The 70555-nt window shown below is 33.2% G+C and overlaps 6 protein-coding genes across 12 annotated transcripts; 5 read left to right on the top strand and 1 right to left on the bottom strand.

Moving 5' to 3' along the window:
- Positions 1-1960: 1960 nt before the first annotated feature.
- On the top strand, positions 1961-6473 carry LOC114183700 (uncharacterized). The gene is made up of 3 exons (XM_028070814.2): positions 1961-2399; positions 2499-2543; positions 6235-6473. Exons 1-3 carry the CDS (start codon positions 2011-2013, stop codon positions 6296-6298), a joined length of 498 nt encoding a protein of 165 aa, XP_027926615.1. The 5' UTR covers positions 1961-2010; the 3' UTR covers positions 6299-6473.
- Positions 6474-10349: 3876 nt separating this feature from the next.
- LOC114183938 (pollen receptor-like kinase 4) lies at positions 10350-12982 on the top strand. Its single transcript, XM_028071137.2, has 3 exons — positions 10350-11359; positions 11441-12091; positions 12218-12982. The coding sequence occupies exons 1-3, from the start codon at positions 10603-10605 to the stop codon at positions 12847-12849; spliced, it is 2040 nt and encodes a 679-aa protein (XP_027926938.1). The 5' UTR covers positions 10350-10602; the 3' UTR covers positions 12850-12982.
- A 3697-nt stretch (positions 12983-16679) lies between these two features.
- On the top strand, positions 16680-21246 carry LOC114184137 (U-box domain-containing protein 35-like). The gene is made up of 10 exons (XM_028071394.2): positions 16680-16952; positions 17090-17211; positions 17317-17438; positions 17611-17822; positions 17910-17955; positions 18037-18322; positions 18809-18916; positions 19001-19429; positions 19978-20742; positions 20880-21246. The coding sequence occupies exons 1-10, from the start codon at positions 16757-16759 to the stop codon at positions 20955-20957; spliced, it is 2364 nt and encodes a 787-aa protein (XP_027927195.1). The 5' UTR covers positions 16680-16756; the 3' UTR covers positions 20958-21246.
- A 2695-nt stretch (positions 21247-23941) lies between these two features.
- On the top strand, positions 23942-29712 carry LOC114185990 (Mitochondrial transcription termination factor family protein). The gene is made up of 5 exons (XM_028073981.2): positions 23942-24963; positions 25090-25203; positions 25443-25625; positions 28601-28818; positions 29215-29712. The coding sequence occupies exons 1-5, from the start codon at positions 23974-23976 to the stop codon at positions 29561-29563; spliced, it is 1854 nt and encodes a 617-aa protein (XP_027929782.2). The 5' UTR covers positions 23942-23973; the 3' UTR covers positions 29564-29712.
- A 921-nt stretch (positions 29713-30633) lies between these two features.
- LOC114183220 (P-loop containing nucleoside triphosphate hydrolases superfamily protein) lies at positions 30634-53066 on the bottom strand. Of its 6 annotated transcripts, none has more exons than XM_028070152.2 (23): positions 52740-53061; positions 51886-52270; positions 51046-51162; positions 50877-50956; positions 50373-50519; positions 50130-50278; positions 49907-50037; positions 49679-49801; positions 49473-49546; positions 46682-47284; positions 46457-46568; positions 46225-46362; positions 43136-43465; positions 41643-41916; positions 40296-41548; positions 39119-39521; positions 38091-39010; positions 37936-38001; positions 37730-37855; positions 35391-35635; positions 34143-35314; positions 32949-33107; positions 30634-31014 (listed from the first exon to the last, which is right to left on the bottom strand). In XM_028070152.2, exons 1-22 carry the CDS (start codon positions 52877-52879, stop codon positions 33091-33093), a joined length of 7005 nt encoding a protein of 2334 aa, XP_027925953.2. In that variant the 5' UTR covers positions 52880-53061; the 3' UTR covers positions 30634-31014; positions 32949-33090. The 6 variants fall into 6 exon arrangements, with proteins under 6 accessions (XP_027925953.2, XP_027925951.2, XP_027925954.2 ...); XM_028070150.2 differs by having other exon boundaries at positions 30634-30966; XM_085673091.1 differs by lacking the exons at positions 30634-31014; positions 32949-33107 and having other exon boundaries at positions 35000-35328; positions 52740-53066.
- A 3674-nt stretch (positions 53067-56740) lies between these two features.
- On the top strand, positions 56741-67420 carry LOC114185935 (DUF3754 family protein, putative (DUF3754)). Of its 2 annotated transcripts, XM_028073902.2 has the most exons (14): positions 56743-57260; positions 57402-57704; positions 58187-58366; positions 59431-59566; positions 60004-60335; positions 62014-62143; positions 62511-62639; positions 62764-62808; positions 64968-65047; positions 65835-65931; positions 66051-66140; positions 66695-66748; positions 66864-66929; positions 67051-67420. In XM_028073902.2, the coding sequence occupies exons 1-14, from the start codon at positions 56896-56898 to the stop codon at positions 67201-67203; spliced, it is 2160 nt and encodes a 719-aa protein (XP_027929703.1). In that variant the 5' UTR covers positions 56743-56895; the 3' UTR covers positions 67204-67420. The 2 variants fall into 2 exon arrangements, 1 of the variants encoding a protein (XP_027929703.1); XR_014995364.1 differs by lacking the exons at positions 66051-66140; positions 66695-66748; positions 66864-66929; positions 67051-67420 and adding an exon at positions 65240-65367 and having other exon boundaries at positions 56741-57260.
- The last annotated feature ends 3135 nt before the right edge of the window (positions 67421-70555 follow it).

Here is a 70555-nt window from a genome sequence, read left to right as displayed (position 1 = left end):
CCAAAGACACCAACACCTAAGCCAACGAGCACAACAACTCCAGGAGTAGATTCGAGAGTTGGGAACAATGGTACATATTAAAAACGAGGTTATCAACGTGCATCTCAGTTGGAAATCACAAAATAGAGCTTAGAAAAGAGAGGGTACGGGTTGAGAAACAACTTACGTGGAATAAAATGGGGTTCTTCTAGCTCAATGAAGAGTGAGAGCAAAATCCTAGTACAGCTCACGTAGCAATAAAGGGAGAGGGGATGAGAAACTGTTTTTCTGAAAAGTGTAGAATGAGGGGGGTTAGGGCTGGTTTTGAGGGTTTTGGGCACCTTGTGGACCAACCTTAGGCTCAACTGATTAGAACAGACCCCTTAAATATAAGGAGTAGACCCCTTAAATATAAGGAGTAGAAAAAGTGGGTCTTACAATCTCTTATACTATGGTATGGTGAATGTGGAAAATAATGTTTATTTCTATTGACATCTCTAGTTTTACAAGAAAACCAACTACTACTTAATTAAAAAATTAGGTTTAATCAAGTGGGAAGTACATTTTTAATGGAGTTTTCATTAAATTTTTTTTAATATATGAAGTATTCAAAATTTTCAATTGAGTTTTTATTATAATTTTTCTATTAATTAAAACGGTGTGACTATTATCTTTAAGTGATATAATTAATTGTTATCTTATTTATTTTGTTTTCACGTGTAAAAAAAATGTGAGGTTTTGCATGCATATTTTCATAAAATTTGAGATTTCGATATTAATATAAAAACAAATTCCATGATTAATATTAAATAATATAAATTTATGAAGTATTCAAAATTTTCAATTGAATTCTTATTGTAATTTTTCTATTAATTAAAACGGTGTGACTATTATCTTTAAGTGATATAATTGTTATCTTGTTTATTTTGTTTTCACGTGTGAAAAAAATGAGAGGTTTTGCATACTTGTTTTCATAAAATTTGAGATTTCCTTATTAATATAAAAAATTTCATGATTAATATAAAATAATATAATTGTTAATGTAAAATAACAAATAGCTTTTTCAAAATGATTTTGATTTTATTATCTACGAGTATTAGCCATCAGCACCATTGATCAGATTATCAATGTCAGGTGTTGGAAGTTGTACCTTATTATCCAACAATTTTTAATTAAAATAATAAAAGTAACTTGTTAATTTATATTAAAGCAAATGTTATTTTATATTAATTACAAATTTCATATATCTTAACTTGTAAAGTAAGATAACGTAGTCAAATAATAGTTATATTATATAATTAATAAAAAAATGAAACTATGAAGACTCAGTTGAAATATATAAATTAAGTATTTAATAAACACAAATTTAATGAAACTCAATTAAAAATATCCAATTTAAGAGGGATTTGTAACTTAATTAAGCCTAAGTTAATATATTACAAATACTTTCTTGTAGAGATGTAAGTTAAGAAGTTATTTTAAACTTTCAAAACATTAATATAAACTTGAGAGCAATTTTGCTTATACTAGATTCTATAACACCTCAAAGACCAAACAGGATTGGTAAATATTCTCATAGTTCCCACTTCTGCAAGTAACAAGGTGTTTCTAAGTCAAACAAATTTAGAAAAATTAAATATCCACTCACTTTGGGGTTTGACACAAGAGGATCCAAATATTAATTACATAATGAATTCTAATTATGTCCTAACAATGAAATTCTAAAATGATTTATCCAACACAATTCTACACATAAGGTATGGCCAGAGTATTTCACCATTTTTGAATTATTGGTTTCAATAAAATAACATGTCAATTAATTAGAAATAAAATACGTAATTTTATTGAACATGTTAATTAATTAGAAATAACATGTCTCCATTTGCACTTCTAGGTAGAAATTTTTAAAAAATTAAGTGCAATTAATTTTGAAAAATTATCCATTGATTCTTTTGTCTTGCTCCCACAAAAACGCAGTGCATACAAAAGGGAAGAGAAGATAATTATGTAGTTGGGGAGTGCCTAAAGATAATGGTAATTTATGGCCCTTGTTTATCGGAGAACTGTGGTTGGTGGGTACGTGCCGGGGGGATTCAGAGTGCGACTGGAACTGGGAGAAGAAGCATGGTCACTTGCAAAATCCAGAGTGTGAGATTCAGTAAAGCATGCAGTGTGGCACTGACTACCTTTCTCACGACTGCTGCTGTAATAGCTTCTGTGGCAACAGCTGATGAACCGGAAACTCTATCTAATATACCCCAAACATTGTCCGGTGAGTGCACGCTGCCCAAAGACTGCAAGAAAACTAGAATACAGAAACCAAAGTCGAGGAAAGCGGAATCGTGCACAATTAAGTGTGTCACCACTTGCATTCGAGGTGGCGAAGGCTCTCCTGGAGAAGGCCCTTTTAACGTTATAAGGTACAACAAGCAAAACAATAAACTTCCTTCTTTGATATTTTAAACGTTGCATTACCTTGGTTTATGTAGTTGTCTAAATGGATTTCTTTTTTTTTTCAGACCTCTGGTTGTTTTTAAGCAAGGGTTTCGAACTCGTCAATACTGGTAAATCACTTCAACTCTTTGCTGTAGTTTTTAACTAGTGAGAGCTTCCTGTCAAAATGATGGGTTGCCTGCTAATTTTATGTGCTTGTTAGTGATAAAATTAGCTGTGGACTTCCATACCAACTGAAATTTTTTGAGGGATATCGAAACGGTATTTTAATAAACCCTCCCCTTGTAGATAGAAGTTTGATATCCTTAGGCTAAAAAATATCTTAAAAGATTCTCAAAGACAGAATCATTCTCTTCTGTCACTCACCCTTTGCACAGACACAAATATATACGTGAGAGTTACAACAGAACGCCTAAGATTGGGCTATCCAGATTTATTCCCAAAATAAATGGGATTATTCCAAAATGTAACTCCCAAAATCACGTCCACATGATTGTTGGCTAATAATGTGTGGTCATATCGATAATGTTTTCATCATCAATTCTGCTATGATTTAATCATAACAACTTGTTGTCTTGTAATTGTAATGATCTCACTATCCCCATCAAGTTAGAGTATGTAGATTGTAGGATCTTATATAGTGAACTTCTTTCTAAGAGATCGTTGTTTGGTTTTAAATTGCGTCTAATAGCTTAGTGTGTCTCATAGGAGCGTATATTGGGTTAGAGTTGGTTTCGATCTTTGTCCTTTATCAATGATTAGTTGTTGAAAGAAAGAGGGGTATCATTTCCAAGATCAAGAAATTCAATGTGTAAGTTTCTACAGGTTTGCACGAGACAAAAGATTAGATTGCATCCACGTGGATTGTTGGGTGCCATCTAATGCTCTAGTATTGGGAGGATACTTTTTCTTAATAAACAGTGATTGGTCAAGATTCAAATGGGTATTCATGAGAAGTAAAAATCGAAGGCCTTTGAGAATTTCAAGCATTTGATGCTCCCAGTAAATTGGTCAAATGTAAATCGGTCAAGTGTGTTAGGATTAACAATGATTTGAAGTTTTTCTCTAAGGTGATTAACAACTTCTATAGATATAAAAGCATAGTTAGAAATTTGATTGTACTCCATACTTCACAGTAGAATAAAGCCATTCAGAGGATGAACAAAACCGTGGTGAAGAGAAAAAGGAGTATGTTGTCACACAAACACTCCAGTTTGGACAAACACTACCAGGTAAAACTATACTCAAGATAAATAGACTGGAAATAAAAGAGATAATGTATTTTAGAGGGTTGGAAAACACCTCTCTTATGATCTCATATTTATAATGATAGAATTCTAATACAATGAGAAGTGGTGAAGATCAAAGATCAAAAGTTTGAGCCAAAAGCCTAGGTACAAAACTAGGAACAGCTCAAGATTTAATTACTTAACATTGAGGGTATTTGGTTGTCATGCTTATTATCAAGTAGACAATGGTAAGCTTGGGTCTAGGTCCATGAAATGTGTGTTGGTTGTGGAGTTGGAGTGGAGGTTTCAGAGTTTAGTCACCATATGAAGGAAGGGTGATTTTCGGTACAGACTTTTTTTATGAAGTCTTTATGACCCAAAGGAGATCGAAGGAGGGAGGCATCGGAGTATACGACTGAAAGTTCGGAGGGAGTGCAAAAATAAGTGGAGTTTTCTTTGAAGTAGTCATCGGATGGACCTATGTCAAAATGCCTCTGATCATCAAATCTCTATTCAGAGATCTCAATGGCAAATTTGTCAACTTGAGAAATATGGATTTAGTTGTACCCTTGCTATGCTCTAGTTTCACAAACGAGGCGGAGTCTCTTGGGTTTGGAGAATAAACTTAGATGTATTAGTCGTTGGACTCTATAAATAGTTAATGTATTAGTTGTTGAAGGCTTATGGATAGTTAATATGTATTAGTCATTGAAGTTTTATGGATAATTAATTGTTAGTCATTTTTGTCTGTTTTGAGTACAATGGTCAGAAATATGTGAGTCTATAAATTTTATTGGTGAATAAGTTTGTGTTGAGAGTGACAATTGGCTTTTGACCATGCACAAAAAGATGGAGTTGTTGCAGAATATTGGGACTTGCGGAATAATGAGACTTGAGATCTGGTAAGACCACCTCAAGGCAAGAGCATTGTTGGTTCCAAGTGGATCTTCAAGAATAAGATCTGAAAAACATCTAAAGGTAGTGCCTCTATTGAGGCGCCTGTATCTAGGTCTAGCAACCGTGAATCTTGTGAAGCGACTACGTCAATGTCTAATAGTAGAATGGGTGGTGGTGAGCTGTCTACGTTGGGAGGAACATTTGGCGGTAGTTCATTTGTTGAACATCTATATCAGGATTTAATGTAGAACATTTGATAACCCGCTCGTTTGGTAGTTAAGGATTATGACCAGAAGGAGGGTGTTGATTACAGTAAGATATTCTCTTGATTAATTAGCCACTCGTTCATCAGGTCTTATTTGCACTTGTTGTTAGTGAAGGTGAACGTATGGAGCTTGAACAACTAGAAGTGAAGATGACCTTTCTCCATGGCCTCTAATTTATTAAACTAAAGGTTTTGAGGTAGATGGTGAGGAGATGATGTGTGTAAACGAAGAAGTCATTGCACAAATTAAAACAATCTAATATAAGAGGTTTGATTGGTTCTTTGTCTCTTGGGATACAACAAAAATTCTTATGATTCATGCATCTATTATAAGAACATGTAGAATAGTGAATTTATCTACATGTTATTATATTTAGATGATATGTTCATTGGATCTTCAAACGTGAGCAAACTTAAAAAAGGCATTGGCTAGCCATGAGAGGATCATGAGACCTAAATGGAGCAAGGACATTGAAATTATTTTTAAGGGTGATTGATTAGTAATACAAAGGGAAGGGTTCTCCCAACCACCCTCCTCTCCAACTCCCTTAGATCCCCAACAATTGATACAGAGTTCCGATATGCTATTTAGTACCTTAATTTTGGACCAATTTAGATGGTGTGTATCGTTGAGTTTTGTTAGAAATGTTGGAATAAGCAATTTCATTGAAACCCTGAGCTAGTTACAACCCAGGTTATTTGCCAGGCAAGTACAGTATCTGGTGTAAAAACTGATGCAAGTCCTGCATCCTTCTATTTTGCCGCATCCCGCATTCAAGCTCGCCATTGACGTTTGGTCAGCGGAGGGGTCTATCTTCTGGTGATAACGTCCTGGTAGGATACCCAGAAACAGATGACTGGCATAAAGGAGATACATTACTGGATGAGTAGCCCCTGGGTCTAGGTTTCGGTTGTTAAGTTAGTCAACCTTTATTCCTCTTCAACACTGTCCTAGTTGTAGTTCCATCAGATTTGGATGCTATCGGCGCATTGTACTCGGGTTTTGTTTTGTAATGAAGCAGTTTGATCCATTTGCTGCTCTGCTCAGTGACCAACCTACGAGGGAGAATAAAAACAAGGAAATGAAACAATAGAAGTGAGTAATTTAATTTAAAAGCCTTGCCATTACAACGATGGCACATAGATATAACAGAGTCAGAACCTCTTCTCGCAAGGAAGGAACCAATTATCTCTTGGGTGTGTCATTTTTAATTGAAGCACAAAAACAATATTCGTTTAAAAAGTTAAGGACTAATCATATTTAAGTAAAAAAATAATGTTTTATTAGTTGCTTTTAAATAATTTAAAAAATTAGCGTTAAATAAGTTTTTTCTGTTTTTAACAAAATGAATATTTTTTGACTCGGGCGGGTACTTTCGACTACTGATTAGCATTTATTTCCTTGATCAGTTTGGTGGAATGTTCAGAAATTTGTAACTTGATAAGCGATGTTGCAGTAAGGAAAGATAGGTAGTCCCTCCTTCATTTAACGCTTACTTCACCTTGTATGTATACTTTCCTTGTGTAATGTTCAAATATCTCTAGTTTGATGGCATCATAGACATTCAACTTATGTTTGGTTTATAGCATTATAATTAATAGTTGAGTACTTCTTTGATAATTAATAATAATGTGTATCTTGGTAATCATTTCGTGTGAGAATATACACTTGCGTAAAGGTGGATGGATCCCTCTATTTTCACTTTACAGTAGGGGTTGCCTTCCCTTCACAATACTGCTAACTTATTCACACAATATATGTTTAGTTTAGGGCTAACGAGGGCGGAAATATGAGTGGATAAGTTTTTTCAAAAAATACGTGAACTTCTTATGTATTTTGGTTTGATGTTAAGTTTTATAAATTGATGTTAATTTTACACATCACTACTATATACTAGCTATTTATAAATTAAAACTGTCTAACAAATTTATTGTTAATTGTTGCACAAAGAAGAGGAGAGAAAAACAGATAAAGTAATTGTGAAATTAATTTAACATAATCCGTTAATATTTTGTTTTAATCAATTAATTTGTATGTTGTTCCAGTTTTCTTTTGAAATTTGATTTACTACGCACCTAAACTTATACTAACCGGTCAAATTTGATTAAAATGGATTAAGTGGAGAAGCATGCTAAGACACACACATACTAAGACTAATACTTATCTATCTAAAATACACATCTCTCTTAACTTGGACACAAAAAAACACTTAATGAATTATTCCTAGCAGTGTTCTTTTCTTAGACACATTTTTCTATTGAAATAAAAGTTTTTTAAATGAAACAAAACATAAGGATCACAGAAAATAAAAATGATAAAAAAATTTACATTAACCCGTAAATAAAAGTTTTATGCTATTAAACCCTTTAAATTTATTCTTGTAGAAAAAGAAAACAATAAATTAGAGTTGAAATAATCAAATATGAGATCTAAAAATTATTTTGTTTATCTATATTGATAATATATTATTTTAATATAGTTGAAAATAAAAATATAATCAATGTTGTTATAAGAGCTAAAATACTTTGAAGAGACGAGATATGTGTGAATTTTATAGATATAAAATAAGTCAAATTATTAGAAGAAAAAATAAAAAAGTGTGTAGAAAAAAAATTATGAAACTAAAGAGTAAGTGAATATATATATATATATATATATATATATATATATATATATATTTGTTAAATTACTTAATAAATTATAAATACTTTACTAATTTAAACGGATAAGACGAGTGTGGAGACGCGTTAAGAAAATAACGATATGTACGTGCTAATCTCCTTCCATCATAACTAATTGAAAAAAAAAAAAATTGGTTATTACTCTCGTACTCAAATATTGTCGGTGCAAAGATTCCCAACAGAACAAAGATGAGTTTGAATAATATTCATGGAAATTTATTTGTCATCCTAATAAATAAATAAAACTTACACAATTTTACATTTTGTATTAAGATTTGCCTATTATATAAAAAATATATTAAATTAATGTCACTAATATTTGTATGTAACAGTTTACATACCGGTGATAACGATAGAATTAACACATTTAACTCAAATCAAATCTAAACGAAAGTATTTTACCTAATAGTTTAATGATTATTTTGTAGAGATTAAAATAATTAATTAATTAATTCATGTTACTTTATAGTGATGAAAATCGCTTAACTTAAAATATTTAATTGAATTTTTCAGTAATTTTTTATTATTATAATTTTTTTTTATTTTAGTTTAAACTTTATTATTTGAAAAGGAATAAAAAGGTGAATCCTTTTAAAAAGAAATCATTGGTGGAAAATCTTAAACAAAGCGACCATGATTTTAAACAAACACAAATTATTGTTTTAGTAAAGCTTTATTTTATTAATCACTGAAAATAAAATGATTTATATTTTAGAGAAAAAATGAAAATGATAAAACAATTATTTTTATAATAGATAATAAATTATTATTCTCAGTATTACTATTAGTATTACTAATTAGGGGTGGCAATGCGGATCGGTCCGACCTGTTTAGGCTCGACCTGTACTTGACTCGCAAAATGCAAGTTGGGCTGATTTGTCCAGGATAAGTGCAGGCCTGCGGGCCTGTGGGTCAACCTGCCTTTTTTCTAAAATTTTGATGATGATAAAGCTTTCAATGTTCAATAAATTGAGAAATTTTAATAAGTTCACAAAATTAAACAAAGATTTTGAAAAGTTCGATCATAAATTGATAATTCAATTTTTCATCATATTCTTATTCATACTTTGGCATACACAATGTATTATTCAAATTTTAGTAGATTAAGAAATACATAATACCTTGTCTTTTCCAATCATTTAACAATTTGGAACGTCAATGCAGAAGTTCATAAGCAAGGTAACTGATATACACAAGTGCAAGTTTTTTTTTTAATGCGGGCCAGCAGGTCGACCAGCACGGGGTGTGGGCCAGTTCGCACGGGCTACGGCCTTTTGCAGGTCAGGCTTTTGCAGACCAATGGACTCAATGTCCTAGGTCGCCCCACATTTTTTTTGTGGGCCTACGGGCCGACATGTCAGACCAAACCCATATTGTCCCTTACCATCTATGAAACACCGATACTTTAATTTTGGTCATGTAGTTGTGTCTGATATGTATCCATATCTAATACTTTATAATACTTTAGTAATATTTATTAATGAAGTATCTAATATATGTAATATCCCATTTAACATTCTAAAACATCAAACAAAATATTTCATATTTGATTATTCACAACATAGAACCTAAGTATATAAATATTAGATTACAGTCGTCCCACCAAATTAGGTCAATTGCTATACAATTTTTTTAGGCTTAAATACACATTTGGTCCTTATTTTCGTTGTGTTTGTTCAATTTGGTCCTCATTTTCGTTTTGTGTTTAATTAGGTCTTCATTTTTGTTTATTTTTGGTGAATTTGGTCCTTTTTACTAAGGTATTTAAATAATTAATGTTTTTGAACAGTACATGTCACATGTTAGTTTTTTTTTAATAAGGTTAAATGATTAAAAAATGTGAATATAAGTGTTATCATAATTGTTTAAATAAAATATTTTTAAAAGTTAGGAAAATTGTTTTAAAATCTTTTTTGGCTGTAACTGTTTAAAACAAAATGTTAAAATTTATTCAACTAGTGATTCTAATATTGATATAACACTTTGACAATAAATTTACACATTTAAGTAAAAACACGATATCATAAGTACATGTTATATGAAACTTAATTTGATATATTAGTCTTTACCTTAAATTAGGGTCTAATTTAAACATTAATCTCGGTAACCAAAACCAAAACCTTTGTAATTAATGATAAAAATCAATTAAAACTCTAATTCATAAATTAATTATATATTTTTTTCTTTATAATATAGACTATTTTAGAAATTAATCATTTTTAATTTATAAATTAATATCTAAATTAGTTATTATAATAATTATTTTTGTCTTTGAAGTTAATTGTTATTTAGTGTTTTTTTAGTGATAATGTAACTATTTATATTATTTAAAAATTTTAAATTAGAATAACTCAAATAGTTTATATTGTTTATTTTAAAGAGTATAATAGATGCTTTTTTATTTTATATATTAAGAGTGAAACGTTAAAATTATTTAATTACAAAACTTGGGTAAATAACTTTTTATTTTATATAAAAGAAAAATGATAAGTTAGATTAGAGTAAGATTTAAAATGTGACTTGGCATTTTCCTTAAATATTTGTGCCAGAAAAGGGAAAGTGGTATTTTGTTACTCTTCCAATAAAATTAAAGATAAAATATTATATATTAGTAGTTTAAGTTAAAAAAAAAAAAAACTATTTTGAGTTGTTAAAAATGTGTGCTTTCTTTATCCTTTTTTTGAAAGAGCAGGCGGGAAAAGGATATGGTAAATTTTGATGAGGATGCGTGGTTTGGTTGAAATTAGATAAAGATAAATGCATTAATCTAATAATGGAAAATGGAATTACAATGCAAGGCAAATAAAACGGTTTGGCATCTTAAAATACACGGGCTGAAAAGAAAGAAGGAACAAAATGAGAGGACCTCCTTAGACCTCGCGCCCAAAATGAAGCTACCACATTCTAATCTAAGCCTATTCCTCCTCATTTCTTCTCAATCTCTTCTTACTGCCCTCTCTGTTAGTCCTAACAGTTCCATCACCATTGGCCTCTGGCCAATAATGATCAAAGATGGTGCTGTATAGTAACAAAAAAAAATAATAGTAAAAATGATGGTGATACACCTATCATTGTGATTCTGATTGGGAGTCGGAAATGGGGGCGCGCTCTGCTTCGGTGGTGCGCGCACCATTCAAGAATGTGAAGCCGAAGCTGTGGTTGAGCGTGGTTAAGGGTAACGTAGTTGTGTTGGTATTGGCATCAATATTAATATCATCAAGCTGGTGCACATCAGCGAAAGCCATGTATTCTGACGCGGAGGCGCTGGTGAAGTTGAAGAAGTCGTTCACAAACACAGTGGCCTTGAAAAGTTGGGATCCAACCACAAACTCAAAACCACCTTGCTCTGGAAACATTCCGAACTGGGTGGGGTTATTTTGTTTGAGGGACAAGGTTTGGGGGTTGCGACTCGAGAACATGGGACTAACAGGCACAATCGACATAATGACTCTGGCTTCCATCCCCGCTCTCCGCTCGGTTAGCCTGATGAACAACACCTTTGTGGGTCCCTTGCCTAGCGTAAGGATGCTGCCAAATCTCAAGGCCCTCTACCTCTCCTTCAATCATTTCTCAGGACAGATTCCAGACGATGAATTTAAGGGTTTGCATAAATTGAGGAAACTCTATTTGGCCAATAATGAGTTCACAGGTCAAATTCCTTCTTCCATTGCTACCTTGCCTTCTCTCATCATCCTCAGGCTCGACTCAAACAAGTTTCAAGGTCCAATCCCCCGTTTCCTACACGTTAATACTACTAGTAATTACACTTTGAAGATCATCAACTTTTCTAACAATCAGTTGGAGGGTCCCATTCCGCCCAGTCTAACCACCTTCGGCGCCACCCCATTTAGCGGTCGGTACCTTATAATTATTGTCATTCATTTTATTTCATTTCATTATAATTAGTCTATCTATCTATCTATCTATCTAATAGGGAACCCTGGACTATGCGGGGCGCCCCTCCAGAATGAGTGCCAAGAGGTAGCCACACCATCCAAAATGCGTCTTCTAAAAATTTTACTAGCTATTGTGACGAGTGCATTGATAGTAGCCATCCTGGTTATAGTGTTGGTGATATGTCGGTTGAGGTCACAGACATCCCAACTGCAACAACAATCCGCAGTAGAAACGTTGCAGGGCCATGTCCAGCAGGCTCCTCCCATTTATGTCAAAACTAAAAGCCTAGCCGATCACTACGATGGTAGTCCCAGGCAGGCGTCATCAGGTCAGGGTCTTGGACGTCCACGTTCCAGGAGAGGTGAACCAGCCAAACTCACATTCCTCAGGCATCAAGAACCTATGTTTGATTTGCAGGATTTGCTGAGGTCCTCCGCTGAAATTCTTGGAAGTGCAGCATTTGGTTCCTCCTACAAGGCCGTCATTTTAGACGGTTACCCCGTTGTTGTCAAGAGGTACAAGCATATGAACAATGTGCCCAGAGAGGAGTTCCAGGAGCACATGAGAAGACTAGCCATTCTCAACCATCCCAATCTTCTCCCTCTCCTCGCCTTTTATTATAAAAGGGAAGAAAAGCTTCTCCTCTCTGCCTTTGTTCACAACGGTTGCTTGGCCAGTCATCTTCACGGTAATTATTACTTTGTTTCATCCCTTTTCAGCTTGTGTATATATATATATATATATATATATATATATATATATATATATATGTGTGTGTGTAATAACAATGTTATTGTAATTACTAATCGTTCAGGCAATCATAACTCCCAAAAGCGGGGACTTGACTGGCCAACTCGCTTGAAAATCGTGAAAGGTATAGCCAGGGGTTTGGCTTACCTATACAGTGCACTCCCAAGCGTAATTGTGCCTCATGGTCATCTCAAATCTTCCAACGTCCTTTTGGATGAATCCTTCGAGCCCCTTCTCACTGATTATGCCCTCAGCCCCGTCATCAACCTTGACCATGCCCAAAAAATTATCATGCCTTACAAATCTCCAGAGTATGCTCAACTTGGGCGCATTACAAAGAAGACTGATGTGTGGAGTTTTGGAATTCTGATTCTGGAGATCTTGACCGGCAAATTCCCTGAGAACTGTCACACACTTCGTTATAATACTGATTCTGACATAGCCAGTTGGGTAAATACCCTGATTACTGAGAAGCGCACCAGTGACGTGTTTGACGTAGAGATGGGAGGAATTGGAAATTGTAAAGCTGAATTACTCAAACTCCTAAAGATTGGCTTGAGTTGTTGTGAGGAGAATGTTGAAAGAAGGCTTGATATCAAGGAAGCTCTTGAGCAAATTGAAGACTTGAAAGAGAGCGAAAATGATGCTATTGGAGAATACTCCTCCACTGAAAGAAATACTTATAGAGCTGTCTGATTGTCACTCACTTTTATTTCCGCTGCTTCACTCCGACTTTATTTGGAAGCTACCAATTTGTACGCGTGGAAGCTGGCTTTCCCCATGAAGATGAACATATGCTATTAATTAATCTTAAATTCTTTTCAATTAATTAATTAGTTGTTCTGTCTATCTGTTTTTTTTTTTGTTAACATAACGTAGGCACTTATAGTTATTCCTCTAACTGAACCATCTTGTAATGTTACTCTGTCCATATAGAACTAGATAGGATTAGTAACCTCTTTATTAATTTCACCTATCTCTGTATAAAACATTATCTCACAATTTTAAATAGTGCTAGTCATTGTGCCACACATGCACATATTAACAAAAACTATTAATTGCTCGTAGGTATCTATATATATATATATATATATATATATATATATATATATATATATATATATATATATATATAAACAGAAGTCCTGAAAATATTTCAATATATAAGATAAATTTTCTTTTCATTATCTTATATTGTTTCAAACTTTGTTATTGGTCCACTTATTTTTAATTACTGTATTTTTGTATATCGTTTATGCTAGAGAACATGTTTATAACAAAAAAAATTATACAAATTATTATTCTAAACTCGCGGGTGAGGTGCGCGAATTCCCTCATACCCCTCATATATAAGATTTACCTTCAGTTGCATAAAAGTTAATCAACCGTACTATAGTCGGTCAGTCATGCAAACAAGTAAGATCAAAGTCAACTCTACAATATGTCTTTCATGAAGTATCTTTCTAAGTCACTCTAGTACCAACCTTACTTGGATGGTCGTACTTAAAACAACCGGTTCAAGACTTTAATTAAGAGCAAAACAATTGAAATATATATATATATATATATATATATATATATATATATATATATATATATATATATATATATATATATATATATATATATATCCTAAATGTGTTTTAAATTTGTTGACATAAAACATTTCTCTAATTTTTTTGTTTTAGAAATTGTCTGAGTTGACTCTTTTTCTACTCTTCTCATTTGTATCATGCGTTCTTCATCCATGAAAAACTAATTCTTGAAAATCAATTAACGAAATCAATATAAAACAAGGATTTATTATTTGTCTATGTGATATGGTTTGATTTCAAACTTTTAAAATAAATAAATATAGTTCTTTTCATTAAACAACGTTAAGGATTCACCGCCATGACAAAAATGATACTGTCACGTGTATGTCTACATTTGCACGTGATACACATGTAACAACATAATTTGTCACATCAACAAACTATTTTGGTCACAAATGTTACTTTCATTGGTTAATAATGTTTAGAGATGAAAATCATTTAAAGTTTGGGATAAGAATCAAATACAATTTTGTATTAAAGTTAAAAAATTAAAAATATATTTAACATTTTAAAAAGAAATTATAAACATTTTATTTTTAATATGTATGAAAAATAACATGTTTTATTCTTTTCAAAATAATTATAAAAAATTTTCTAATAAGTTTAAATAACTTAAATAATAATTAAAATTCAAATAAAATATTAAGTAATATACATGTGAAATAATAAAAATTATTACAAAAGTTAAATTTTAATTCAGTAAAATAAAATAGAATAATGTGTGTATATATATATATTTTTTTTTTCTTTTATTTGTTAACTATAAAATAAATTTTATATTAATATTATTTTTTGATTGAAATTGAACTAAACTTGTGCCGTTGGTTATTTTAATGAGGAAGAAACACATCATAGAATATGTCAAAATAATGAACCTAAAATTATTTTTCACTCGAGTACATGACTAAAAAGTATATATATATATATATATATATATATATATATATATATATATATTTTTTTAAATCTTTATTTATTGTCCAGTAAAAATTGAGAAATACAAATAATAAAATCAAATGAAATAAAATTATAATGCAAAAATTAATAGAATTTATTTTTATCAAAAATACTATTTTTTTATCTCTATCAAAATATAAGTAATGTTACATTTTCAATTTATAGGCACTTTTTATATAAATAATTAATGAAAATTGTAGCGATACTTTGTACTTATAATATAGTATAAACATTTAAATTGTATAACAAGATAGAAAAAATAAAAAATAAGTTAAGAAACATACAAATTTACAAGAAAATAAAATAAAATGTTAAATACTTAGTTTTTATTTTTATTATATGTTCTCATCAGTAATAAATATTGGTTACAACTTTTTTCAATTTATATTTTATTACATATGTGAAATATATATATATAAAATGGCGAAATATTTTTCTACTCAAATCCAAATTATCTTCTATTAATTAAGAGATATATATTCCTTTTTAATTTTAAAGGTTAAAATGTTGCTAAATTGGATTTCATGCCTCATCCAAACTTTCAATCATTTTTATTCTTCCAATTTTTTTAATAAATTGATCTAATTCTCATTAGTTAATGATGTTAAAGATGTATTGACGTGAAAAATGACATGTGTCAACACATGACAACATTATTTGTCACGTTAACAAATCCTTAATATTAGTTAATAGTAAATATTATATTTATTTATTTAACCATTTTTTCTTCTAGAAATCAATTGAGTTTAAATCTGAAACTTTAGGAAATAAGATGAATTGTTTGGTTATTGAATCTATAAACTGGCCTATCACCTTTTTAATTTTCCTATTCTCAATTTTGTAATTATTTTCAATTTCAATTCTACATTTCTCAATCCCTAAACCTATATTTTATTTGTATGAAAATAATATATTAAATAAGGACTATAATTAATATGTGTGTTGTGATATCGATTTAAGAGTTTCTCTATATTGAATATTTTATGGAAAATTTATAATTTTTTATTTCAAAAAGGACATTGAATATATGCTATCGACAACATTGAGTTTGTCACCATGGTTCAATTGGTTGCAAATCAAGAAAAAAAATAATAACCTAGTGCAAAATTGTTTGGAATGAGTCTATCGATTTCATGGACAACGAATAATACCATTCAAGAGTTGGTTCTATAAATGTGGTTGAAAAGGAGTTCTGCTCTGATCATTCTCATTATTTCGTGTTTTACGATCACGAATGAGTACTTTTAGTTGATCGCATAGACCTTATAATTCAACTTGATGCTATTGTCAAACAAGCTCCGAAGCTTTACCAAGATGCCTCTAAAGTTGTACTGAACACTAGAATATTTATTAAAAAAATATTTCATAAAATAAGTGGTTTGAGAAAAAACTTTACTTGAGCCCACGGTCGATTTCAAATGTTCTTATCTGAAGGCAACATATTGTCTTTCTAAGTCATGAAATGGTGAACTCTCCTTTTCTTAGTTTTTAATTCATTGTGGATGAGCTCTAACTTGCTGTTAAAGATCAAAAGAAAGATTTACTTACAGACAACACAAGTTAGTAAAAACTTTAAATAAAAAATATGATGTATAACCAAATATTAGTGGTGTGGTACCTTTAATATTAGTATGTATTTATAAAATTTTTAGGCATATAAATAGTGTTTAAATGTCAACTATCGATCAATTCACTACTAGTACCGAATCGATGACTAACTATATGAAAGATTCAAACTACATATTAGTCCAAGTTTATAATAGGATGGTATGTATGATATTGATTAATGTATAATAAAAATTAGTAACAATTTAAATTTTATGAAAAAAAAACCCGTATTTAAGGTTTTTGTCATTTGTGTTTACCTCTAACTGATAGGATAAGAAAAGAAAAATTTGATTGAATGAGCATAAATTAGGGATAGTTTTTAGTTTTGTTACCTAATAGAATAGGATGGTTATAGAAAAGATGAGAAGGCAGATGAAGAGTAATTTTAAAATTAATTTGGGGGATGAAATGAAAGCTGCACGAGTTGGCTGAGAAGAAGAGAAATGTGGCTTCCACATCCTAAAGGAGGAGCAGGGATTAGAAAGGGAGAAGGAGGAGGCAATGGAATAGTGGCAGTGGCTATAGATAAGGATAAAGGAAGCCATTACGCTCTTAAATGGGCTGTTGACTGTCTGCTTGGCAGAGGTCAGACTTTGATTCTCCTCCACGTTATGCACGGGACATCCTCACATGTTTCCGGTTAGTCCTATTTCTTCTTTTCCTCAAACATTAACAAAATCAATTTCAACCTCCATCATATAAGATTCTCAAACAAACTAAAATGGTTTTTGTTATTTCAATCTTCTTCTTTTTTTTTTTTTTTTCCATCGCAACAGGAGGTAGCGAGGCCGTTATATGTAACATCACCAGTTCATCTGCGTCTCCACAGAGATACCAACTTGATACCACTACCAAGGATTTGTTTCTCACTTTCCACTGCTATTGTACACGCAAAGATGTAGGTTTCGCGCTTTTGTTTTCTTGTTTTACTCAAATTAGTATGATAACACGGTATTACATTTTCCCCCAACATTATTCACTTCTGTACAAAATATTTTGTTAGGTACACTGCCTTGATGTCCTGCTTGAAGACAATGATGTTGTGAAAGCAATAACAGAATACGTCTCTTATGCTGCGATTGAAAACTTGGTGATTGGTGCAACATCCAGGCATGGGTTTATTCGGTAGGATTTCATGTCTGCAATTTAATCTTAAATTAGGATTGAATTCGTAACTATTTTTAGAAGGAGTATTATTTTGAAATTTGTGGACAGAGACACGCAAAAGGATGAGTCATTGTCATATAGTATTATCCATCATGTTGCACCTTTCTTAATGTAGTCTTTCCCTGTGCAGATTTAAGTCATCGTCAAGTGCATCAAGTAGCATATCAAAGGGGGCGCCGGACTTTTGTACCGTGTTTATCATTTCAAAGGGAAAAATCTCGTCAGTTCGGAATGCTACTCGACCAGCCGCACATACATCCCCACTTCTGATCCATATACGGAATCTAAAGAACAAGGACGAAAATCATCAAGAAATACCCTTCAGAAATACGAATACCAGAGGTTTGTTTCTGTTTTTTGGGTGTGTATATTCCGCATCGATCAATTCTTGCTTGCACTTAGTTTTAATCATGTGTATATATGCTGCAGACAGGACGTCATTCAAACCACAGAGCTGGCACGAAGAATCTATTCAGTAAGTCTTTAGTCAAACCATTCAAAGTCCAAGCCCATAATAATATAACACGGTTTCCTTGGTTCGGTTGGGTTGAAGCAGGTCTCCATTTTCAAGAGGAAGAGGCACGACTGGATTGTCATGCGTGGACTTCCCAGACTCAGATACAGAAATATCATTTGTAAGCTCCGATAGGCCTAGCAGTTGTCGTTCGTCCTCCGTTTATGACTATATTGATGCAAGCCGAACTCCGCGGGTTTCTACCAGTTCAGATCATAGCTTTGGATCAACCCGATTGGGACTCAAGTTCAATGACCTCGGTTCACCCGATACGTCATTTTCTCACGAAAGCAGTAGAACATCATTCTCATATTCATCACAGAGCATGGTGAGTGAGTGAGGACATGTGTTTTTCCTTTATTCTTTACACGCCACTTCTATTGATTGATCATATATTGATATTATCCGAGTAAAGCAAGCTTTATCATTACATTTCAAATTGATAGGTTTTATATTTTTAAGATTTAGGGTTTAGGGTTGTCGTTGAAAGACTCAAGTCGGCTATATTGTGGTTACGGTGTAAGTCACACACCGAATCATCCGTTCTTATATCATTGATGAGTTATTTTTCTTATATAGAGTTGGTCATTGAGAGATTATAATTTTATATATCAATGACATTAGTCTTATACGCATAATATATAGTCTTTCTATTTATATAATGTTTAATTTTGTTTTTTTAACAATTGTGTGATTTTAACTCAGACTTGAATTATCCCGACATAAATAAAAAAATAAAATAGTTTAATCATGTTTGAGCCCATCAATACGTGACCATTGAAGGTATCAACTTCCCTTTGCTAAAATAATTTAGGATGAAGAAGCAGCAGAAGCTGATATGAAGAGGCTGAAGCTTGAGTTAAAGCAAACGATGGATATGTACAGTACAGCATGCAGAGAAGCACTAACAGCCCAGCATAAGGTATATTCTGAAAAATATACAGTCTCTTTTTCTATAAATGTGTTATTGGGATTTCAACTGGTACCACTATTTTGGTTGCTACAGTTAGTAGAGTTGACACACTGGAGAATTGAGGAAGAAAGAAAATTAGAAGAGGCACGATTGGCTGAGGAAGCTGCGCTGGCAATTGCAGAGAAAGAGAAAGCAAGATGTAGAGCAGCCATGGAAACTGCTGAAGCATCGAAGAAAATTGCTCAGGTTGAAACACACAGAAGAGCGACTGTTGAAGTTAAAGCTCTTAAAGAAGCAGAGGAAATGAGGAAGCTTTTGGACAATCTAGCCCAAACTGATGTAAGATATAGGAGATACTGTATAGAGGAGATTGAAGCAGCCACGAACTTCTTTTCTGAATCCCAGAAAATCGGAGAAGGAGGTTATGGCCCTGTTTTTAAATGTTTCCTTGATCACACTTCGGTTGCTGTCAAGGTTCTACGTCCAGATGCTGCTCAAGGGAAGGCACAGTTTCAGCAAGAGGTGATCAACCAGTGGACATGAGTAATTCTACACCAGTTTTTTGGTATTTAACTGCATAACATGTTTCCATCGCGTCTAGTCTACGTTAGGTTTGGCCTTTTATGATGAATGAGACCTGTAAAATCTGATGAAACCACAACACGGATATCCATATAGTTGGATAGCTAGCCTCTCTTCCACAACATTCTTTTCTATCATAAACTTCTCGTCACATCTCTCTCTTCTTTCCATTTCTCTTCACTTTTTTATTCAATCCATTTCTTAAAACCCAAAATTGGGATGAACACTCCTCAATCACTTCCCAATGAAATCTAGCCAATTCCAAAGACACATACACACACAAAGAGTGGAGAGAGAGAAGGAGAACTTTAGATCTCAAGGGTAACCATGCATAATTTAAAGCCTCGTGTCTATTTTTATAGTCTTCTGAGTTCTGATTCACAATGCCTGGAACAGAATTGTAGGAACCAATCAGAAATACTAGCCAAAGTTGTTGTGGGAGAGTGATATTTGTAATCAATCCTAAATATATAAATGTGCTTATGCAGGTTGACATTCTGAGCTGCATGCGACACCCAAACATGGTGCTTCTTCTGGGAGCATGTCCGCAGTATGGCATATTGATATATGAATATATGGCTAATGGAAGCCTGGAAGATTGTCTGTTTCGAAAAAGGAAGAACAAGGTTCTGTCTTGGCAGCTGAGGTTGCGAATTGCTGCAGAGATAACGACGGGCCTTCTATTCCTGCATCAGACCAAGCCTGAACCTTTAGTGCACCGTGATCTGAAACCAGGCAACATTTTGCTAGACCAGAATTATGTGAGTAAGATAAGCGATGTTGGATTAGCAAGGCTTGTCCCAGCAGTAGCTGAAGACGTAACACAATGCTGCATGACATCAGCAGCTGGAACATTTTGTTATATTGATCCTGAGTATCAGCAAACAGGAATGCTTGGCGTAAAGTCGGATGTTTATTCTCTAGGGATAATTTTTCTTCAACTATTGACTGGCAGACCTCCAATGGGATTAGCTCACCATGCCGCCCAGGCTATAGAGAAAGACACCTTTGAGGAAATGCTGGACCCATCTGTAACCGATTGGCCTCTTCAACAAGCCTTGTGCCTTGCAAAGATAGCAGTCAAGTGTGCGGAACTCAGGCGAAAAGATAGGCCAGACCTTGCCCAAGTGGTGTTGCCAGAGCTCGATAAATTGAGAGACTTTGCAGAAGAAAACATGACAGTGCGATTGTTTCCCATCAATTTAGAATGCACTGCGCCCTCACCCTGCCACAGTGAAACTTCTGTGCAACAGGTTTTTACTTTATTGCTCCCAAATCACCTAATATGCATAAAAATTAATTATTTATCATAATATGATGACATTTATATGGATGCATACATACTATAGCAGCCTTCCAATTTAATGATCTTGTTGAGGTCATGTTGCAGGATGTGATGAGCGACCAACGCCTTGTACATTCCGTAGGCTCATCAGCTCCATCGACTCCCACAGAAGAAAAACATTAAATATATGCATATATTTATTAATATAGACGAGACTGCTTTATTCTGCAGGAATGTCAAAATCTGGGATGTACATGCATGCAGCGCCTAAACTCAAGCAGAGAAAAATACAAGTAAAAAGTTTTTTTCGGTTGACAGTGTACACATGTAACAAGGACTCATTATGTTCTAGGATATGTGGGGTGCAAACAAAGGTAGAGCCAGCATTAATTTTTGTATTATGTAAATATCTTAGAATGTAAATCCCACATTTTCTATACTCTGACAAAAAAAGTACGACAATTTGGTAGTACAATCCTATCGCACTTTTTTTTTTTAATGCAGCAACATGTCTTTTCATCGCTATGAACATATAAACCTATTCTCCGGTATGGTTTGCAATGCAAATTGAAGTTACAGAGTACTCAAGGAATTAAATAATGGATAAAGATACTTTGATATACTTTCATTTTTAATTTATCACTTTTAAATTATTACATCACAAAAAAAATTAAAATAAATAATTAAAAAAATTTGGAGTAGTAAATCAAAAAAATTAAATCAAAATATCATTATTCTTAAATAATACAACTCGTTCGTTTTCACAGTACAGAATGGTATAAGTTTTTTTTTTCACTCTAGTTGCTTGGAAAAAGTTTGGTGGAAATCAATTTCTATCGCAAAGGAGTTACTATAGATCATATGATGCGAAGATAAATAAAAATAAGATGGATTAATGGAATTTATAATATATAGGGGTATCTATATGTCATCACATTATCCATTTAGGCCTAGACAAAAAAAAGTTTTTCTTCTTACATCATACGATCCTATGTAGAAATAGGAAGAGGAAAATATTTAACATTTAAATGTTTTCTCTTTTCCCTCATTCTTTTTTTAGGCTTAATTAGACTTTTGGTCCCTTACTTTATATGCTGGGTTCATTTTGGTCCCCTAATTTTTTCGGAGTTCAATTTAGTCCTCCACTTTGTTAAAACAGATTAAAATGGTTCCTCCCGTTAGTTTTGGTTAAACGGCGTCAGAATAGTACCACTGTGTCGGTTTGAAACAGGAAGGTGACAAGTTTTGAATCCCTTGTCATCAATGTGGTGTAATGAGGTGGCAACGCAGGTTATTTATGGAGATAAAAGTGTTCATTTGCCCTAATTTTAGTGCTCTTCTTTGTTCTGTTGAAGTTCATCTTCATTTGACAAGCTTTATTAATTCTGAGTGATGTCTAGGAGCCACTGTTCTTTATCTTTCTCCTGTAATTCGTGGGGTATGCAACATTGAATCCATTAAAAAACCAAAAAACTTACCTTCGATTTCGTGCCACTACGAACAAAGCGACGACCCTATGCCACATCGAAGGAGAGCACGAATCCTTCCTCTTCAAATCTTTATCTATTGATTGTTTTTCGCTTCTTCCTCGAACCCTAATTTCTTCAATCGTTATCCCCAATTTCTTCCTCGAACCCTAATTTCTTTCAAAACCCAATTACAACTACAATTTCTCGTTTACTGTACACATAATCTGATGTCCCTACCTTGTCACGTCATTTTTAATTGCCACATTATTATTACATCAGATCACTCTGCCGTTAACTTCTTTAACGTTGTTAATGTCGATGACTAAATCTAACCTCCTACACAAACTAGAGGACTAAATTGAACCCCAAACAAATTAGAAGACCAAAATGAATCCAACATATAAATTAGAAGATTACATCAGATCATTCTGTCGTTTTCTCTTTTCCCTCATTTTTTTTAAATAAATATAAACAAGTTAATACTATAATGATTTTTCCAATTTCATCTCTATTTTCAATGTTCTCACTTTTATTTTTAAGAATGAGTCAATATAGTTTTTATGTCAAATTGGTGTTAATGGCATAAATAACAAATAACATGTCATCTATACAAATCTTATGTTAAAAAAATGAAGATTTGTCCTTGATATTGCATATTTTGTATAATCAAGTATTTGTTGATTTAGGGATGTAAATATTATTCTTCAAAGACTACATAGAGTTGATCAATCAAATTTATAAATTAATGTGTTTTCTTTTATCCTTAAACTCTTATCCCTATGTAATGTGATTGAATGCTTTCATTTTGTAACATGTTTTTGAAAAATAATGGTATCTATTATTCAATATGAAATGTACATATTTAAACTAAGTATGTTCTTAAATAAATTATTTATTGTTAAATGATTAAAAGTTATTGACTCTTATGAGTGTTAAAACAAATTATTTTCTGATTGATAAATCTGTATCATCTAAAATAAAGTCGTCTATTTTTTAATCATTTAATTTATTAGAGGCCTGAATTTTATTATTTTTCTTCTAATATGGTTTATTTTCCTGAATTATTTTTATTTAATATTTGAATTTTAATAGTTTGTACTAAATATTTGTAATCTCTAATATATATCATCTAATTTTATTTTATTTTACTTCCTTTTTAATTATTCAAAATTATAGTTATTTTATTTTACTTTTAAATAAAATAAAATATATAAAATCAATTTATATAATGTGTAAAATTATCATTTAATTTATAGATATTCATATTTAACTAAAATTATTATATTTAACATATTTTTTTCAGTAATTTAAATTTAAATTTTTACTTTTTGTTTCTTTATGAACTTTAAGTCTATGTATAATTATAATATACATCCAATTTTATCCATAAATATAATATTCTTTTTATAAACATTTATTATATAATTAAAATTATTTATTTTATAAAAATTATATATAAAATAAAACATGTGAATAAATAATATATATATATATATATATTCAATTAATGAAATAAATCTTTGTTTTAAAATCACATTACATATATTTATATTTTTTATAATGATATTTTGAACTTTTATCTTTAAAATGGATAAATAAACTTTATAAAATTAATTAAAATTAAAAAGATATGAATATTTGAAGTTGGGATGGTCAAAGGGTTTAGAATTAGAGTATATAGTAGGGGTTTTAGGATATAGTGGGGATGAGTAGAGTGGTTATCTGAGAAGATGTTGGTTAAAATTCAAACAAACTGGTTTGTCCCTGTTGCAGTCCCATTCCCAGTCCCACACAAGGTAGAGGGTTGTTATGTGATGAGTAAGTGCCTGTTATCCACGCATCCTCCTACACCATTTGAAGTCGATAATGATAAATCGAGGAGAAGAAGAAGAAGAAGAAGAAGAAGAAGATCAAATTGGAGTTGTGGTTGTGGTTCGGAGGAGGCACATGCACAGAGACAGGATCTCTCTGAATCTGAATCTGAATCCAAACGGGAATTGGAAGTGCTGGAAGCTCGCAGGGCCATTTCAAGTTATCTGGGAGAGTTGGGAGTGTCAGAGGAGGAATCGTTGTCCATCGCGTGGAATTGCCCGGGGTATGTGAAGATGTTGGTGGAAGGTGTGAGGGATTTGGATGAGTGGGGGTGGGAGGCAGATGAAGAAATTGCTGGATTGAGCTTCAAAGACAAGATTCTTCATGTTGCCGCTCAAAAAGGGGACAAGGGGAAAATTGCCTACTTAGAGACTCTGGGTCTCACTCTCTCTTGGTCTATCAACGTCGCCGGATATCTCTCCGCTCACACCCTCCCCTCTCTCATGCACAAGGTTACGCGCATCAAGCAACTCTTCTTTTCTCCTTCCGATAACGATAACAATAACCACCCCTCGTTGCTCATGAGAAACATTCGCCTCACTATGCGCCACTTGTCCATTTCAATTGACGAAGACCTGCAACGCACTTTCTCCTTTTTCGAAAAGCTTCAAGCAAAGCCTGGTGGCCTAAACATCTTGGCTTCCCAAGATTCTGCTTTCTCTTCCTTAATCCAATCCTTCCCTCGTATGCTTCACTTATCCGTAGACAACCACTTAACACTCATACTGGATTCTCTCCTCAACTTTGGAATCCCCACATCTCGCGTCTCACACATAATACTTGCTTTCCCTCCTCTTCTCTTCTGGAATCATCAAATCCTGCAAACTAGACTCCTCGCCGTCAAGCAGGTACCAACCTACCGTCCCTTCCATCTATTCTTCGTTACCTGTTTGCCTTATAATTAAATCCACGCATCATTTTGATCTCAATTTCTTCCTTTTCAACTAATAAAATACTATTATGTTATTTTCTAGATTAACGTGGCTGATCAAGATTATGCCAAGTTGCTGCTAAAATATCCTTGGCTTCTGTCGACAAGTATACAAGAAAATTATGTAGAGCTCCTTGCTTTTTCGTATTCTATCAAGGTATAATTTTGTTCTGTCATGATTGCGTGTATCCATTTGATTTCGGATGCATATTCAATGTAACTGGATATATCATCACTGAAAGGAAACCAAGGACATTTTATTTGAATTATTGTTTTTCAATAATTTACATGAAAACATATTCGATAGTGAAATGGAACTAATGAACAACCTTTCGTTCCACCCTGGTTGAGGGATTTATGGAAGGACTGAATTAATAATAGAAGGCTTCAATATAGGTTCCAAAGACACAGATAGACCGTGCAATTGAAAGCCACCCTCATCTATTGAGCTGTTCAACTAGCAAGCTGGAGTTGATGGTAGATCAGTTTGCTAAACTTGGAGTTCGGAAGAAAAAGTTAAGTCAGGTTATTGCTAAAAGTCCTCAACTACTACTACGGAAGCCCAAAGACTTTCTACAGGTATTTATTTTTAGCTTCAATAAAGTGTTTAATTTGTAACAAATGACATAAGTGTATAAATCCATTGATGTGAGTTCACTCAACAACATAAGCTTTTGAGATTGCATGCTTTTGGCATGTTATTAGAGCCTCCACCAACAAGTGGTCTAGAGTTCAATCCTCGCTTCACCCATTTTTGAATTAGATAAAGTTGAAATTTAGCACAACGTAGGGCCTGTGCACTATCTTTCATTTGAGACCAATAGGGTCCTGTGTGAGGGGGCAAATTAGAGAGGTTATGAAAGAGTTAAAATATTTAGGTCATGCATGTTGGTTGGCTTCTCAGAACTTGTGAAGTTCATGATGCTCAATAACTAAAGTAGGAGTGGAGACTTGGGCCACAATAGTTAGTTGAGGTTGCGAGAGCAAGCTTTGGTGCGACATTCTTCTTCAACGTGATCACAACCGCCACCACATCCTCTACTTCGATAATCACGATGAGAGGAGTGAGAGACTAGGGCAAGGAATCCCCGAGAGACATTGAAGTGCTTTCAAAAGATTCGAGAAAGATACAAAGGAATTAGAATAAATTTGAGAGTGCGTGTTTCCCTCTCTCACTATTTTATACTTGTAATCATTTTGGATACATTAGGTACAATGTCCGAGAGGGAAGAGGAGAGAATTCGAAGAGATACATCTAGGAACTAGGTCCAGCACAAAACACACAATAATTCCTATTTAAGACTATTCAAACAAAAGTAGAATATTTTGCAATCAGGTGATTAGGCTTTTGAACATACGTCTGGATGTCTATGCTCTCCAACTTGATGTTCATCAAGCTGGTGAGTACATTGTAGAAATGATAAACATTGTTTGAATAAACTTTCTTTGCCTTTGTCCATACGTCACATCAGGCAGTAAAGGCTTGGTACTGTGCCTGAAGATTGGGGGTAAGAGAGAACAATAAGATGCTACATAAAAGAGGTGGGAATTGCGGAAGTTGTAGTTGTTAAATGAGCTTTTGCATGGGATTAGTAGTATGTTGGTGAAAGTTAGGAGAGATTGAGTGGAAGCCAAAATTAAAAAGAAACCGTGGAGTCAAACAAAGCCCAAAGGTGGTTTGCCCAAAGAAGGAGAAGAACAATAGGAAATCATGGAACGGTGGGTCACTGGAAAGTATTGTCACGTGCTGATATGCTGTGGTTGAGTGAAAGGAATTTAGGCAATGATTCTTGCACGATGGTGGTTGTCGGTAGATGGCAACTTCGGTGATGTCTGCTTGTTGGAGAAAGGAGCACTCGTTGGTGAATGAAGAATTGCAACAGTTTGTGTGAGCAATGCACTGGGGTAAAAAGGAGAAGATGAAAAAGGAAAGCCTAGCCCTATGATACCATAAAAAGTTTTTCTGTTGTGACTTGTGTTTAATTACAGATGTAAATCCTTTATTTATAATCATTCAAAATATTGAATAGGGAAACCTAATAATAGCTAATAATGGAGAATATCCCTGGTTATCAGTTCAGTTGTACATATTTCCTTAATTACTAAGATCAAATCATATCTTTTACACAGTTCACATGTTCCAAGCTTGGTGCATATAACCTATACCCTCCATCTTGAAGGGGGGAGTGCTACCGAAACCTTTTTATTGTCATCTAGATTATTTTGTAAATGCTGTTTCGGCTGTGGTTGTCAATCATATAGGGTCATAGGTGCAGGTTTTCTGTCAGTCTCTTTGTATTTCTGTTCAGACTTAACATGTATGAAATAGATATGCTGAGAGCTCACTCTCAAGCATTTTTTTCTCTAAGACACTTCTACTCTCAAGAATTTGGGCTTAAAAGGCCTAAATATATCCAGTGAAACTGACTAGTAATAGCCCTATATACTCAGCCCCCCAAAACTAGTAAAGTGAGATTGTACAAACTTTATATGTAAACATTATCTTTAGGCTATGTGGGACTAAACCAACACCCCTTATGTTGCAATTAAGGCAGACTCCAGAGAGGCCACAACTGAGGAAGCCACAATTAAGGCCGTTTTTCAACATGTATCAATAAATGCAATTAAAGCTTGGGATCAATCCCTCTCAGAACTAGGGCTATCGGCCTGGAGTAAATGCAAGTGACTCAGCAATGGATCTTGGGTAAATTTTCATACTATCTCAAAATTTGGGTTAAGAGGCCTACTCGTCCACTGAAAACTAGTTTGTAAAATGAGAATTGTCCAAAATTTCCAAATTCTTTGTAAACCTTATTTTTAGGCTTGTAGAATTAAACCAACACTCGAGGTTGCAATTAATTCCAGAGTCCACACTAAGGGAAGCTTGGGATGACCACAATTTAGGCAGTTTTTCAACATGCACCTATGACTTGTTGCTGATTCGTAGGCCTCAATCCCTCTTTTCTTCTGGCGTGTGTTTTATCTTCAGTTCAGATTGAGAGACAAAGCACAAATGTTATCATCTTTCAGATAGCTGTTACTTTCCCTCCGTAGATGTTACCTTTCTGGAAAATGAACCTTTAGAGAGAGAACATTATTTTGAAAGCTTATGTCTTCTTTTCTGAGATAGTATTTCCTTGTTGTCCTTTGAAATGTCATTTGACAAATGTATTAGCTTTTTTGTGTTGGCATCTAAACTAAACGTGCTGAGACCAAGGTTGGTACCCTACATTGGTGTATCAGACGAAAGGAAAACAGAAACTGACTCAACAAGAACAATCATCTAAACCTACTAAATGTTCCTTTGCTCATTCCTTTGAGTAATTTTCTGAATCAGATAGCTTGTCAATCATGAAAGCACTACCTATGGAGATTTTCCATGACCTTATTGGCAAGTTCGAAATAATAGATTTCCAATTTCTATTCTGTAGCTTCAAAAGGGAAGTGTTGTAATAATCCCACTAATTACTTTATAATTATTGTAATTATTAGAAATTAGGATAATTGTTTGTCACTACAAACCTATCAAGTCTCTTGCTCGTTGTTGCCTGCAGATTGTTCTGTTGTTTGAAAATATGGATTTAGATAAAGAAACTATTGGAAGAATACTTGCCCGCTGCCCTGAAATTTTTGCTTCCAGCATTAATAAAACTTTACAAAGGAAGATTGAGTTCCTTGATAGGGTTGGCGTTCGAAAGACTTTCTGGCCTGGGGTTATCAGAAAGTATCCTGAATTACTTGTATCTGACATTGACAAAACTTTACTACTAAGGTATTGCTCTGACTCATCTATTTTATTTTTTATTTTTACCTGTTTCAGTATTATATTTGTTTACTCTTACCCAACTAATGTTTATACATTCACTATGCACCCTGTGTCATTTTCCAGCAGCAGGTATCTTCTATTTTAAAATAACCTTTCGTGCGTTAGATTTTTTAATGATATAACCATGATATTGTTCTGATGCAAGTTTCAGTTTTCTCTGATGAGAAATAAAAGCAAATAATGATTTCGTAATTTCTTCAACTGTATTTTGACCACTCCATAAATGTTACATTTCATGAGCAAAAGACGTGAAACATGAACCTGCTTCTCACTAGTGATTGAATGATTGAGGTGTCATTTTGTTTATTATCTAGTAATTTTATCTGTTGTTGATGCTTGCAGGATAATGTACTTAATGAAGTTAGGTCTTTCAGAAGAAGAAATTGCATTTATGGTACGCACATTTTCTCCTCTTCTTGGGTACAGTATAGAGGGGGTTCTTAAGCCAAAAATAGAATTCCTGGTGAACTCAATGGAGAGGCCAGTTAGAGATGTGGTGAGTTACCCTCGGTATTTTAGCTATTCACTAGAGAAGAAGATAAAGCCAAGATATTGGGTGTTGAAAAGAAGGGATATTAAATGTAGCTTAAAGGATATGCTGGGAAAAAATGACGAAGAATTTGCCGCTGAGTTTATGGGTATTGGAAGGATGCCCGTCTCTCATCCTGAGTCTTCTAATGATAGCCTGTAAATATCGATTGTTGTATTGTAATTTTAGGTTTCCCTTGTAGAAATCGAGGTTAGTACATCAGATTTGTAGGTCTCGCTTGTAATTATTTTTAAAGTGATAGAAATTCTTTCAAAAAATTCAAAAAATTTAAAATATCTTAGATTACATAATGTGAAAAAATATCTTAGATTACACAATGTCAAATTTAAAAATGTGTTCCAAGTTGAAAATTTTAAAATGTATTTTAAATTGTTTCATTTGATTTTTTTATTACATAATTTCTAATGTATTTTGAAATATAAAAATATAGTTTAAATTACTTTGAAAACAGTATTTCAAATTATATAATTTATAATGTATTCTGAATTGAATAATAGGAAATGTATGTTCAAATTGAGTAATTTAAAAATATTTTAGATTATACAATCTAAAATATATTTCAAAAATAACACAATCTAGATATATAATATAAAATACATTTTTTATTTATATTTTATTATTCCAATTTTACCTTTTATTATTTTAAAATTTAATTATTCTATAAATAATTTATCTTTAACTATTATTTAAATTTTTTTTTTACATAAATATTTTGTTTTTTTAATTTTTGTAAAATTTAAAAAATTCGAACAAGCACCGTTATTTTAAAAACATTTTTAACATAAATATTTTATTTTTTTAACTTTTGTAAAAATTAATAAATACGAACATGTACAATAACATGTATTTTCGTTAATATATTATTCCTCTCTTTCCTTTTCCTTTATTATGTTTATTGCTCTCTTTCCTTTTCCTTTATCATGTTTATTCCTCTCTTTCCTTTTCCTTATTAAGTTTACAAAATAAGACGTTGAGCTAAGTTATTACAGAGATAAATAAAAGCTACCATTAAACCTATAAAGTTAAAATTGAATGTTGATTTGTTTGCAAAGAAGAAATCCGTTAAAATAGAGAAAATAAATGTTTTCAAAATTATGTAGTATGTAGTTTGATTAATTTGATAGAAAATACGGAAAGAAATAAAGATGATTAGAGATATGTGAGAAATAAAAAAAAAAAAAAAGTCCTATTTGTTCTTCTCTCTTCTCCTATACCAAATAACCATTATCATTTATAATTAAACTATAAATTGAATATTATAAACAATATCATGATTTTTTAACTATATCTTATACAATCCTTGATCCATTTAATCTTCCTTCTTTAGGACTCCGGCCCATACTATCGTGTATCATGCTCAACCAACCAAACTAAACTCCCTTGACATCCTAATGATATTGAACAAATTAAGCTTGTAAAAAAAACCATAAAGAAACTATCATCGTTACAAGTGTAGTGATAGTTTACTCAAGCTCTGTTAGGAATCAAAAACCAATTTTCTCATTTGCTGGCATTAGACGTTTGGCATCCCCACAAACTTGTAACTGCATGTAAGATAGACAAATTGTGAAAGCCATTGTCAGTGATTTAAACTGTAAAACATGAAAACAGACAGCAGTTAGTCTTAGTGTACCCAAATAACTAATTCTTACAGCGATACTAAAAGAATATTTCGATCAACAACTGTAAAGCATGAAATCCCAAGAACCCCGATGCACCACATTGCATACAACTGTAAAGCATGAAATCCCAAGAACCCCGATGCACCACATTGCATTATATACTCACGTTGTAATGCCAATGCACAATACATCTACGTAATTCAGGAATCACACAAACTAATTTACAGAAGCGCATAACTAATATGGACTCCGATGTTAATTCAATTCTTTAGGTAAGGAAAGTGTTGGCATCAAAAGTAATAAATGTTCCCTTTACGAAGTGTTAGATATTGTTAAGATATTATTAATTACAATATCTTGTTTTAGGTACAATATTATGTGTATTTGGACTTATTCCATAGTTTTCTGAATTACTCTTCATTATAAATATATTTTCCTATTATGTGTATTTTCTACATAAATGAAATTAATCCTATACCTAATTTTCACTATTTTTACATGGTATCGGAGTCCGGGTACCTCCAGGTAAATTAGTATCCGCCTATTAACTGATTGAGGGTATCCATTAGTTGTTAAATAAAATAAGAGTTTTGTCCCAAGGTTTTCTCATTGCAACTAGTATCTTTCTCTACCATCATGAATTAGGGTTTCACTCATTACAGTTTTATCTCTAGATCTTGGTTCTCCCTCTTTTGAATATTGGCAAGAGCTACTCCACACCAGTCACAGTTGCTTCACTAACGTCCACGCCGTTACTCATTACCGTTACTCATGCTGACATTTCTTTTTTAGTCGGTATGGTGAGTCAATTTCTCAATTCCCCATGTGCAAATCATTGAAATGCAGTCATTCCTATATTAAAGTGCATTAAAGGATTTCCTATAAAATGTTTTCTATTTGGTCACAGTAACCATACTAAAGTTGTCTAATATTCAAATGTTGATTAGGCACAATCTCCTTCTGATACAAGATCTACTTTCGAATATCGTACTTCCATTGGAAGTAACTTGATTTCTTGGAAAAGCAAGAAACAAAGTATTGTGACAACATAAAGGACAGGAGCAAAATATAGAGTTATGACCTTAGCCACTTGCAAACTTGTTTGGTTTAAACAATTACTTAAATACTTGCAATTTAGAGATGTCACTCAAATGACACTACTTATATGTAACAATCAAGTTGCTTTTCACATGAATTCTAATCATGTTTTTCATTAAAGGACCAAGCACATTGAAATTAACTATCATTTTACTCGAAAAAAGATTGTATATGAAAACATCAAGATTGAGTTTGTTAACTCGAGTGATCAATTAGCATATATTTTCATCAAGTCTACAAGATCTAGAATTGATTATATTTGTAACAAGTGTAGTACATATGATTTATAGGAGAGTGTTAAATATTGTTAAGATATTGTTAGACACAATATATTATGTTAGTTACAACATCATGTGTATCTGGGCTTAGTCCATGTTTTCCTGTATTATTCTTCACCATAAATATATTATTCTGTGTATTTTCTACGCGAAAGAAATTAATCTTATACCTAGTTTTCACTATTTTCACACAAAGCAATAATCACGGTGGTTTCCAATACGAATTGGTTTTAGCCAAGATATCAAATAGAAGAAAGTATATTATGAACTAGAATTCCTCATATTGATTACTTGAACTTGAGAAACTTCACTAATCCATCCACCGGAACAGAAGGGAAAACAAGTTGTATAATGCAGCCAATTTTTCCTTCTTTTTTTTTCTCCCTCAAAGATAAAACATAAACAAAATTTCTTTCATTTACACAAATTTGTGACTATTTATACAAGTAATTATGATTCCTCGTTGCATTGAATAACTTGAAAGTTTCAGTTTTTTCCACATTACTGAACATATAAAAAGTCACTCACCATTACATCATGGATGGGAAATGATCAGATGTGGCAGCAATATCTTCACCCAATGTAAGTCAAGGTGGTGATCACTACAAGAACCATGAAAACCCTCAACCATAGTCCTTGGAGAAAAACTGTCGATTCCTTAATCCCATGCTCATTGATTTGATCTTGCTGAAAAAGTGTTTCAAATTCAGGGGAAAATGCAACAAAAATAAATAGCCTTCATTCACAATCCGAAGCAAGGCTTTTATAACAGATCATATAAGAAAACAAAAAAGTTATTGACTCTAGTTTTGGGCAGCACTGGTTTTGGTAATCTGACACAATTGGGTGCCAGTTACTGATGCCAGCAAGCCGACCTCAAACGGAGGTAGTTTGCCAAGACAAACTAGTGCAAAAATCCTCCGTGAATAGGCCCAGGGATGGGGTCTTTTAATAACTTCAATACAAGATTACACATCTTGGATGCAAGAGGAAAAGATAGTCCTGAGGCTAAATCACTCCTTTCATATATTCTCATATTTATATTGACCAAATTCAGATACAATAAGTATAGGGAAGAGCAAAGATCAAACTAGAGTCCTACGTACAAAAATAGGTACAGCTCATACAGAAGTTTTTCAATTCAACTACTTCCTACCAATAATCGACCTTGAAGTTTAAAACAAACATAAATATCATGCATGCTTCCCATATGAACCACGCAATATAATCACAAGGAATATAATTGAAAAGCTAACATTTGAGACAAACAATGCTCCTTAGCCACAAGTGGGCATTAACATCTTCCATTCCTTTCTAACCAATTTGGTGTAACATTATATATATAAATCACCTTCAAATATGCAAGAGATAGTTTAACCAAATTAGTCCTGAATAGGACTTTTAGAAGAAAGTAGATAACCATCTAATTAAACAGAGACAATTCTTGACATAACAAGAGGGAATTCTTAAAATTTGCATGTGTCGAACTCGACCCTAACAGCTAGCTTATAGAATGAGAATTGCCCTCTATTTATGTATGCTATCCAAGCAATATCTCTACTTAATATGGGACTCAGGTTTTCCCCAATAGCAATATCATATGTTGATTTAGTAAAAAGTGAAAGAGGAATTTCAGTAAAGATAGAAAAGTTCCCTTGGCATCCTTGTATTCAAATTAACTAAAAGATAAATCATACTAAACAAGTCACAGCAGAAGTTTACCACTTTTTGTCTTAGACAGCTTGATACTCCTACTAGCAACAGATGAGGAAAAGGGCCTTTTTGCAGAAACTTTTGTGCCTGTGTCTTCCTTCTTTGTAGATATTAAAGATGAGTAAAGAATAGCATCTACAGCTTCACGCTGCTGTTTCCTTTTTGAAACTTCATCAACTTTATTTTTATTAGAAGCAGTACCTTGATCAACTGGATCTTTCTCTTTGTCACTGCTTTTCATTGAGGAAACAGAAATTTCAGTAGAACTACTCTTATTCCCTCCAGAATGCAAAGTTGGTCTTTTTGATACCTTTTGCCCACCACCTGCCTCTTCCACTGGACAGTCTAAATTGTTCCTTGATTGTTGAAATTTTAATTGTCTTTTACCCAATGTTTTATTTCCCATGCTAACCTTCGATTTGTCTTTGCCTTCTCTTCCCCCATCACAAATCTGAGGACCTGACATTGCAAGCATGTCACTGCAGGAGCTTCTGTTTTCATGTCTTGCAATGGAGAAATGCTCATCTTCAGATTTCCTTCCCTTACATGGAGCATACTTTCCCAAACCTGAAGAAGAATTCTCATCCCCATTACCCTTATTCCTGTCCCAGACTTCAGAGGCAACACATTTCTTTTTCCTCTCAACAGTATCCTTTCCATGAACCAAAATTTTGTTTACAGTCTGGTCCCTATCTTTAACCTTCTTCTCATGCTTCAACGGTCTTGCATGATTATCAAAATTTTCAACAAAGCAATTACTTTTATCTGTTTTGAACATTGAATGATATGGCATCTTAGCCCTCATTATCAAGTTTCTTTCTTCAGCATCCTTCAAAAGAGCAGCCCAGTTCTGGTTAGTCTGTAGAGTTCTAGCATTACCCAAAATCCAAAGTGATAACTTGGCCCTTGTCAAGGCAACATTCATCCGTCTCACATCAGCAACAAATCCAATAGAGTTTGAGTTTACTTTGGAAGCAGTAACACCTGAATGAGCTGCTCTTACAGTAGAAAGTAACAATATATCCACCTCCCTACCTTGAAAACCATCCACAGTGTTAAATTCAATATCTGCTGCACTCAAAGATCCAAAAGCATTAAGAAACCGGGATCGCAGAAGGGAAAGTTGAGACTTGTATGGAGTAATCACACCAATTCTTCCACCAACAAATTCAGCAGGGTACCTTCGGAGACATTCCTAATTTCGTAAGTAAGCATCATGATAAGCTAAAAGCAAGAAAAACAGAAAGTACATTTAACCTTTTCTTGAAAAGCTTTAGTACTTCAACCGCAGCATCAGCTTCATGCTCATTACAAAGTGACATTACACCAGAACTTTTCCCACGAACCTCCTGGCCATCAATGATATCATAAAACACATATGGCCCAAGACCATTGATTTGATGAAATGCTGCTGATTTGTTAGACATTTGGCTACCATTCAGTAATTTGTTGTCATAGAAATGCAATGATGGGAACTTGCAAATCTCTGGATGCATCCTATACTGCCATTGTGAGAAAAAAATCATAAAGGGATTCAGCTTTGAATCATAGAACAGGACAATGTAGACATACAAACACTCCAACCAAAACACAAATAGAGAGGACTGCTTGCAATGGTGTGATTGTGGATACATGAGTGCTCTTATTTATAATGAAGAAGAGATACTAATAAAGAAATAAAATCAATACGTCATGGAAAATATTTGATGAGAAAATTACCCACTCAAATCAAATCATATCTCTTATTTAATGCAATCAAATCATATTTTTAATACCCCTTCAAGTTGAAACATATATGCCCCACGACCCATGTTTGTTACATACGCTATCAACACATCATAGGTGATGGGACACTATCCCTGATTACATTTCCTATGAGATTTTTTAGGATGGATATCAATTACTTCTTGATAGGTTTGTCCCTTAAGTGGGTTTGGTTGGATCCTCCCACTCTTTTAATGTTTTCTTTTTTCTTATGATATTTCAGTATGCTGCAGATAATTGGTGTAACTTGGGGTGTAACCTAGTTGGGATCAGTGTTGTTAAACTCAAGGATCGTGAGGAGATCACAACAACAAAGAAAGATAGTAACTCGATTCATAAGAGTAATGAATTTAAAAGAAAAAATTATATTCATAAACAAAAATTATATTTATAAATAGATGTATTATTAAAAATAATTCACACAAAATAATAACTATATTAATAATAATAATAAGTTTAAGTATTAAAATTTAATGCACAAGTCCTCCATGAAAAGAACCAATAAGCGGGGATGATATATTATTTTTTCAAAACTTGAGCCAATAGAAGAACCAAGCAACCACGACAGTAAAAGAATCCCTAGAAAGAACAAAGATGAAGAGGAAAAAAAACAATAGTAGAGAAACATAGACTAAGTATATCGTCGACTGCAAGTGTCCTACACGGGCAGCTAGTGCTGACACCACGAGAGCGGCTAGTGCCGACGATAGCGAGAGCGGTGATCACCGGCAATTGCGGGGGTTGCAAGTGTCGGAGACTACAAGGGCGGCGCTCCTATATGCGAATGTAATCCTAGTAGAAAAAGGTAAGAGCATTGGGCTTCTCATGGGTTAGGTCTATCATAGGACGAGAAGGATCGACACAACCCATAATCCCCGATTCAACGTGCATCCTCGCATACTCGCTTTGATCCGCATTGTTTACGATCCACCTTCCGTGTTTACTGGCTTGGTGGTCCACACTTGCAGGATCATGCGAGTTTACGATCTTACAATTTTAACAACACTAGTTGGGATTACAAGTTATATAGTGATGCCTTGGCATACTTACCTTTTATGAGAAACAAAAGTTGATCAGGGAATTATCAAAGTCAGTGTTTATTTCTCTTAATAACACCTCTCTCTCAAAGAGAGAGTCAATCTCTATGCGTTTGGTTATCTTTTTGTGTTCTGTTCCTATCGGTTTAATTGTGTAAATCAGTTGTATCTTGGTTTTATTACTAGCGTATCAATCCCACATTCTCAGGTATTTGTTTCCTAGAATAGGTTGTGCTTATTTCCTGAATTATCTAATCAATGTATGTATATAATCGGAGGTATGTGATGAAATAGAATAAGAGAGAAATTATTTTCTTCTAAACTTGAGACTTAATAAGAAAGTGTTGCCTCTCACCATAGAATAAATTGTTTGATGCAATCATACAATAAAAAGGTAGTTTTCCTACTAGTTAAGGTCAGCTACATGGATCAAAGAACACCTATGTATTCTGACAAAAACAAACTATAAATGATTGCTCTCAGATCCATCAAAATTTATGGCATAGAATGAAGCATTGACCTAACAGTTTCTAAAGTATATTTTACTCGTCTAGGAGCATACTATCTAGGAGCCTCTCACCATTGTCTAAATTGTTTGATCCAATCATACAATAAAAAGGCAGTTTTCCTACTAGTTAATGTCAGCTACATGGATCAAAGAACATCTATGTATTCTGTCAAAAAACAAACTATAAATGATTACTCTCAGATCCATCAAAATCGATGGCATGGAATGAAGCATTGAACTAACAGTTTCTAAAGTATATTGTACTCATCTAGGATCATACTATGTACCTGTTCAGTAAGCATAATAACAGGATGCCCAGCCTTTTGTAAGCGTTCAAACATGCTACACTCATAAAGAAATTTACTGGCAACATTTGAGAGGACAGTTGCAGGAAGCTGCTTTGGGTCACCAACCTTGAATAAATTACAAAGGTCAGTTTTACTATTTACCCTACATCAGTATAAGTTTAAAAGCTTTTGGTTAGTACTCTTACCATAATGCATTTGGTTCCACTTGACTTTAAAAGCTGAAGAGGAATCAGAGTAGCTGGCTCAAGAGCCTGCAGCAACAAAAATAGATCAGAAGGTAAATATAGTTAACTAGAGGATTGTAGATAAATTATTTATAGCAGAACAAAGATATATATACTTGGGCAGCTTCATCAATTACAACAGCATCGAAAAGGGTATGTTCAGATGTCCCCCCAAACTTGGAGTTTAACATTCTCTCAGAGCATACCCCATAAAGATCCCCACCACAGCCACTCAATGTAGTTACCACTATTTCAGCTTCCTTTAGTATAGCCTTCCGCATCTTATTCCTAAGAGCCTTGGTTTCTTCATTGGCTTTCTTCTCCTGAGTCTGAACATTACAAAGATCTTTATATATTTGTCTTTTTTTATCGTACAGTTTCCGTAACTCCATTTCAATTTCTGTCTCTGACATTTCCTTCTCATTTGTCCTAAGAGAGTCATTATACAGATGACTTTTAACATTAGAATTCTGATCCTTTGAGTTAGCACGCTTGGCTTCGTAAAACCTAATAGAATCAACTAGTTTCTCTAATTTAGACCGCAGCATGGCTGATGAATCTACCCCTAAATCACTATTCACAACATTTGAATGCATCCTCTCTTCAGCTACACGTTGATCAACTAATGTATCAATAAAGAATGGCAGTGAGTTTGAATGAACTGTTTTTGCATTTCCAACCCTCACGAGATAAGGCTTGTACATTTTCCCATTACTGCCATAAAGACCATGGCTAGAAATTCTTGCCACCAATTCATCCACTGCAGCATTAGATTGAGCACAGATAAGCACTCTCTGTCTCACATAATTTCCAAAAGATGTTGATGAATTTTGCATATCATTGGCCGACTGTCTGGCCAATGCTGCATCTTGCCATGCCCTTGCAATGGCAGCATTCTGACTAACCTTCGGTCTTGAGTATGCAGAAGAATTTTGGCACAAGTTTTCATCAAACGGATTTTTTAGACAACTCATCTTTGGTTGAGAAGCTAGAAGAGCACTGACAATTGCAACAATAGTCCGAGTCTTCCCAGTTCCTATATTTACATAAGCATACATGCAAATTAACAATTTAAAAAGCTTAAGCAGAAAAGATGACAAGATCTTCTTCATGGTTTAGAGATAGATCAAGGTGGATCAACTACCTGGAGGACCCTGAATGAGACATAATTGAATAGTCTTTTTTGCTTTGGCCCTTCCAATAGCAACACTTATTGCTTGAAGTTGGCTATCATTAAATGTTGACCTCAGAGTTTGCTGCAATGACTGGCACAAATTGTTGAGATCTACTTCTTTACATTCGTTGAAACAAAAGGAATTGTTGACAGGATTCAAAATGATAGGAAGCAAAGGGATATCTTTTATTGATGACAACGCATGAAATTCTCGCATTTGTGGGGTAATGCTCATTATACGGCAAACATGCCATTTACTTCGTTCAGTGAGATTCCTTCTAGCTTGATTTAATCGCAAAGAACCATTTTGAAAATAGAATTTGATGAGAATAATACTTGAACCCCTTTTATTGTCTTTTTCACGCCTTTCAACCTGCAAAAACAGACAGCTTTAACATGAAATAGATTTATCCGCACTACTTCAGGTTAGGTGCGTAAGTGGCTCGAGGTTAGCTTTTGACACATTGGGGAACCAGCACAAATTTTGTTCAACAAAAAGGTAACCCAACGCACAACAACTTGTTTAATGTAAACAGTTGCAGTCTTCCAGAATCAAATTAACATTTGATGCTATTTGCCACTAAAACAAGATAAAACATAATATATTTCTGATGAAGGTTGAAAAAGGAACAAATTAAGATAATGGCAGGGAAATTCAGAGTTCAACCATCTTATGGTCTATTGGCTATTGCAATTTTCAAGCATGCTCAACAATAGAATTAGCAATCAATTATCAGCAAAAAGGGACAGCAGGCTTACCGATCATGAGCTCACAAATCTTCATACAAGATAAACTTCCCAACAAAACACAATATGACATTTAAGTGGCTTAGTATGCTAATGATATTATTGAAAATTGGGTACAATATAAGACACTAGGAATTAAGCTTGTTTGAGTTGATTGAAATTAAGGAGAAGAGATTGGTAGAGCTTGAAAGCTTTTAAAATTTTTAAATATGAAGATAGAAGTGGAATAAACGAGTTGGACAACAATTGAAGTTTAGTTTTGAGTAGTTTTCTTTAATTTTCAATCTTCACATTTTCCACCCACTCAAGCATGTATAGCTTAAACAATGAATTGTAGGACACTATAGGCATTGGAGAAAAATATTTGGACGATAGCAATCACACATTAATGAAAGTATACCTTTCCAACCATATGAACATCATGAGAAGATTTTTGAGGAGGATCTTTTGTTAGCAAAAGAAAGTCATTTTCAGCAAAGCTCCTACATTTTGCAGAATCACCATCATCATGGACACAGCGTACCATATGGAAATCATCAATTCTCTCAATTGACATCACAGAAAGGACTCCATAAAGCATCTCCTCCCATGAAGACATTTCAAGAAAAGAATTTTGTAGTTGTGCTTTGAACTCCTCCAAAACTAACGGCTGAAATATCTCAACATACTGTTCAGGAGATTGAAAATATACAGGAACTTCCTTTAATTTGTTAACAGTTTGATTTTCGTCTTTTCTCTTGGATGACAACCCAATTGTTGCAAAATAATCTATCTCAAGAATAGCTTTATACCAATCATCCAACCTTAGTGGCCTGAATCTTTTCATTGGATCCTCCAATTTACGAAGATAACCAGATTTGTTTTCAAAAGGTGTTTTGAGTTGAATAACTTGTCTTTTCAAAATTGTAGGCTTTGGTACATGCAACTGGACGCGTCCCGCAGATTTCAATGCAGTCTCTAGGGGATCATCATCTGCATCTGTATCACGTAACATTTTACTGCAAGCACTCGACACAGTGTCAACAGTTTTGGGAGCCATGCTGCCACGAGTTTTATTCAAATTTTTAGCATTGGCACCTTCATCCGAAAGCTTTGTCAAGTTGTTCATATCCTTGGATTTTGAACTTGCTTCTTTCCTATAACTGCCTGAGCCTTTTGAATCAATAAACGAAGTCACCACAGGCTTATCATTTAAATTACCAAAACTGGCCTTTTTCTGTAAGGACTCCTTCGTTTTCTTCGAAGTTTTAATGAATGAAACATTCTGGTTTGAAGGTTCAGCAGCTGGTAAGCTAGTACCAAAATCATGGGACACAATATTGCAATCAGAAATGTGATGAACATCCTCACCAACAGATAAAATGTCCTTCTTGGAAGAAACTTTTGGTTCCACTTCATCATCGGAAAGAATAATTACACTGTCAGTGCTTTTGTTGCCGATCACAATTTTAGAGTCCAGATTTTGTAAGTCTATATACTCCATGGATGAAGAATGAACATCTGAAGAAAAACAGCCCTTCTCAAATGGAAATCTTTCAGATACCAATGACTCAGAGTTAACGGTTGCCTCTTTAGAACTATGAGATCTCTCCCTAGATAAAGAAACGGACAGGCATGACACTTGTTCTGTCAATTCTTCCAAAGTATAACCATCTAAATTGACAATGCAAAACATTAACAAAATATATTAATGTCATAGAACTCACAGAATCATGGAGGGAAAATTGACTACAGAAATCAAACTCACCATTCAAAATAAGATTTTCTATGGTCATGATTGTTGACAGAGAAGTTTTATCACAAGAAGCTTTGAACTGATTCAGGATATCAGTAACAGCACGCTTCCAATATACAATTACAACTTTAAGTGATGACTTCCCCCATTCCATAAGATCATGAAGCCATTTGAAATTCAATTTATTTTGTACAAGCATTGTGAGATTCCCCATCTCTTTATCACCAGATAGATAAAGTTTATTGACAAGAACAGGGAGAATCTCAAGTAATCTTACACAAGTCATCTGAAAAACAAGCAATTATATTGTTTACAGTTGTACTTATATTTATTTAAACTTAAACTTTAAATAAAAATAATACAATATTTAGCTAGTAAAGAAAAAAATAAAAAAACTATTTTTTAGTGCCAAAAAGAACTCCAAAGCCCCATGGATCATCGATTCAAGAGCTACAAGCCAATTGAAAAATTGCTTAAAAGAGTTCTCTGCATAAAGTCTTTGCACAGGTTAACATACATAATAGAATAAGAATTGCAAACGGTACCTTTTCTACTATAGCAAGTGCCGGTTTCCTATATCTAAACCTCTAACTCTTTGTAATGTCCTTCACATCCTAAATGTGTCATTTAATATTTTGTCAACTGGCAAATTGACAAATGATCTAACTTATAGGCTATTTTTCACTCCTCTACTTGCAAATTTCAGGATTTGAGCTTGAGGAGGACGATTGATAGTGCTAAGTATGTTGATGGGCTCTTTCTCTGACAATGAAGCTATTTTTGCGGAAAACTATAGAAATATCTCAGTCCAGTCATTGTTCATTAAGATGAAAAAATAATGCTGCAGAATAGTAGGATTCCGAAGTTTTTGTACTTGAAACGGAACATTTATATCCCGCACATTCTAAAAATAAAAGTCTTTGGCTCACTCACCTTGAATTTGTAGGGCAGGGCTGGAATGTAGTACTGAATAGACCTTGGGCTATTACAAGTTAGTTTAGCATTTCAGGCTGGCAACTGACAAATAGATCTAACTGTTCCAGTTCCTTGTAATGCAAGCTACAGAATGCTATACATTCTCTAATGTAACAAATCATCCAATAATTATGAAAATCAATTTTCTCCCTCTCAAATTCTCTGGTATTCTAACAATGAAGAAAAAAAATTACAAAGAGTAAAGGAAGATAAGGAAAAGCTAAATTAAACACAAATGTGATCTTTAACATCAATTTAGATATTTGCACAAAAATAAAAGAGTATCAAACAATTATCAAACTAGCAGTGTTCATTACTAAAATTTGGATAGTAAAAATATATTCATTACAGGCTACTTTAAGCCTAATTTTGATAACAATGATACAAAATTCCAAAACTGCATGGCACTAAATGATAAAAAAATTAAAAAAACTAGAGAAGTAAAATGCTAAACGATCTTTTAAATAACAAACTATTTCAAAAAAACTGAACAAACCAAATAGCCAGGGAAAACGAAGACCAGATAGTACCTGGCAAAGATTGTAATCAATGAAGTTTTTTCCATTTACCAAGCATCTACAGAAAATTTGCCATGCCATTTCACATAGCAAACATCCAAACTTTTCCTTTCTTCTTTGTTCAACATTAGCAGCATTTTCAATAACATTCTCAGGCAAAGAACTGAAATCTGGCTGCTTTAAAAACCCACCCTGTGAGGAGAATTTTGGCATTCTTAACTCACTATGTGTATTTTCTGGCAACTCTACGGCAAGTAGACCCTCATCTTTGAGTAATTTGCATAAAAGAAACCAAAAATGATGTAGCATATGAAACTTCAACAGAACAGAATCCAGTTGCACCTAACAGAGATACACGCTCAGATTAGTAAAAGTAGAAAAATAAAGGGAATAGTCAAGACAAAATGCATTTAACACCAACTCAATATTTCACAGGTATGAAGAAGCATGTCCACAAAATCAGAACACCAAATTCATTGGACGGTATTTGTAAGAACACAGACAGAATTCTGTTGCAATTAAGTTGACTCTTGCAGTTGCCTGGTGCATTTGATTAAAGGAGATTCTACGAAGAACTAAGCCACTAACACTCCTCTTGCTTTAGGTGCCAATACGTCCATATTATTAGATATAATATTTTTTTGTTAATAGCTCCTAAGTTTCTGTCAGCTATAACTGTGTAAGAGACTGCCGAGTATCAGTCATCGGTAGTTCATAGACACATGTACGTTTCATTCTCCATTAGTAATCCATTATACAAGTTTCAGAATCACTTTCCTGTCAGATCTCTCTCAAAACTCCACTCATGGTCACACACATTTTCAACACAACTGAGACTTTCGAGATATTTCTCATTGCATGTCCAATTATATATATTTTTCCTAGTCAGCTCAAAGAATAGAACCAACACCTTCATACAACTTGAATACTTGAGCGAACACTTCCATAGTGATATACACTTACTGTGTGTGTGTGTCCAATTATTTTAACATTCAAAATACACATATTATACATAATAAAATCATAGTAGTAAAACCAGGTCATAACATAGAGGATGCCCCAAAAAGCTATACAAGGATAGCAAGTAGTATAATGGCCACTATCATGTTACATAGTTGTCTTATTATATAATATAAATATTTTTTATATAAAATTCATGTTAAGCATTACTTTGAACTATGACATCTCAACTAGGCTGACACCCCATAGTTCTACAATCATTTACCATCACATGAAACAATTTATTGAAAAGAAAGAAAAACAAAACATAAACATGGGGAGGCCAAACCAAACCCATGTTCCAAAAAGAAAAATACAGGGAAAACTCCCTTAAAACTTAAACAAAACGTACAAAAGGGAGTTGGAATCTATTATGAAAAAATTCTAGCCTAATAATCTAAGGAAGAGACTCAAAACAATGGGTTTCATATCTTTTATCAATACCCAAATTTGTAAGCTTATCTGCACAAGAATTTTCGTTGCAAAAAATGTGGTTTACTTTGAACTCCATAGCATCATAACTCTTAATGCATTTTGGTCATCTCACTCAAAGCGATTACGGAACAATTTGAGGAGATGAAAAGGCTTCACAAACCAAAGTAAAATCACATTCCAACCACGCCAGCCTATAACCATCAACCCAAGATTTCTCAATAGCCCAAATAACTCCCATAATATAAAGAATTTTTTAGTACCCAAATAGGAAGAAAAAATTCCAATATCAAAGATCTTCAAAACAAAAAAAACCAATCATATCATTCCGCACAGTCATTTTAGAAGAGTTACCAAACAGCCAGACATATCCCTACTTAGTTTTTATAGCTAACTCAAAATCTATACTTTTTTGAAATCTAGAATAATTTCTCATTCTCCACATCATCCATATAGAATAAATATGTAATAAAAAATTATGTATTAATATTTTTTTATTAAATATTATAATGTAGTCATAGTTTTATAATAGCATAATCTATGATTATTTCCAGAAAATTAAGCAGCAAGAGAGGCCCTCCCCATTTGTAGTACCGTTTAGGGGTGTGGAGCTTCCAAATTGAGGGGGTGCAGGCCAAACACCCACTCACACCCTACCAAAAAACAAAACCCTAGCCACTTTATCCTATCAACTACCAACCCCTATCTCCATCATCTTCTTTCAGAAAAAAAAAATTGTTATTGCTACTGCAACTACAGAATAGGGCAGAACAGCCTAACTATAATGTCATCCCAAAAGTTAACACCTCTCCCTTGCCAGCAGCTGCAGAACACTTTTGCCTTCCCAGAAAACTATAAAAACTCAACACCTCAGCAAAGCAATAACTCCACATGGTATTGGCTACCAAAACGGCTACAAAATGTATCATGACAGCTCTTTGAGAAGAAATATGGCCCCACTCAACTCCACTACCTGGTGATAATGGCACTATGACACACAATAGACAACTATGAATAAGTTATCAAAAATAACGACTTCATTATTTTTCTGTGAATCTAGCTATCATAAAAAAACAAAAAACTTAGAACATTGTTTCGAAAAGAAAACATTACCCATCTATAAGGATACAACTCATCTTTTTGTTTTTAGATTTTTTTTAGAGAAACAAGGTGCTCACATTTATAAAATAATGCCTCTTCGTACTTTTTGAGATATTTCCAAATATACAAATCTTAGTTATGAATATAGATATCATAGTATGTTGCTAATATCTTTTAAATACACACACATACACGGTGTCTCAACTGCTACGTAACCCATGCTGGAGTACCAATATCCATGTGTAGGAGTCTCTCAGCTTTATAGGAGGAGAATGCCAATGAACGGCATCTATAAGGCCCACAGTAAAAACTACTACAAGTGATACAGTCTCTCTGTAAGGGACCACTCATGGTTATTATCTTAAGGGAGTTTAGGATTAGGTTGGGTATGCAGAGAGAATAGATTGCACTGTTACTGTTTTCAGCCATTTCGCTCCTGTTTTAGGGAATCCTTATCCTTCCCCTAAATCATTCTTCTCCACTGAAATTTCCTTATGCACAAACACACAGCAACAAAGGGCAAACACTAACTAAACTATTATCAAGAAAACATTTGCTAAAATTATTACCAGTTCCATAGCATGCTTGAGGCCCAGAATAGTTGCATGCAAAGAGGTCTTGTGAGAACAAAGAAATTTCAATCCACTTGAAAGACCCCGAGTATCTGAAATTTGTTCTAACATAGACTTTCCAAATTGTCTAACATCCTGCACGGGAAAAACAAATAAGAAAAAATAATGACATGGTTCATAACATTCTAACAATGGTAAGCATGATCTTCAAGTTTTAGGAAAATGTTACATCATTCGGATCTAAAAGTGAAAGGATTAAGCTTTCACTCATCAATGGTTCCCAAGTCCACTGACTTCGAAGTTCTCCATGTCTTATCTGAACTAAAAAATGTGCAGTTAACCTGATGTGCAACTCCAGACAATTAGTCAAGAAATTAAAAATTAGCTTTTAAACCAGAAAATGCTCAAACTTTATAACAAAATATAAAGATAAAATAAAGCTGGCGTTAGGAACCTAATAAATGTTCTTAATAAAGGACGAGACATAGTCAACACTTCAACTGAGTTTTTTGATTTGTTTCCATCCCCACCATCATCAGATCCAGTTGGAACCTTCCACCCGAATGAAGAGGAAATTTCTGGAGCATAAGATGAAAGGAAAGATCTGTTTGGAAGCACCATTTCTGCAGTATTCTCATATTCTACCAAAGGAAAACGAGATCGTGCCCAGAAAACAGCTTTGGAAAATGAAATTGGAAGGATTGAGGGATTAATATCAACTAAAACATCAACCCATAACATGGGAATGCATATCCACTGTCGGCAATCTTGAGAAGTTATTCCATTTTGAACTTTGAAGTGACTCCAAGAACTACTACTATCATTCTCTTCGCTGTCTGGAAATGATGGCAGACAAATATCATCATTTTCATCATCCAACTCAATGACCTCATCTATAATGCCACGATCAGTCCTCAGAGTTGTGCAGCCATTCAGCACTGAATGCATTAATGCAGTAGCATCTGAAACTATGATGGTCTGTATAAGGTCAAATGCAGGTTGCCTTAAAGAACTGTGGAGCGAAGAGTCCTTCAGAGATGACACAAGGGAAGGCCCCCTGTCCAATACAAATATCGAGAAGTGATTAGGTAACTACACTAATGAATAAAACATTAGTCCAAGTACCAGGGCACTACCTCTGGTCTTGTATGAGATATACACGAATTTCCCATGAAAATGAATGCCTTTATTGGGCTATTAACGGTATAAGTCACACAACAAATTATTCCTACAATTAAAAGAATGTCATTAAATATAATCAACACTTGAACCATTCAATTCTATTGGTATTTATTTTAAAATCATTTAAATTAATATTAAATATTAAAATTAGTCAAGTTAACTACTTTTATGGGTTTTTGTAAGTTAGATATTTGTTTCTTAAAAGATAGATAATTGTTTCTTATATATAAGCCAGAAGTAGTGTATCATAAATACATAGCTTTCCATTGAATCAAATTCATAATATATGTTGTGAATAGAGGTTTTTTAGAAGAAAAGTATTTTTGAGCCCTCCTTAATATTATTAGTATTGGATGTCCCACATTGACTAGAGATAAGACCAAGTATATAAATGGATGCAAACATCATTTTACAAGCCAGTTTTGTGAGGTTGAGTTAGACTTAAAGTTCACTTCTTAACATACTATCAAAAGTTATAGTTTAGAGTCTATCCTAGTGAAGTTTGTTGTTAGTTGGGTCTATAATTCCCATCGTCATCAGGTTGCTACCTGACCACCAACTGACCTCTAGTCCCTCATTAACTAGCGATAAGGCTAGTTTACAGTATATAAGTGTTAGTATATCATAGTTGACTATAGTTGACTTGTATAGGTAACTTTTACTTTGTACAGATGTGGGTTTATCACTAGTGTACTAGTTTATCTTAATGTACTGCTGTCAGTTTCTGTTACTCTTAACAAAAAATTAATCTTTATAAATAGTCAATGTACATACATAACATTCAAATTGTTCTAAGATTAATAAAATTGTCCACTTCCTTGTTTATTCTTTCTCCTCTCTCTTTGTTCGTGTTATCTAGAGCTTTTTCTTCACCAATCCAGATTTCATCTTTGTATCATTGACCATTGCTTTCACTTGCTTCCAAATCTATAACAAATACCTTCAATCAGTGAATTGCTTGGTTTCTATTTGTCTTCTTCGTTTTCTCAGTTCAAAATTTTGTTCATCAACGCACTCACGCCATTTGTTTGATAAATCGGTTAATTCTTCTTCAAATGGCTTCTACCTTGGTCGCATCATCTAATCAAACAATTTAATCGGTGATTTGTCTCCTTTTTTGGTGAAAACACTGTTTCATTGGTCAATTCTCTTTGATCTTGTGTGTGTGTTCAACTTATGTGTGTTACTATTCAATTTGTGAATTACTTGTCTTTTTCTCGTCTTCTCAACTTAATTGTCTTCTTACTCTATCTTGTTAGTAGTTCAAGCGTATTTCTATTTCTCGCTTAGCGTATTTTATATCTTGCTTGATATGGCTTCTCCTTCATTCCCTACTTCAATTGTTGAGAAATTGGGTGATTCTAATTACTTAAATTGGCGTCAATACTTTGAACCAATCATGAAGTCACACAAATTGCAACGGTTTGTTATTAATCGTGGGGTTCCTTCTCAATGTCTCACTGAACATGACCGTGTTGTTGGTATTGTCAATTCTGAGTACGAAGCTTGGGAGGTTCACGATCAAACTCAACTCGTTTGGCTTCTTCGGGACTAATGAACTCCAGAGTTAGATTGAGTCTGCATAGGAGGGGCATTGACAATTGGATCTCGAATGGGGAGAAAAGCAGACACATAACAGGATGGATCAAGGAAGATAGGTGGTGTGTTACAAGGTTCAAATTGTGACAAGGTATTTAACAATGCTTGAACTCAACAACTTCGTTTAGGTGATGTGTATGGACCTGTGGGACTAGACTATGAACAATGCCAAAATCATTAAAATGATGTGTAAAGGCTTACATTTATTGCCCAATTTGTTTTTAGGTGCTTTGATTGGTTTGTTCAGTTGTAGATCAATTAGTAATTTGACTTGTTTAAACATGAAAATTATTTCAAGTTTATGTTTGACAAAGAAGATATGCAAGCTAACTAACTCGTACAAAATGTTGACTACAGAATTTGAGTGCTCAATACTTATACATGAGTACAGACAACTTTCTAATACTAAGTCCACATTTATGTTTCATTTGAACACATAAAAAGAAGGGGTTCTGACTTCTTACCACATATGTGCACACTCAAAGGGAGGACAAGGCGGGTTCATCTTGTAACCTCTGTGTACAATATGAAGCGCTATCTGCAAAGACAATCTTATATATAGCATTATACCAATGGTAATAAGCCAAAACAATTTCCAGCATCAATTATAAAAGCTGAATAGATCACACATTTATGTTCATCCATCATGCAAAAATCTAAATGTAATAACCTGACATGACAATTTTCTTGTTAGAACGCTGAAGTTACTGCTCACTGGCACTTGATGGAGCAAAAAATAGAGAAAATACCTACGCTGCTTTTCAAGCTCTCCATCTTGCAAAGCTTCAAGAGACTGTAAATGGGATGAAGTATCTCAATAATGTCAATACAAGAACAACCCTCCTTCTCCCAATACACATACAACAAAGAAACAAATCAAATCACCATCCATACATGCCTGTAGAAAAGGTTGGAATAGACCAAAAATATCTTTATGGATTTTCTCATTGCGAGTATGGAAGCATTGACCAATTAGAGTGTTGCGCATTACACTTGGAGACAATGTAGACCTTAACCAAAGCTTACAACCTCAAAACAAGCCAAAACAACAAAACAAAAAGTCAGCAAAAGAAATATAAATGAATTAAAGAAAATGGAAATGGAAAGGAAAAACAACATACCAAGCATTTCGAAGAGGAGTCTCAAGCAAGTAACAGCGTGTGAAAATTCAAGTGAATCACCACTAATATGATTGAGTACAATATCGACAAAAAAGGGATAGCGTTCCAATATCCCTTCTTCAAAAGTTGAAGGGTCCAAGAAGCCAAGCCTTCACAAAGCATACATAATGATGTAGCATGAAAATATTAGTGAACATACTGAGCTAAAGATTGATGCTACCAAATTCAAAACACACTTCTTACAGTGATTTGATACCAATCCACAAAGACACACGATCCAATTGAGTTCTTGGGGTTGAGGTCTCCAAAGCCACCGGTAAAGCATCTGCCTCTAAACAGCCAATAAATTTCTTAAGCAATGGCTGCAAAGGTTCCAAGTCTGTTGCTCTCCTACACAGAAGCAAACATAGATCATATCAAAAAGGGAAAAAAAAGGCTTTTGAATATCTCACACCAGAAAACTCAATGAGAACATGGTGATGAAGAACGGATAAGTAAAGAGGCTCATATCTATGATTTCAATAGTGATGTGACATATGCTACTATGTGTCTTCCATGTCTTTCTCTATAACAGAACAGCCTTGTTTTGAGACAAGATAAAGATATCCCTATGTACTTTTAGGAGGAATTTACAGATGCAGAGAATTTCCTTTTACAAAACCCAAGTTCAGTGGAACATCATCAACTTAAACATGAAATCACAATCAGTGAAACCGAAGAACTTTTAGGCCAACCAACAATAAGTACCTGATTTTGCCCATTGATCCTGCTAAGCGATATCCAACTGAACGAACACTTCTCTTGCAAAATAGTAATGCATAAACTCCCTAGAAGAAAATGGGTTCAACCATTTAACAAGCTGTAACAGAGAATCTGCTAGCAGTAATACATAGTGAGTACCAGAAATAAAACACACCGGAAATTGTTGATGCCCAGACAAAGCCAGCTCATGCTTATTATCGATAGCTTCAACAAACAACTCAAACTCAGTGAATAGAGGCTCAAAATCTAAGAGGAATGGGAACATCAACACCTGTGTGAAATGGTGAACAGGGGAAAATAAGCAGATAAACTCTAAACTTCAATTTAGAAAATCCATTCATAAAGAAAGTAGAATGAAACTAGTTATAACTACTACCAATTAAAATATCATAAGAGAATGACTATTTTAGCGACAAATAAAACTCTCCATGTGTTAGGGACCTTGAAACAGATATGGGAAAACAAGATAGAGAAAATCAAGAGATTAACTCACAAACTGAATTATTCACTATCAGAGCCACAAATGATATCGTTTACAAAGGAAAATCTCCCTTTCTCACAGTGTTCTCTCTGTCACAAACATCAACTCAAAAAAATTCCCCCTCAACATCCCACAAGATAAGAATATATAGACTTCCCCGGAAAGTCTCCCCGTGTAACAACTAACAATTTTACTACTTTTATGTTTAAATTTCTTTCCAACCCTCTCGTTACTTCACTGCCTAACACCATGTCCCAGTACAAAAGTAAACAATTTGCTCTTCCCAATGAGATTTTCAATTCATCTAGTAGTGAAATTTTCAACACAAAAAAATATATGTAATAAAATACCATGGAAAACAGAAAACATATTTAGATGGAAAAATACAGTGAAAATATTTATTGTACTAATTCAGCAACAAAAATATCCACATATAAAGAGAAATCGTAAGATGCAAACCCAATAAATAGAATGTAAAATATTATATCAACCATACGGACATAGAAAACACACCTCATACAAAACATTAACAACTTCTGCATTATCGCAGGCAGGATCATACTTTTCCCCTGCTATTTTTGTATTCACATCTCTCAGATGTAATGTCACCCTTTCACAATCAAGCTTCTGCAAGACATCGAGAAGAGGACCAATAGAGCTAGACTCATACTCCGTGTTATACATGTCTTGGGCTTGATGATGCTGAGAAATGCATTGAAGGCAAAGACCCACTTCATCAGATATTCTCTTCCATAACAGCCTCAGAGGTGAATCTTCACAATCATTTTTGAAGTAATTGTAAAAAGTCTCCAAAAGGGGTCCCATTATATCCGAAAAGCCACACCAAATATGACTTCCACCGGGCAAACAAATTAGAAATTTATAAGCATCTGCAAACCTGGCAATAATTACAGTCATTATGGAAACTACACCAAGGCTCATTACATATGAAACCAGTTAGGCAAAACTGCCTCAGTAACAGCATAACTAGTTTTTTTTTCATGTAGAATAAAAGAATAACATAATCTAAATAATCATTTATTCTTGAGATACTCACGCAAGTATGACTGACGATTATGTTTCATAATCAATTATTTATTTCTATACTTGTTCTTTATACTCACCGTGTTTATCAAGTGCTTATACTGAGGAGATGAGGAATATGTATAACGCATAAGCAACAGACACAGTAGACATCTGCTTTAGTATTATCACTCTAAACCTATTTTGCTTTCAGCGACAAGTCAAAATAATTCCCAGTAAAACTAAATAGCAATTCCATTATTATTAAAACGAAGAGCCAATTGTTGACTATAATTTGGATTCGTTCTGGCGCTGAAAATAAAAAACGGGGAAGTAGCAATAACCATTGTTGTTTGAGGAGGTGGAGGTTACGATGCTTGGAGGGATCAGCATGATCGTCATCGTCGTTCTCCTCTTCTTCCGCGATGCCTCTCCACCGGTCCAGTAGCTCCCGGCTACCAGTAAGTTTGTTCGCCATTGCCATTGATATGGGTAGGGTTTATCCTGCGGATTTTAAATCATATAAACATTAAGATTACGATTACGTTTATCATGCTAATTTCAAAACGGGACCTCCTTGCGACTGGACTGCAAAAGATTAGGGTGAGGGCAGGGTTTATTTATCTTCACTTGTTACATTCCATTCGCGCGCTTCGTAAATGAAATGTGTATTGTTCTCATTGTTCTAATCTTCTTATTAAAGGAAATATTAAATTATTATATACTACTTTGAAATTTTAAGTCTCGGGACTAAATACAATTTTGATCGATTTTGATTTTTTTACAAAAATTTTGATCAAAAATGATATTTTTATCAATTTTTTTATTTATTTTTAACTCATCATTGTAATTACTTTTTAATTATTTATTTTAATTTTTATCCTTTATAATAATGTGATGTGATGATGATTTAAAGATAATTGAAGTGTTAAATTAAAAGTAGATAAAAAATAATAATTAAAATATCATTATTTATAATTAATAATGTCTTTTCATTAATATTTTTGATTTTGTTTTAGAAATTGCAATACGCGTTATATAAATTTTGTATAATGATTAGTTGGGACTAAATTTACTAAACAAAAACTTTATATAAATATTGTAATAATAGTTTCAATGTGTTTGTTATCGGTTTTACATAGGTTTTTTTTTTTAAATGGTGTAATTTAGTTTTGCAATTATCAAAGTGGTGCAAAAGATTTTAAAATTTCAGCGAAGGGTAAGTCGTGACAAAATGGTAAGATTTCACAATAAAAAAGTTGTGCCAACATAAGCTGATTTTAATTAAAATGAGCTCAAGTTGTGTCAACATGGAGAGACTTCTTTGTTGTTCAGAAGTCGTGTCAAATCCATACGAATTCAATTAAGTTTTTAAGCAAAATCGTGTCAATATGGGAAAACTTTAGTATTAAATTGTTAATGAATAAGTCGTACCATATTAGAGAGACTTCAGTATTATATTGAGGGTGAAGGGTGCCATGTATTTCTATAAATAAGGCTTCATTTTCTACATTTCTTTCACAAAGTTCTTTAGGAGTATGTTTGTTGTCATTATCTTTTTCTTGCACATTTCATGACGAAAAGTGTCAAATACCTTCTGGTATGTCTTCTAGCGGCTAGAATTTGAGTGTTGTCGAGGGGTCGGGTAGCAACCAATTTTTTGGGTCCTCCGATGCTTTTTCTTTTAGGACGATGGTCGTGACCATGGAGGTTATCATGGAGTGTAGGGAGGACCCCCCTTAGGAGCATGTAGAGCTCCCTTCCAAGGAAGGCCTGTGTGGGTTCACAAAGGGGTGCAGGCAATGTTTTCCAAGTATAGGTGGTCTCAGATATTGTCCTCTTGGTTGAATAGTATATGTATTTTTTACTAGTGTTAGTCCAAACATTGTGGCCCTTAATAGGGTGAGTGGTATACATAATGTGTGTCGTGACCATGAGGGAGATAAGGATGAGTTCTTCTATGTATACATGTGTTTTTTCCTTCAGCTTTATGTTCGACTTCCTTTTGACAAGTTCACCATGGGTGTTCTTCGTCGGTTGAATGTTGCTCCTACATAACTACATCCCAATAGCTAGTTATGTAACATTCTCGTGCTATCTTTTGGTTTCCATGGACTGTGATTATATCCCTTAATGCTGATGAGAACTTCATAACGAGATGGGGGAGGAGGGGTTGGGTGGAGGGTGGAGACTACGACTGCAGATTCAACCAAGGTTGACCTATGAGGATGTTATAGGATGTGTGTGCGCCAATCACTAAATACCGGGTGGATATGGTCTTGGTTATATTTCCCTCTCCAAAGGTGGTACGTAGGTCAATGTATCCCTTCATGGATACTCTTCTTCCAGAAAAGTCGTATATTGGCTCGTAACCATTGCGTCTTTTAGAAATTGTAATTGTTTGTAGGTTTTTCAGCAAAGTATGTCTACTGAATTGCTTGGTCAATCATAACATTTTTTTACTACAAAATTTTTTATTTTCATTGTAATAACCACGATGGACGTCAATTGTTCTTACAGACCCAAAATATATCCTCTGAAGAATATAAATACTTCAAGTGTCCCAAGCTTCAAGGGTGCTTGTCCTTGGATTTCAAGGGTACTCATCCTTGTCAATATGGGTGGGTCGGGATGTGTTTGCAAAAGACATTTCGACTCCCAAGTTAGCCTAGTGCGTCAGATAACAATAAATGTTATCGAAAAAACATAATAATGCATTTTGTGAATCATGTTATTTATACTACTATTCATGTACCATACCTAGGTGGGCCTAATCCCAATATAATAAGGCTTCCATCAACAATATACTATGATGAATGGAATGTGAGATTGAATTGACAAGCCCATGAAACAACCATATTATTGTATCATTTCCAAGCCTCGTGGGTATCAGATACATAAGACTACACAAGACATCGACTCTGATACCACTTGTTAGGTTTATAAAGGAGTATCACTGGGGAGACACAACACCAATGAGACCTGAGCCCAATCACATAAGGCATTGACACCACTCTCAACCCAAAACCTTAAAGCAATGAGTTTATGGGCCTTAATCCTTATATGGTGCTCTACTTTCTCATTTCTGATCAATGTGAGATTTAGACTCACACTTGAATTCCTAACAATGAGATTGTGTACAATCTTACAAGAGATGTATTATATGCGAACAAAGCTACTCCTAAAATGGCCTATGCTAACAATACCATCTTAGAAGTCTTAGAAACCATGAAACACCAATTATGACGTACCAAAAATGATTATGAGATATGGAGAAAGAAACCGATGCATAAGGAAAGAGAAAGAATAAGAAAAGAAGATGAAAGGAAAAATTTAATTTCTTGAATGCATATGGACGCTGAGATACATAAACTAAGAAGGGTTTGCATGAGATAACACAAACTGCATGCAGACGCTGGCACTGAGCAACGGACGACGTATACGTTGGGCGATTAATAACTATCATTGCATGTAGATGCATGCAGACATTCGTGCTGACGGTGTCGAACGTATAACTGGGTGGTTTATTATCAACTTTTTGTGTTCAAAGCCTGTATGAATATCTGAATATTTATTTCCAAACTTCGACTTTTTTATTTATGGCCTTGACAAAAATGTTGGACAATACAAAAAATAATAATTATTTCCAAACATTTTCTTCTGTGTATAAGGTGCTAGTCAACTATCACAGCTGAAAGAAGGCCAAGATTCAAATTCCAAGGCTATTTAAGTTCATTATTGTGTTACATAATTTATTCACTTAAACTTCTACTTTCTGAATAGTTTATAGTTTATTGTCTTTGAGATAACTTTTCTCTTTAAATTTCTATTAGGAGAAAAGTGGACCTTACAAGAAAGTTGGAGTCCAATTTTGCACCTTCAAAACCTTTTTCCTAGCATATATTTTTTTTTTCAATTCGTCCTTTTCAGATTATATGTTATTTATTTATACAATTTAGAAACTAAAAATTATACAAAAGTCAAAAGTAATTTTTAAATTATAATTTTGAATATATTTTTTTTTCTTAAAAACACTTTTAGATTGTATAATACAAAAAAACTTATAAATTATAAAATTCAGAAGATAAATAATTTTTAAATTATACAATCCAAAAATTAGATTTAAGAAAAATAACTTTTAAATTTTACATTCAAAAATCATGTTTGACTTTTATAATAATTCGAAACCACCTCACTATTCAGAAGTTTCACAGGACCGAGAATAAATTACAAATTAAATATTTTACGAATTTTCAATTATTTTAATTTGTAGTAAAAACAAATTAATCGATGAAAGGAAAATATTTTAAGTAGTATTTGATAATACACAGTTTTTATGGATTTGATACGAGTTTGGGGTGGGGTGTGTGTAATTTTTAGAACCATACAATAGAGGATACCGCTTTGCAATGGTGTTGTTGTAAGTGGAAGTGGAGCGGTGTGGGTGAGCGAGCGCTGGTGTTGATCAGAAGAGAATAGTCTGAGTAAAATTGAGAGCAGATGTCATATTGTTGGCACAGTTTGGGTGTTGTGCCAATTTCACAATCCCAATCCCTGTTTGCTTTTTCACAAACACATGGTATCTTCGCGAGGCAGAGGGTTCCTTGTTCACTGCTTCAGGAAATGTCCGTGGTGGAACCATCCTCACAATACCAGTATCAACAACAGAACTACCATACAAGTATAAGTAGGAATCCCAGTGTCGGAGGGGATGATGATGGAGACGAAGAAGAGGGAATTTCGAAAATAGGAGTGCCAAGGCAGAAACACATCCCTGTTTCCAAGTCCCAGCTCGTGGATGCCATCCTCTCTATCATGTTTAACCAATCCCAAGATGATGCCCATCACTTTCGCCTTCTCACCTCGTAAGTCTCAGAACACATCACTTCTATGGCATCCTTGTCTTTGTATCTATCTGCTTCTGCATGCGTCTCACTTCATTCTCAACTGGAGAGCCAGCGGAGTGAAACATGTTCTGTGTTTCTTCACACTTTAATTGTCAACAGATGCTTAGACTCCATACTTCACGCTGAGCACAAAAGCATTTTAGAGGAGATGCGTTCCGATTATCAACTTGCCAATCCACTCCAAACACACAGTTCACTGACACAACTGGTGAATGTACCCAATGTGAATACCAAGGATTCAGACACGCTTATTGATGACAATGACAATATTGCAATTCAGGAAGACGCCAACCTCTATGACGACCAGCAGTCTGTGTTCCCTTACCCTGCTTTGGACCTCACCGCTCTTTTACGATCTCTCGACATTGCAGCTACCAAGAAAGATTATGATAGTGGCTCCAGGTTTGTCTCAACACACACGCCGTTATCATTATGCTCATTTGTACAGTTTAAAATTACAGAGTACAGGCATCATTAATGATGATGAAACCTCTTAGGAGGATCACAGGTTGGAAAGGATGAGTACTTGGCATCTCTCAAATGGCTTAATTTTCATTTTTCGAATCCTATTTTTTCCCCCTAAAATGTTCATTCTAATTTCTAACTACGTGCTTAGGTCCTTCCTTGGCAGACTAAATCAGAAATTTCATGAACAGAAGGACAAATACGAACTTGAGAAGAATAGAAGTATGTTTTAACATATTCTTTTTCTATAATAAATAAACTTAATGAGGTAATCTTAAAGGCCAGGCTAGGTATCTTTAAACAAAAGTAGATATCTATTTGAGAATTGTTCTTTACATCTTTTCATTTCCTTTCTCTGTAGCTTTGTTTGCATTTTGTTCAAAATGGTGATTGACGCACTATTCCAAATTTGCTGACAGGGTCACAATTGGTACTCGTTTTCAACATGCTTTCATGAAGCTTCTTTCAAATGCACAATTTGAAGAACTATCAGCTAGGGACCTGATGTTAACGTCTGCATTGAACACAGATTATCTCCTTACCTTGCCAATATATGTTGATTGGAAAAGAGCATATGAGTCTAATGCCATAATATTTAGGTAATTAACAAATTTCACATTGAATTTTGTATCAAATTTTAAAAAAATTAATTTTTAATATTTTATGTGCATATTTATCATTTTATAGCTTATAAAAGGGTTATATCAAGTATGGCTATATAATGCTAGGGATTTTTAAATGATAGTTTCAAAATAAATGCTTCAAACAATTAACTGAATTTCCTTCTGTATGATTGATTCCTGATGAGCTAAATAATAGATTTACCTTCCACTCTTCTCGTCTTCTTTAGAATCCCAAGTCAAGGGTTGATTGTTGCAATTTTTTTATTGTTTTTTCTCCAAGATCAAAGGGCCCTAGCATGAAGAGCTGTGTTAGAAATATAATATAAAACATTCATGTGTTTTCTACAAATACCTTAAGCTTTTGAGGTAGTTGACTTATGAAAAAATTATTATTATTATTATTATTTTGTGATTATTTTTGAGTGCATATTCCCTATTATCTGTTTCCAATTGGTCACTAAAGTTTATGGATGACAATGGGATGGAGCGGGTGTTGGTTTAACTATATTGTCCTTGTCCCCGAAGTAAAAAACTTATACTTATCTTTGCTTTTTATATTTGACTATATGAAAGGAAACATGTTATCAATAATACAATGCCAAAAAGACGAATGTTCTTCTCTACATCGATAAATAAGAACGAAGAAATTATAATTGCATAAATTTCAAAATTGAGTACCAAATGAACCAAGAGTGTTTTTGTAATTTAAAATGAGAATGTTTATGAGAACGGGGAGAGGGTGAATATATATGTACCCATCCCCATACATGATTTAAAAAATCTGAGTATTACCTAATACCTATGCTCAAACCCATGCTAGTCATTTTGGGTATTTCATGTCAACACTGAGACGAGTTTGGACAATACTTACAAATATAAGTTTATTTGTCATCTTTTGTAGAGCTTTTGGTTTGGGTAGCCTTGTAGATGGAAGGATTAATATCTCTTTTGGTGGAAGTGAACTTAAGTAATGCAAAATATATAAATTAACATATTTCTTGTGTTATTTAATAAAATTGTTTTATACTTTTTTATTGCAGGCGTGGTTATGCAACTGAGAAGCAGAAGGGCTTGTTAATTGTTGAAAAACTTGATTACTTACAGTCTAAGATTCTGCGAGGAACCTTCTTTGTTATATCAAAACCACTAACAAAACTTGGCTCCTGGATCAGTGAGGTTAAATTTCTGTGGTAGTTCCTTCATTTACCTCTTTTCTATTTGTGTGCAGAGATACAACAGTTTTCATTCTCCATGTATGCATGCAACAGTTTTCATTTTCAGGATAGAATAGAAGTTCTTGCATTTTCTAAGGTTCACTGTTTCCTTTTATGTTTATGAGAGCTATAAATAATTTTCTCTAAACTTTTTATGAGCAAAATATAAAATATTTTGACATGGTTCATCTGTGAAATGGGTTCAATCAATTTAATTCTTGAGACCGATCTATCTATAAAGCATGCCTTGTGGCTGCTTAAGTAATGTCTCTGGTTAAGTATGGTCATGTTTAGGGTTATGAATGAGATGATGACTATATCTATCTGGTCAACATTATCTTCAAAATTTGCACCTGAAGTTTAGGTATAAGAATATAACATTTTTCTTCCTCTCTGCAGCTTTACGAAAATGGCAGTCCCCATGAAATACAAAACTGGACAGAAAGATTAAGGCTTTGGCTAAAGGAATTGTCAGTATTTCAGAAATCACTACTTTATAATGACCCTGCTTCAGATGAGCATATAGGTATAAATCAAGAACCAAATGCAGAACTTCCTATTTGGCTGGCAGCTCAGAGGGCAGTAGCTCGATATGAAGGGATATTGTCACCAGTTGGTCCTCGTGGAAGGCTCCTGAGGAGAATGCTTTCTAAGATAGGACTTATCCCCCCTTTGCCAGAAACTCCTTTTGAAGTTCACAATGACAATAATACTCCTGAACCTCACCTTAGGTTTGCTCCACAAATCATCATTTTATTACAATCAGTTGCTAGTTCCTAGGTTTGCTCCACAAGTAATCTTTTTTATTACAATCTGCTAGTTGCTCCACTTATCATAAAAAAATAGATTGATATGAACTCCATAGGTGACTTTTCTAGGACTAGATACTTGCTCAAAATTAGATTAAGGAACTCTCAAATCTCAACAAGTCTTACATGAATAGAATAAGGTGCCACGAAGGAAAGACCTTTGATAAACCAGATATTCTTGTGAGAAACCAATTAACTAACTAGTAACAACTTTAAAATAATTGAATTCATTGAACTCTTGACTTTGGAGTACATAGGCTTTCCCGATATATTGGCAAAGTAGCGTTATGCTTAATCTAACTTAAATCCGGGCTATAAATACTATGGATATAGAATCCCTTGATTTATGATGCAGTTTATATTTACTTGTTCAGTCTTAATTACATAAATAAGCTGACAATTTATTTTAAATTTATTGTGTAGGATCATTGATCCTGAATTGTAGGGATAGACTGTATCCATCATAAATTAGGATATTCAGTTATTATCAAGTCTTTGTATTCTATTTAAGAGCAATTTCTTCTCTATGAATAATATTGCAAACAATTTATATCCAAGATTTGTGCCATAATTATAAGATAGAGAAAGGAAAAAAAAATATTTTGTCAACGTCTTTGACGGGCAGGTTCCTAATTAATGCAGTGAGCATGTCAAAGATATGGAGACATTATAACAAAAGTTAAAAGGAAACTAAACAACTGAAATAAATAGCTGAAACTTGTCTCCATTAAATATGGAAAAGCATATTCATACTTGACTGCTATGTAATTGCCTTAATAGGGCACCATCTTGCTTGAACCTAAGTTGGTTGAATCAGGCGCCACCAAGGGTTCCTTTTACTTCTTTAAAGAGCAGTCTTTATGATCGGACCATGTAAAAATTGAAGGATTTAATTACTTCTCTTTCCATGTGCATATGCTACCCATTCTCATCAACTTGGAACTGATATTATTGATAGCAGTGATGATGGCATAGCAAAATCTAAACAATAAGGGCACAGTGCTGGATAGAAATAATATTTCACATTCAAAATAAATAAACAAATAATAAAAGTACTATTTATATTACTTTTTCATATTATAAATACTTTTGTTTTTTTAGAAGAGTGTTTCTCATTCATCTTTTATATAAAGAATCTCTTTAACGAATTGAAAAACCTCCTACATATTCTAGTTTAATATATTTTGTGTAGAAATTGGCGGTGCCAAGTTTCTGCCTGTTCCATTTCACGGACATAGTTGGTTCTTTGTAGAAGGTTTGGTGCTTTATACCTTGCAGTTAAGTTTAAGTTCAAACAGTATCCTAACATAAATTGATGTGATGTCATCATCATCATCATCATCATAACTCCTTCATAGTAAAAACTTATCACACCATAATACTACAAACTTGGGCAGGTCCAACTGAGCTACCTGCTTTTTGACCTTGTTTATACGCTAACTCACTTTGTAGTGGGTAGTTTATTTTAAATGTCTGTCTTAGTTCAACAATTCAGGAATAATTGTTCTAAATCAATGTTCAGTTTGCTAGTTTAATTTAGGATAAACTAAATTGAAGCATCATTGTTTGATATGACCAATCAAAAGATGTCTCCTTCCAGGCCTACTTTTTTATCAAGGATATCACTTAATGATATATGGAGACCTGCAACAAGGAAATACTGTGGAAATGATCCTTGGAAAACGTTGAAAACTTCCATTTCCATACTTTTCTCACAGTCAGTCCTGCAGGTATTCCCCGTTACCTACAATTTTTTGTAGTGCTGCACGAATATGTATTTAGGAGAGCCATTCTTACTTGACCTATGTGTATCATTTGAGGACATGCCTTATATTTGTGACCTTCATGTCTTCAAGATTTCATTCCTTCTGCATCATTTTTCTAAAAGGATTGGAGATAGATTACACATCTATTATTAGTTATAAATATAGCAGTATCATGATTTTCCTGATGGTTGACATTATTTTTCACCTTTTTAGTCTGGTATTGAGTTTATGTTCCTAGCTGTAAGAGTTAATAAAGTTCTTTGGGCATTGATTTTTTATCTGTTGATTATACTAGAAAAATTGATCCAAATCTTACATGTTCTGAAAATAGGAGCCAGCATTTGAAGAATTAATTCTACTATATACCAAGGAAGTTGGAGAAACAAATGGTAACAATAAAGCTGACGTTTCGTCATTGCAGTTAAAGATCTATGAAAGAATTCCTATTCCAGATTTAGCGGTAATGATTTTGCCCCTACAGGGATTGACAGGTCCCAAATGAGAAGACCCTTCTTAATGTTGTTCCTGTTGTAACCTTCTATTTCTATGTGTAATACTTCAAAAGATTTTGAATTTATTTGCAGGTAATATTCCCTGACAAAAAGCTATCATTCCGTATCATAGACACAGTAAGAAATCTGCTAACATTCTTGCTCTTCATTTCAGAATTAGTTTTAAACTCATTTGAAGTTACATGTTGTGTGTTAAGTATTTTATATTCTTATTTTGTATATGTTGAATTGTGATGTAATTTGAGCTTCCTCTCTTTATTAATAATTTCTGCTAATGCAAACTATTAGAGATCCCACATCAACTAGGGATAAAGCTAAATTATAATATATAAGTAGTGACAAACCTCACCTTACTGAGCTGGTTTTTTGAAGTTGAGTTAACCTTAAATTCCACTGCCTTAATTTGGTATAGAGTCATTTAGAGTTTATTCTAGTGGAGATTTTGACCTATTGAGCCACCCACTATTAGGCCCCTTTCGATTCTCACACTCGATGTCCTCGGTTTGAAAGGTGTATTGAAGATCATACGTTGACTGAAAAGATAAGGCCATGAGTCATGTTCATCTCGAGCATGAGACTAAATATTTTTTAGTGGTTCAATAGAGGCCTAATAGCAGGTGACATGGTAGGCCAACAAACCTTGCTAAGATAGACCTTGGTATCAACTTGAAATATGTAAGAAAATGAAGAATTATTTTATTGATATCAATCACATAAATTATATTCTCATGATCTCTATTCTTCATAATCAAAACCTCTAAAAAGGAAATAAAAATATGCTGAAATAAATTAGCAAGATTCTAAATATATTTTCCCTAATTCCTATGGAGATATTGAAAATATTTTTTACCCCAATAATTTGCTATGTCCAACACAAATGTTTTTTAAATCAGTCTCGCCTAATTTGACCAATTTGTGTCTAGGTAATCCAGTTATAAACAACCAAACCTTTTTAATCAGAAATGATATATGTGTTTGGCGCAACTTTCATGGTGTTAGTATTCAAACTTCCTTAATGTATCTTTGGTTGAGACTAGTGCACCGGATAAATAAAGCTTCCATTCTTCCTGACATGAATTTAATAATAATGGGAAGATTGTAAAGGTGTATGTTGGATATAGTTTAAATGGTTGAGTTCAAGGGATTATGATAATCCCAAAAATAAAGAGTAATTAGTGTCTATTTGTAAAGTAAAGGACCTTGGACACTTGAAACATTGTTTAGGAATGAAAATAGCAAGGAGTTAGAAAGGTATTTTCATTTCTCAAAGGAAATATATCCTTGATCTTCTAAAGGAGATTGGGAAGTTGGGGTGAAAGATTGCTGGAATGCCTCTGGACAGAAATTGGAAAATAAACTTAAATGAAGAAGATTCTCCTTTGAAGAAGGAATCCTACCAGTTCTTGATAGGAAAATTGATTTACATCTCTCAGTAGACTAGACATTCCTCATAGAGCAAGTGCAGTGAGTCAGTTTTCGCATTCTTTGAATCTGTAAACTAGATTCTTTGCTGCCTAAAGGGGACTCCTAGGAACAGTCCACTATTCCAAAAGAAAGATTGTTGGATGATTGAATGTTTTGCTAATGTAGATTAGGCAGGTTTTAATAGAAGATGGAAAGCCAACTACAGGGTAGTGCAAAAAAGTGTGGGGAAATGTGACATGAAGAAGTAAGGAGATAGTCGTTGCTACAATACAAGACCTATTTATTCCACTTGAACTCCATATAGTTGTACAGTGATAGTAAACAAACTATTAGCATAGTTCATAATCATATTCATCATGATAGGATGAAACATGTGAGGATGGACCACAACTTCATAAAGTCAGAAATTGAATGTGGAACTTTCAGCCTACACTATGTGCCAACCAAGTCACAAGAGGCTAATATGTTAACAAAGTCATTACTTCAGTCAGAATTTAATTCAATTAACGATTGGCATCTATTCACTAGCTTGAGGATGAGTGTTGAATTTAGTTCAAATGGTTCTGAAATCAAGGGATCATGATAATTTAGAAAATAATGGGTGACTAGTTGTGTATTTGTTGTAATTATTAGGAGAATAATGTTCCCCTTTACAGGATTTTATTTGTAGCTAATGTTTAGAAATTTATTTGTTTTTATCTCCTTATAAGCTTGATAGTAGCCCATCTGATATAATAATGTACCTTGGTTTCATGGTGAAGATAGACACATAAATTATCTCTAAACCTTTTATTTACAGTATCTTTCTATTAATTTGTTTACCCATGTAACTGTTAAATGTAAACTTACAGGTGCGCTTGGATGTTGCCACAATTTTGGGACTTTCGGCATACTTCATAAACTACAAATTTGAGAATGTCTTATCTTCCCCGTATGTACATTTCAGTTTCATGCTCTCATAAGATAATGTTCCTAAACATTTAAGGTTATTTTTAATTATAGTTCTAAGTTCTCCATAGTTAAGCTTAACTATCTCTCATGCTACAGATGCTTTGCTTTTTTTCCTTGACAAAGTGGGAGCGTCTCACATAGTCTTGTGTGTGTGTATTTTCCCTTTTAGCAGTTGTTCAGAAAAATATTATCAAACAAACGGTTAGGAATTCAAGGTGAACTAAAAGTCCCACATAGGATGAGGATGAGTAAGATGAACAATATATAACTAGAAAAACTCACAAAACTATTGTCTTTAAGGTGAGTAAGATCCAACCATTCAATTACGATTTCATATCATTATTTTGTTAGAATTAAATATTAATAATAATAATAAGGTGATTAAATGATTCTTATTTTAGTATATTTTGAAAAGTGTGTGTGCGCACGTCCGTATATATATGCATGTGTAATATATATATATATATATATATATGAAAGGGACAAATAATGTTATATTAATATAAAATTTTGTATATATGTGATCTATGTGATAAAAGCTTTCAATCGAACGGTAAGTTCTAAATAAAACATAATCCATTCAAAAGATATTGAATGGTACTACATTTGGTAAAAGTTGTGTAGTTTGATCTCTCCCCCTATATAATGAATTCTTTATGATATAGAAACAACTCATTTCTACGTTCCACCAGTAACTTTCCAGCTTAGAAGTTACACCATTTGAAAACTGTTGGTAATCAATATTTATTTACTTTGATTTTTTTCAGATCAGCAATTTTACTTGATGTTGTTGCCATAAGTGCTCTAATAATATATGGGAGTCGTGTGGTCCTTGGTTACAAACAGACATGGGATCGGTATCAGGTAATTGACGTTCTCCTGTGCTATCAGAGATTATGGTAGAACATTGTGAAAGCACAAATCTTTCTATATCATTTTGTGGAAAGGAAAATATCTGAATTGTCATGAATGTTATATTGCAGCTGTTAGTTAACAAGACACTCAATGAAAAAACATTGGCAAGTGGCTTTGGCTCAGTGCATTTTCTTCTAGACGCCTCTGAACAGCAGCAAGTGAGAAACTTCCTTTGTTGTGCTTTTTGTGCACCCTGTGGGTTACATTGAAAAGATGAATACTACTGATTTATTATTTGATGAAGTGGTGCTCAATGTTTTTGGTTTTAATAAAGTTATTTGAAGGTTTTGAACGATTTTCTATGACAAATTTAAGGTATAATCTCTTTGTAAACTATTGAATCATGTGAATGTTCTTGCATCAACTAATCATAATGTAAATTTCTTGCATCAACTGGCCTGGAGAACATCTTAGAATCATTTAATGGTAAATTTGAAAATATGAAAATCAGATCACGAAGAACTTGGTAGAATTAATTCAATTTTTTTGTAAATAAGCAATTATGAATGTATTTTGTGGTTTATGTTGTGAAATCGAACTCCTGAACAGTAGCTCCAGTGATACTAAGTGGACAGGGTTATGCACGGTATCTATATTGTAAAATGGGGGACTGCTCTTCCAGAATAGGGTTTCTTCTTTACAACCTCGTTGTTACGTATTCTGATCTTCATTGATGTCAATCTACCTAAACTTTACATGTACACTTTTGCAGTACAAGGAAGCTGTTTTGGCTTATGCCATCCTGCTCAATGCAGAGAAGGGGCAGGTTTGTCAATTATTCCTCCTAATTGAGTTACTCTGCCTTCAGTTGTCTGCAAATCCATTTTATGATATAGCATTCCAAGTGAAACATAAATCATGTGTAACATTCTTGGCTCCAGGTTATTTCTCAGCAAACTGTTGGAGAAAAATGTGAGAGATTCTTGTATGAAGTGTTTAAAGTAAAGGTGAGGTGATGTATATATAGATATAATTTTTTTTTGGGGGGGGGGGGGGGGGGGGGCGGTGTCTGCTCTCTATATTATAGTTTGTTAGTGCTGCTGATCATAATCATTGCATAATTGGCAGGTTGAAATGCCAATTGACAAGGCACTTAATACATTATTAAGGTTGGGCCTAGCAACTGAAACTTGTATTGATGGAAAGCGGGGGTTGTTGGCTATACCTTGTCCTAAGGCTTATGAGGCACTTAAAGAACGATGGAATATTTTGCTCTGTTAGAACGTGGACGTCCCATAGAGCACTGGAAACGACCTTCACAGTTTACCAACAAAGGCATTGTATATAGTAACTTAGTAAGTGCATAATCCCTCTTTTTATCCGGTAATAATTCTCTGTATATAAATGAGTCTAGGCACACATATTCATGCTGCACTGTATTAAAAACAGTTCTTTATTTGTTAATATAGTTGTTAATACATTATATATGCTGCTCCTACTACTAGTGCCAATTTTTCATTGTATGTTTTTTCTTATAAGTACCAAATTCATAATGATAATTTGAATATAGAGGAGTTATTTCAAATACTTTAAACCGAAGTGTTGTATTTTTTTGGGTTAAATATGTTTTTAGTCCCTTAACTTTAAGTAAACTTTGAAATTAGTCCATTTTGAAATTTTGGACTAATTTAGTCCTTCATCTTTCGAAATACGTAGATTTAATCATTTTATTCAAATTTTGTTAGGCTTATTTGATGTTTGGTACGCATTTCAGAATTGTATGTAAGTTATTTATACTATTTGACATATTTCACTTTAATGTAAAGTCAAATACTATTATAAAACGTTCTTGAAATGTCAAATACTTAACGATAAATCAACAACAAAACAAAGTAAAGATACAAATAATTAAGATATGATCACATATTAAATAAAACTAAAATGTGTGTTACACTATACTACTTATAATAATAATACCGATATAATAATATCCCATGATAGTAATGATAATAATAATAATACAACAATTACATATATGTAAATTTATATACATCTTGTCTTCTTTTTGTTTTTAGAATTTTATCTTCTTAATTATTATTTTTTCAATTTAAATATTTTTTCATAATAAAATATTATTTTCAATTTTATTATTTTATTATTTTGTAACTACTTATTTGAATTCAAATAATACTCAAATGTATAGATAAATGAACAATAAAATAAATAAAAATTGAAAATAATTGAGACATATTTACGTAATAAACAAAAGTAAAATGTGTGTCTAAATATAACAATAATAATAATAATTATTATTATTATTATTATAATATCACTATAATAATATCCCGCAGTGATAAAAATACTAATAACAACAATAATAATATTATTATTATTAATATAATAATATCTCAGAATGATAATAATAATAATAATAACGATAACAATAATAATACTACTATAATATAATAATCATTATTATTATAAATGCAATATAATTATCATAATAAAAAAACATTTTTCAGTTCTATTAATTTATTGATTTTACTAACTACTTTTTAAGTTCAAAGATTTAAAGATAAATCAATAATAAAATAAATAAAAATATAAGTAAATGATATATGATCCTGTATTAAATGAAAATAAGATGTTTTTGTCTCACCATACTGCTAATAATAACAATATGAATACCGCAATAATAATAATAATAATAATAATAATAATAATAATAATAATAATACAACTATATATATATATGTGTAAAGAAATACAAATTTTAATATCTTATTTTGTTTTTAAAATTTTATCCTCTTATTAAATTTTAAATTTATATAATTTCTTCGTTAAAAAAATATTTTAAATTTTATTAATTTTTTAACTATTTATTGAATTTAAATAATACTCCGTAGATTAATAAATAAACAACCAATAAATAAAGAATTGAGATAAGATTGGTAGTAAATAAAATTAAAATGTGTGTAATTACAATAATAATACCATTATAAAAATGATATTCGATTTTGATAAAACTAATAATAATAATACAAATAATAATTATTACATAGTAATATAATAATAATAATAATAATATTATTATTATTATTATTATGTTTATAGAAATATAATAATTATTATTATTATAAATACAGTATGATTATCATAATAAAAATAATTTTTTAGTTCTATTAATTTACTAATTAATAATAATAATAATTACAATAAAAAAATAACATTAATAATAATAAAAATATTAATTATAATAATGTTAATAATAATAATAATTACGTTGTAGTAAAAATAATAATAATATTATTATTAATAATAATTTTCATAATAATAATAAAACATTATTAATAATAAATTTAATACTTGTAATAATAATTAAAATATTACATGAGTGGCATGTTCGTAAATAATATAAGTGGCATTTTCGTGAATAAGGAAAGACACTAGAGGTAGTAATCTAATACTATATACAATTGGGAACTAACAAAAGGTAAGTTTTTCAATTGAATAATATATCTTAGCTACTTCTCATTTCAAATTTTTATCTACAAAAGGAAAAAACGCTGATGTGTCAAGCTCTCAGCATTTTGAAGGTAGAAAAAAAATTGAAAAACAAATGGAAAAACGAAAGTTTTTATTCAAACTTCATTCTCTCTCTTCCTCAGTCTTTTCACCTTCCGCATTCTCAATTCTTTCTCTCTCTTTCTCATTTTCTCTGCTTCCGCCTTCTCACTTCTTTCTCTCTCTTTCTCATTCTCTCTGTTTCCGCCTTCTCACTTCTTTCTCTCTCTTTCTCTGTCTCTGTTGCTCCGCGTTCATCATGGTTTCTCTGCCTTTCTTAGCTTCTTATCTAACATCTTCTTTTGTTCATCTTCTTCTTTTGATCGAGCTGTTTTTAAATCGCAAAAAACCGACTATGGAGATGCTTTATATTTTTTTCTGAGCTTTCTTCTGTTCATCTTCTTCTGTTCATCATGTTTTTTTTTGTTTACAGGCTTCAACTGAAGATTACAAACACATGCATGTGAGATTTGCCGTTCATAATGAAAGATTTTGTTTTTTTGGAGATCTTTATGTTTTTTACTGACATCTAAGTGATTCTTGGCTTGATCTTATGTTTCAGGTGTTTAAATCCTTGAAATGAAGAGTACAACCACATCCATGTGTTTTAAACTGCAAAAACCGACTATGGAGATGCATTATTTGTCTAATTTCTTCAGATCTGTAGTTATTTTTATGGTATCTCTGTTTTTGTCATTCTTCGCAGATGAATGAAATGAGAAGATCTGAAGATATCGTTTTTTTACTCAGATCTGAAGATGTTGTATCTCTGTTTTCGTTTGTGTTTTTACCTTTCTCAATACTTTCTCAGATCTAACTTTTTTGTTTTGCGTTGATGGTATTTTTCTTTTTTTACAGGTCTAATATGGGTCACTGCGACATATGGTTTTTTTACCCAGATTTCATTTTTATTTTCAGTTTTATGAAGCAAACAACTCATATTCTTCTTATATTTACTTTGATCTAACTATTTTTTGCGTTGATGGTATTTTTCTTTTGTTGACAGGCTTCCGATGAAGAGTTCAAACACATGCAAGAGTCTTTTTCGCTGTACAACTTAACTGGTACG

This window comes from Vigna unguiculata, chromosome 5 (genome assembly GCF_037176805.1).
Source record: "Vigna unguiculata cultivar grain cowpea cultivar isolate G323 ecotype 2 chromosome 5, ASM3717680v1, whole genome shotgun sequence".
NCBI classification, from domain to species: Eukaryota; Viridiplantae; Streptophyta; class Magnoliopsida; order Fabales; family Fabaceae; genus Vigna; species Vigna unguiculata.
This window is presented reverse-complemented; position numbering and strand designations above follow the sequence as displayed.

Excerpts from the sequence above, each read along its gene's own strand:
- LOC114183700 (XM_028070814.2), top strand. The coding sequence starts at position 2,011 with ATGGTAATTTATGGCCCTTGTTTATCGGAGAACTGTGGTTGGTGGGTA. Across the intron at positions 2,400-2,498 it reads GGCCCTTTTAACGTTATAAG|ACCTCTGGTTGTTTTTAAGC; the intron begins GTACAACAAGCA and ends TTTTTTTTTCAG. Across the intron at positions 2,544-6,234 it reads TTTCGAACTCGTCAATACTG|TTTGGTGGAATGTTCAGAAA; the intron begins GTAAATCACTTC and ends TTCCTTGATCAG.
- LOC114183938 (XM_028071137.2), top strand. The coding sequence starts at position 10,603 with ATGGGGGCGCGCTCTGCTTCGGTGGTGCGCGCACCATTCAAGAATGTG. Across the intron at positions 11,360-11,440 it reads CGGCGCCACCCCATTTAGCG|GGAACCCTGGACTATGCGGG; the intron begins GTCGGTACCTTA and ends TCTATCTAATAG. Across the intron at positions 12,092-12,217 it reads CTTGGCCAGTCATCTTCACG|GCAATCATAACTCCCAAAAG; the intron begins GTAATTATTACT and ends CTAATCGTTCAG.
- LOC114184137 (XM_028071394.2), top strand. The coding sequence starts at position 16,757 with ATGTGGCTTCCACATCCTAAAGGAGGAGCAGGGATTAGAAAGGGAGAA. Across the intron at positions 17,439-17,610 it reads TCCAGGCATGGGTTTATTCG|ATTTAAGTCATCGTCAAGTG; the intron begins GTAGGATTTCAT and ends TTCCCTGTGCAG. Across the intron at positions 20,743-20,879 it reads GTGAAACTTCTGTGCAACAG|GATGTGATGAGCGACCAACG; the intron begins GTTTTTACTTTA and ends GTCATGTTGCAG.
- LOC114185990 (XM_028073981.2), top strand. The coding sequence starts at position 23,974 with ATGTTGGTTAAAATTCAAACAAACTGGTTTGTCCCTGTTGCAGTCCCA. Across the intron at positions 24,964-25,089 it reads GACTCCTCGCCGTCAAGCAG|ATTAACGTGGCTGATCAAGA; the intron begins GTACCAACCTAC and ends GTTATTTTCTAG. Across the intron at positions 25,204-25,442 it reads CTTTTTCGTATTCTATCAAG|GTTCCAAAGACACAGATAGA; the intron begins GTATAATTTTGT and ends GCTTCAATATAG.
- LOC114183220 (XM_028070152.2), bottom strand. The coding sequence starts at position 52,879 with ATGGCAATGGCGAACAAACTTACTGGTAGCCGGGAGCTACTGGACCGG. Across the intron at positions 50,279-50,372 it reads TGGATTGGTATCAAATCACT|GCTTGGCTTCTTGGACCCTT; the intron begins GTAAGAAGTGTG and ends TGCTTTGTGAAG. Across the intron at positions 49,547-49,678 it reads CAAGAAAATTGTCATGTCAG|ATAGCGCTTCATATTGTACA; the intron begins GTTATTACATTT and ends TTGTCTTTGCAG.
- LOC114185935 (XM_028073902.2), top strand. The coding sequence starts at position 56,896 with ATGTCATATTGTTGGCACAGTTTGGGTGTTGTGCCAATTTCACAATCC. Across the intron at positions 62,144-62,510 it reads TCTCACAGTCAGTCCTGCAG|GAGCCAGCATTTGAAGAATT; the intron begins GTATTCCCCGTT and ends TTCTGAAAATAG. Across the intron at positions 66,141-66,694 it reads ACGCCTCTGAACAGCAGCAA|TACAAGGAAGCTGTTTTGGC; the intron begins GTGAGAAACTTC and ends ACACTTTTGCAG.